This window comes from Cervus elaphus, chromosome 27 (assembly GCF_910594005.1).
Source record: "Cervus elaphus chromosome 27, mCerEla1.1, whole genome shotgun sequence".
Classification (NCBI taxonomy): Eukaryota; Metazoa; Chordata; class Mammalia; order Artiodactyla; family Cervidae; genus Cervus; species Cervus elaphus.
Window position 1 is genome coordinate 60,328,909 of NC_057841.1, and position 56,418 is coordinate 60,385,326.

At 48.1% G+C, this 56,418-nt stretch overlaps 1 protein-coding gene across 1 annotated transcript; it reads left to right on the forward strand.

Moving 5' to 3' along the window:
* The first annotated feature begins 23,974 nt into the window (after positions 1–23,974).
* Positions 23,975–36,752, forward strand: LOC122684775 (gastrin releasing peptide). Its single transcript, XM_043889100.1, has 3 exons — positions 23,975–24,250; positions 30,962–31,186; positions 36,550–36,752. Exons 1-3 carry the CDS (start codon positions 24,112–24,114, stop codon positions 36,585–36,587), a joined length of 402 nt encoding a protein of 133 aa, XP_043745035.1. The 5' UTR covers positions 23,975–24,111; the 3' UTR covers positions 36,588–36,752.
* Positions 36,753–56,418: the final 19,666 nt, after the last annotated feature.

Genomic DNA, 56,418 nt, shown 5'->3' on the forward strand with positions numbered 1-56,418 from the left:
CATACACACTGAGGAAACCAGATCTGAAAGAGACACGTGCACCCCAATGTTCATCGTGGCACTGTTTATAATAGCCAGGACATGGAAGCAACCTAGATGCCCATCAGCAGATGAATGGATAAGGAAGCTGTGGTTCATATACACCATGGAATATTACTCAGCCATTAAAAACAATTCATTTGAATCAGTTCTAATGAGATGGATGAAACTGGAGCCCATTACACAGAGTGAAGTAAGCCAGAAAGATAAAGACCAATACAGTATACTAACGCATATATATGGAATTTAGAAAGATGGTAACGATAACCCTATATGCAAAACAGAAAAAGAGACACAGATGTACAGAACAGAATTTTGGACTCTGTGGGAGAAGGTGAGGGTGGGATGTTTCGAGAGAACAGCATCGAAACATGTATATTATCTAGGGTGAAACAGATCACCAGCCCAGGCTGGATGCATGAGACAAGTGCTAGGGCCTGGTGCACTGGGAAGACCCAGAGGGATCGGGTGGAGAGGGAGGTGAGAGTGGGGATCCGGATGGGGAATACAAGTAAATCCATGGCTGATTCATGTCAATGTATGGCAAAAACCACTACAATATTGTAAAGTAATTAGCCTCCAACTAATAAAAATAAATGGAAAAAAAAAATGTAAGATTTTTAAAGGACAGCAGAGAAAACCGAAAGAACAGAGAAGAAATTCATAAACTCAGGAGAAAAATTAATAAAATAGAAAAAGAAACAGTAGAGAAGCTTTTTTAGAGATCTAAAGCAAATATTAAACAGATGAAGATTTCTTAAATCTGCCTGGCATATACATGAGGTATGTATCATTCTGTGATTTTCTATATGATTATGATATTTTCTATATGATATGATTTTCTATATGATTGAAAAAATAAATGAAAATACAGGGAATGAGGAGGTTGGAATTCACCTAGATCACAATGTGTCAAGGTTAGCGTCCTCCAAATGCCCAGTGGCAGAGTCTGATTTCGACCATCTTTAACCTGACTTGCCTGGGCTTTAGCTTTTCAGCAAAGACATCAAGGTTGCTATTCTTGCTACAGAGAAGGTGGCAGAAGAATTTCCTAAACAACTGCTCCAGAAGTAGAGCTGAGAAAGTTTATTTGCTGAAGACTTATGTACACTGGAGTAGCTGTCATAAGCTTCTACGGGATTGCCTTCACACATCTTATCTCTGTGCGTGAAAACATACATTAGGGAATTAAAGGAACATATGTTACAGATCACAGCATTCTGGAGTGGAAAGGGAACTCCAGTCCATTCTCTCTCCCACGTCAGGGAGCTCTTTTTTAACATCATGGAACAGTGCATTCTGTGGAACAACACGGAAATGGCTTACCTCCTATTGAACAGAAGTCCCTGGGACTCTCACCCACCGCTTCTAGTTTTGCAAGCAACACATCAAAAGTTTACTCACTTCCTCGTGACAGCCCTCCAAATGTTGGAAAACAACAGTCTGGTGCCTCTTCAGAATTCTCTCCTCTTCGTAACACGTCCCCAGTGCCTTCAGAAAGGGAAGCACGCAGCAATTCTTGAATATCTATTGCATATGCCAAGTGTTTTAGATAGAAGTCGTGATAATCTTCAAATTCCCTGTGATCCTTCTCATTGCAGACGGGGAAACTGAGGCTCAGGGGATTAAAGTAACTCAGACTGAAACCCTAAGATTAATAAATCAGTGAAGCTAGGCAAGTTTGCCTAAGCTCGTGGGATGCTTCTCCATGCTACCTGTGAGACGTGTGGTCCTCGGGGGACCCAGGAGGCCACTCTGCCTTCCACTCAAACACGCATCCTGGGACGTGCTACCGAGGACGTGATGTCATGACTTGTAATGACACGGCGTCATGACTTAGAGCCCTTTAGAATATTTTAGCGTATCTGTGCCTCTCAGCAACCCTTTGTATGTGCCAGAAAGGCATTCAAGCTCACGTACTGCAGATCAGGAACCTGAGGCTCAGTACTGTGGATGGCCCCCCAGAATCCAACCTTTAAGTGAAGGAATCGGGACGCCAACCTGGACCTTCGCACTCAGTATCAGTCTTTCCCATCGCACCAAGATGCCTGTCCACGACGCAGAATCTCTCCAGCATTAAGAGCTGATCCAGGGACTTCCCTGGTGGTCCGGGGGTTGAGAATCTGCCTGCCGGTGCGGAGGACACAGGTTCAGTCCCCGGTGAGAAGATTCCATGCGCTGCAGGGCAACCAAGCCCGGGTGCCACGACGCCTGAGCCTGCATGCCGAGAGCCCACGCTCTGCAACAGGAGAGGCTGTGCACCCCAACTAGAGAAAGCCCGAGTGTGGCAGCAAAGACCCAGCACAGTCAACATAAGTAAAATTAAGACGAAAAGAACTGATCCACCCAAGCTAACCTGGACTTCTCTGGTCATTGTCTTTAACAGCCACAAACACTATTGCTTTGTGTAGATTCTGTTAGGAAGTAGTCCCCCACACCCACCCCAATCTCTTGTGCTTCCCAGAAACTGCTGGGACATCACAGCTTCTCTGTTCAGTTGAGTTTAGGTTGATCCTTGGTGAACTCCTCTCTCCTCTGTGGCACTGGACTCCATCCCAAACTCCAGTCCAGGAGAGTACTGTGGAGTCTCACGGTGTCACCAAGGTGGCAGAGGCTGCGTGGTAGAACTGGGTGACAGACACCCGTGCCAAGCCTCTGTCTGCTCTCACGGTGGGTTTGCTGAGGACCCTGGGGAAAGCATGCCCCCGAGCACTGAGCCTGAGGGCGTGGGGCCCAAAGCTCGGGGTCCTGGGGACGCTCAATCGAAGAGGAGGAAATCACGGTGGGTCCCGATGCTGCCACTGCATGGTGACTGGGATAAAGTGCGTGTGTGCTGGGCGGGGGAAGGGGCGCCCCCGGAGATAGATGCTTTTTAGGGAGTGGGGGGAGGTCGATGGATTTGGGGGGAATGAGATACATGTGGAGACTTTCCCCCCACATCCTCACGATATAAAATCTTCCTCCTAATTTATTACAGACCGTGCCCAAGGTCACAGTGAAGGTTATTCAACTCTAGCGCTTTTCCCCACCGATGCCTCATTGGTAGAATTTAAGTTGCTCAGAAAAATCCCATCACAGCTGCCTGCCTTTGGAGCTTGTTTGGACTGAAGTAGACTCCTTTCCCCACCCCCACCCCCTACTCAGCTGGTCTTTCTCTAACTGCTTAGCATTCCCTCCTTTTCCCATCACCGCGCTCTCCCAGACAGATGGTGTTTATAGACAGGAGACGGATGGAAGTTCTCTGGCTGCAAAGCTGGAATTGACAACCGGAAACCGACCTTCTGAAGATGCCAACCAGAGGAGGGTTCTCATGGACGAGACCATCACAATAGCTCGGAGCAGGGACTTCCCTGGCGGTCCAGCAGCTAACACTCCATACTCCCAATGCAAGGGGCCTGGGTTCGACCCTTGGTCCCAGAACCAGATCCCACGTGCCACAACCAAGACCCAGGACAGTCAAAGAAATAAATAAATTTTTTTTTCATTTATTTTTATTAGTTGGAGGCTAATTACTTTACACTATTGCAGTGGGTTTTGTCATACATTGACATGAATCAGCCAAGGATTTACTTGTATTCCCCATCCGGATCCCCGCTCCCACCTCCCTCTCCACCCAATTCCTCTGGGTCTTCCCAGTGCACCAGGCCCTAGCACTTGTCTCATGCATCCAGCCTGGGCTGGTGATCTGTTTCACCCTAGATAATATACATGTTTCGATGCTGTTCTCTCGAAACATCCCACCCTCACCTTCTCCCACAGAGTCTAAAATTCTGTTCTGTACATCTGTGTCTCTTTTTCTGTTTTGCATATAGGGTTATCGTTACCATCTTTCTAAATTCCATATATATGCGTTAGTATACTGTATTGGTCTTTATCTTTCTGGCTTACTTCACTCTGTGTAATGGGCTCCAGTTTCATCCATCTCATTAGAACTGATTCAAATGAATTGTTTTTAATGGCTGAGTAATATTCCATGGTGTATATGAACCACAGCTTCCTTATCCATTCATCTGCTGATGGGCATCTAGGTTGCTTCCATGTCCTGGCTATTATAAACAGTGCTGTGATGAATATTGGGGTGCACGTGTCTCTTTCAGATCTGATTTCCTTGGTGTGTGTGCCCAGCAGTGGGATTGCTGGGTCATATGGCAGTTCTATTTCCAGTTTTTTAAGGAATCTCCACACTGTTCTCCATAGTGGCTGTACTAGTTTGTATTCCCACCAACAGTGTAAGAGGGTTCCCTTTTCTCCACACCCTCTCCAGCATTTATTGCTTATAGACTTTTGGATAGCAGCCATCCTGACTGGCGTGTAATGGTTCCATAAATAAATATTTTAAAAAAATATAATCACTCAGAGCAAAGACCTATGAGCCTAGCCTAGGCTGTGTCCCAGGGACAAGATGACAACCTCTTGTGCTTGTAAACCAGTTAAGTGGGATAAATATACATATTTCCTGCTGGCTTTTCCCTACTTCTCTTTGGACTTCAGGGCTGTGTGTGTTAAAGTGGCTTATTTTTTAAAAATAATTTTTCATGTATTTATTTCTGGCTGTGTTGGGTCTTTGCTGCTTTGCCCAAGCTTTCTCTAGTTGCGGCAAGCAGGGCCTACCTTCAAGGCGGTGCACAGGCTTCTCATTGCGGTGAGGTCTCTGCGGGCAGAGCCCAGACTCCGGGCTGCAGGGACTCTTGAACACAGGCTCAGTAGTGGTAGCGCAAGGGCCTAGTTGCTCAGAGGCATGTGGAATCCTCCCAGACCAGGGATCGAACCCACGACTCCTGCCTCCTCTGACGGGCGGATTCCCATCCGCTGAGCCGCCAGGGAAGTCCGTGTGACAGTTCTCTGTTCACGGAGCACGCCGCGGAGACCCGCCTCCTCTGAGCTGGTGCGCAGTCTCCCCGCTAGGAGGTGGTGTTGCGCTTCCGTCCTCGGCGGCTCACGTGGTGCTGCGGGGACCCAAGAAGTGTCCTCCACTCTTTTCAGTCCTGGAGGAGGCTGTGTGGCCAGGGCGGCCGGGCCTCTGAGAACTGTCCTGGGCAAAGGGAGATGTCAGATGGGAGGCACGCGGCGGGTGCAGGCATGCTCAGTCGTGTCCGATTCTGTGCGACCAGGTGGAGTGTAGCCCGCCAGGCTCCTCTGTCCTTGGGATACTGGAGTGGGTTGCCATTTCCTTCTCCAGGGGATCTTCCTGACCCAGGGATCAAACCTACATCTCTTGTGCCTCCTGCATTGGAGGCAGATTCTTTACTGCCGAGCCTTTAGGGGAGCTAGGGAGGGGGTGAAGCGGGCAGTATGTTGTTTTGGTATACCGGGAATGAGAGGAGGAATCATTACATGTAGAAATACACCCCCCCTCCCCCCGCCACGTTCGAGTATATTTGACGCCCAGGAATCTTGAAAGTAAAGTGAAAGTCGCTCAGTTGTGTCCGACTCTTTGTGACCCTGTGGACTATGCAGTCCGTGGAATTCTCCAGGCCAGAATACTGGAGTGGGTAGCCTTTCCCTTCTTCAGGGGATCTTCCCAACCCAGAGATCAAACCCAGGTCTCCCATATTGCAAGTGGATTCTTTACAAGCAGAGCCACAAGCAAAGCCCAAGAGTACCAAGGGGGTAGACTATCCCCTCTCCAGCGGATCTTCCTGACCCAGGAATCAAACTGGGGTCTCCTGCATTGCAGGCAGATTCTTTACCAACTGAGCTACCAGGGAAGCCTCAAAGAAAGCCAAGGAGGCCCAGGAATCTTGGGTGCAGATAAAAGGAAAGTTTGGGGTTAAGATGAGCGAGGGGCCTGATTCCCAAACCAGCTGCTAGGAGTGCTGGAACGGAGGGGCCGCGGTGGGAGGGAGTGTGGGGTGGCGTGGGGTCGCAGGGGCCGGGAGAGACGGTGGAAAAGGACACGGGTCCCCCTGTGACCCCAGGACGGGGAATGACTAGGGGTCTTCTAGTGGTTCGGGGGCCTGTGTGGAACATGGTATGGTTACACATGGGATCTTGAGGAAGCCACTAAACCTTAGCCAATCAAAATTTCAGGGACCTCTCTGTGTTCCCCACTCTCCTTCCCGCCCAAAAGATCATCTCTCTTTTAGTCAATGCCCAAAATGTCTGTAGCAGAAAAGTGCTTTTATACCACAATTTGAGATAAGGCTTAAAATGCAGCAGGGCCCACTAAAGGAGGCGGCCCCACGTGGAAGTTCAAGCGTAGGCTCTGGATTCCATGAGGCCTGGGATCCAGCCCAGCTCTGCCGTTTGCTTCCAAGGTGATTTCCATTACTCACTGAGCCTCGGCTTCTTAATCTTAAGTTGAGGACTACAATTTATACCATCCTTTCAGGGTCTTTGTAGGAATTAAAGCAGCCGATGCATTTTTTTGTGCAGTCACGTTTGTAAAGCATAACTTTGGAAGCAGCGTTATGAGTCCACCCATGCAAATGAGTGTAAAAGATTCATTCAACATGTAAGTGGCAGGGTTTTTATTTATGTAAGAAAACAATCAAAGAGAACTCAGAGGAAGCTGATGGGCTTAAAGGCAGAGAAGGAGCAAAGGTGTGGGGGGAGAAAGAAAAACAGCCAAGTCTGGGGGTCTTGCCGGTCCAGTGGTTAAGCCTTCACCTTTCAAAGTAGGGGGTGAGGGTTCGATCCCTGGTTGGGGAAGCTAAGATCTCTCATGCCTCTGGGCTAAAAAACGAAAACATAAAACAGAAGTAGTATTGTAACAAATTCAATAAAGACTAAAAAAAAAAAAACCAAAAACCCACAGCCAAGGTTGGCAAATGAACCCACAAGGGTGTATGGGCTCAGCTCCAGGATGATGACCGAGTTCAGTACAGCCTGATCCTGCGGCCAGTTACCGAGGCAGGTGACTGGGCTTCCAGCCATTTCCGTGGGCATTTGTCTTGGGTAAAGGAAGCTCATTTCCAGGCCAAATACTAATTAAATAGATTCCAGGTTGAGACTGGTCTCCGCCTCAAGAGACATACTGTCTGAACAGGGGATGGAGCACCAGTGAACAATGAGAGGACAGTGACAGGCTCAACTGGGAGGCACTGGGGGCCACCGTTGACTTGGCAGCAGGGGGCCCGGGGCCGGGGCAGGGAGGACGCCCCCCCGGGAGTGGCACTTAAAGGGCAAGGCCTGCACAACGAGGGCAAGTGGGGATGGCATTCCCGCCAGCAGGGCAGCAAGAGTAACACGGGACCCTGGACCACTCTGGGGAGACCTGTGCCTCGGGAGTGAAGCGCTCGGGTCTGGCGGGGGGACGAGCCAGTCCCAGCCAAGCCCACATCTCTAGAAGGCTGTTGTGGGGCCAAGTTCAGAGTCGGGCTCCCAGGAGCGGCGAGAGACCTGTTGATTTCCGGGGAACTGGGGAAGGAATCAAGGTCATGCGAGGGCAGGAAGGTCAAGGCAGTGTGTCTAGGAGGAGGCAGCCGCCTCGGAAAACACGGCGGGGCAGGACAAGCTCAGGGGGGTCTTGTCAGGTCAACGCTCGCACCTGAGTCAGGAAGGGTGAAGCTGGGGATGTGCCGGGGGGATAGGTGTTTTCCTGCTGGGTCATTCCTTACTTACAAAGCTGACAAACTCTACTACTAATAAAAATATAACTTAACCTAGCTCTCCATAAAGATTATAGACTTTTGAGAAATCAGATAATAAATCCACATATGGAAGAAAAGAAAAAAACAACTTTGAGCTGGTGTGCTGTCTGGCTCCAATTTGTAGCTATTTCCCTTCATTGCATTAAGCATGCATAGACAGTTCTGCCGTTTGGTGTTTGATCCCAGTGTGTTCAGATCTTATCAGCCCTCTTCTTTGGAAGTCACCGCAGCCACCGTATTGAGAGCTGAATGATGACAAATTCATGGCAGTTTCCGTTTTTTTGTTTTTTATACACATACTACTTTAATGGCATGGAGAAGGAAATGGCAACCCACTCCAGGATTCTTGTAGGGAGAAATCCATGGAGAGAGGAACCTGGTGGGTTGCAGTCCATGGCGTTGCAAAGAGTTGGACACAACTGAGTGATAAACACATACTTTAATGGCAAAGCAACTGGATTTAAAGCTATTAACATTTTCCTGTCCCCAAGCTCATTCTTGGATAATTTTGCTTGAGGTTGGAGGTGGCGGAGGGGGGGAGCCCAAATGGTAGAGCATCTTCAAATTAGGAAGATATTCCTTGGTATTCATAGTCTTAAAGTTTTAAAATTGGCTATCTAGCTTCTTTAGAATACGTAGGAAGGTTAAGAGGTCATAGACTTTGGCCTCCAATTAAAGAATGCTCTTGTGGCCAATTCTGCTGTTAATTCAACCTGCTTGCTTGGATATATAAGCCTCAGATAAAGAATAAACCTCAGCACCAAAGGAGATTTAGAGTCTGAGTTATGATGAGATTTACGCCTGTATTCAGAAATTATGGTAGATGATTGGGACCCTCTCTAGGCAGGCTGAAGCCAGGTTTATAAAGCATCCCCTCCTCCATTCAGAAGGATTAACAGTTAACTTTAACTCAAAATCAATATAGCACTCCAGAGAGTCTTCCCAGGCACAGTGGAGCTGGCACAACAATTAACTGAAAGCAACACAGTGTTTCACCTGCAAAGTCTGCGGTGAAAGGCCAAACATTTCAGGCAAAGGCAGAACAAGTGAGGCATCATCGGGTCTCAGTGAGCACTATTTTAAAGGTGTCCTCCGGGAAATTTGAAAATGACAACGTATTTAAACACAGCAATTCCATTCTTAGGACTAGACCTTAGAGATGCACACTCATACAAAGACCGTGCACAAGGATGGTTGACACAGCGTCATTTGCAATAATAAGAAGTGGGCAATGACTGAGCTAGCCAACGGGGACAGGGTAAATCAATGACAGTACCTTCACACAAAGGGACACTATTTCTTCAGAAGAAGGTAGATTTCTGTGTAGCTAAAGGAAAACTTTCCTGGTGTGTTTAGGGAATAAAGCAAGCTTCAGACTAGAAGGTGATTCCAATGGGAAAAAAAGAAAGAGAAAAGCATCAACACATGAGACTGTGGGGACTTCCCTGGCGGTCCAGTGGTTAAGAATTCACCTTGCAAAGCAGGGAACGTGGGTTCTATCCCTGGTCAGGGAATGAAATCCTGCGTGACTCGTGGTGTGACCGAAAACAAAAAAGCCACATGTTGTGGGTAAGAGCACACGCCCTGCAGGCAGACTGCCTGGGCTCTAACGCAGGCTCTGCTGCTCACCAGCTGGTCAGCGTGAGCACGTGGAGGAGGCCTTGGTTTCCTCATCTGTAAAACGGGAACAGTAAGAGTACCAGCCTCATAGATACATGATAGGCTTTCTGACAAAACGTCAGACAAGCTATTGATAACAATCTACACTGGGGATCTAGACTTGGGGGAGAGGGAAATTTTTTTTTTTTTTTTTTTTTTTTTACCTTGCATGCATGCTAAGTTGCTTCAGTCATATCTGACCCTTCACAACCCCATGAACCATACCCTGCCAGGCTCCTCCGTCCGTGGGATTCTCCAGGCAAGAATACTGCAGTGGGTTGCCTTGCCCGCCTCCAGGGGATCTTCCCCACCCAGGGATTGAACCCACCTCTCTTATGTCTCCTGCACTGGCAGGCGGGTTCTTTACCACCAGTGCCACCTGGGAAGCCCTATTCACTTCTAAACTATTTTATTTTTTTGCAAGAATGTTTAAATAGACTTAAAAAGTAATGTTCTCCCTGAACTAGAAACCATCTATCAACAGAAGAAGACTTTTGTCACACCCTTGATTGACTGAGGATTAGTGAAAGGTGAAGACATTTATCAGTTCAATCAGGATCCCGAGATACCTGGAGACTCTCCTCCTAGGAGAGAAAGGCTTTGGTTCACAAGACCCAAAAGGCCCCCAAGAACCACAAAAATCTCCCACAAATGACTGTTCAGCTCCCCAACTAAGTAACTTAACCAAACTCAAGCATAGGTAAAATGGAATCTGAGTTCTTCTTCGTGGAGCCAAAGAATGAACTCCACAAACGCACAAACACTCACAGTAGCAAGAGAATAGGATTTATTTTAGAGAAAAGTACAAAGCTCTCAGCACAGACACTGAGAGGGGGTAAACTGTCCTCCAAAAGGCAGGACTTACAGCAGTTTATATCCTTACCAGTATTGATCGGTGCATTTTGGTTGCCTCTTGTCTTTAAAATGTATCATTTCTAACCAATCAGTTTAAAGGTCACAACGTGGAACTTAACATCTTTATGGCTTCTCTTGGTCCTCAGATTAAGTCGTCACCCTTTTTCCATGGCCCCCTGGCCATTTTGCAATGGACCAGATGTATGGGCTAAAGATTAATGATCACCAGTTGTTTTCCCCTCAGGCATTTGGAACAGACGTTACTTACTGCCCTTTCCTGGATCTGAGTGCTGCTAACTGATCAGACCAAGGACACATTCCAGGAACTTGGGACAAAGGGTATAGTTTTAGGTTAATGGAGCAGAGATGTTTATGGAAAACAAGATTGAGGTCCCGGAATCTTACAGTGACTGCCTAGCAATTTCAACCACAATGAAAGATGCTGCATGCTGCAGCTAAGACTCAATGCAACCAAATAAATAAATAAATATATTAAAAAAGAAACCAGTTGTTCATTGCTAGACACCTTTGTTTCTCTTTGACATTACTGGAGAGGGAGAACTTCGTCTAAGGGAAAGTCATGACCACGGGCAAGGGAGACTTCCTATGGTGTTTACCCTTGTGGTATTTATCTCTACTTCTCAGTGAAGGGCAGAGGGAGAACTGGGTAGTGGGGTCCACTATGCAAAAGACAAATAAAATGTGAGTGAGGCTTTCGCCTCCACGTGAACATTATAATAAGCGCTTAACTGAGTGCTTTGCAAAGTACCGAGAAATGTGCTAAGTTCTCAATATACAGCATCTCAGTAAATCCTTACAGCAACTGTATGAAACAAGTGTCATTATTTCCTTAAAATCTAAGCCTCAGAAAGATTAAGAAGTTTGCTCAAGGTCACATAGCTCATCAGTAGCAAACCCAGGTGTTAAATCCCAATGTCTATCTCTATAAGATTTTGCATGACCTAGATAAAAAGCATGGTAGCTCTGCAGACAAAGTACAGCTTAGATTCATGTTTAGGCTGGACAGTTTCTTCTCCATGGCAGACAGTTAAGTCTTGGTGCATGTAATAAAAGGAAAGAGCCTTACTCAAACAATAGCAACAATACATATCTCCTTAGTAAAACACTTAGACCTTTTCCCTCAAAACTTGATAAAAAAAAGTATATTTGTATAAGTGAATCATTTCAATGTACAGCAGAAATTAACATAACATTGTAAATCAACTATGAAAGTGAAATGTCAAAGTGTCAGTCGCTCAGTCAAGTCCAACTCTTTGCGACCCCGTGGACTGTAGCCCTCCAGGCTCCTCTGTCCGTGGAATTCTCCAGGCAAGAATACTGGAGTGGAAAAAAAATATTGAAGTGGGTAGACATTTCCTTCTCCAGGGGATCTTCCTGACCCAGGGATTGAACCTGGGTCTCCTGCACTGCAGGCAGATTCTTTACCGTCTGAGCCACCAAGAGAACTGAGTTTCCAGCCACAGAAATCAGAGTGGTCACGGTACATATCTCAGAACTATGCCCTTTCTTCTTCATTTTCTTTCTTAATGGTCTTTGAAATGTTTTCTCTGAAGTATTTTCTCACTCACCAGCTAGAAAATCAGTTCCCATTGGGTAGGGATTTCATTTGTTCTGTTAACATCTGTCCTAGGAAAGTGCCTGGCCCATGGTTGGCACTCAATAAATACTTACTGAAGGAAGAAAGGAGAATGGAAAGAAGGGAGGGAGGGAGAGAACTGAAACAGGATTTAGAAATGTGCTTTCTCTAGGGACTTCCCTAGTGGTCCAGTGGCTAAGATCTTGTGGTCTTGATACAGGGGTTCCGGGTTTGATTCCTGGTTAGGGAACTAGGTCCCACATGCTGCAATTAAAGATCCAACACAGTCAAATAAGTAAATGTGAACTATCTCTAATTCAATCCCCACTCCCACCCAAAGTAATGCTGCCATCCAGAGAGCTAAGTGACCAGCCACAGGGGACAGGTGTTTTTACTCTTCAACTAGATTAACTCTTCCATCTTTTCTGAGTGGCGGCGATGAGGGAGGAGAAGGACAGTTTTGAGAACAGCTTTGATGTCATTAGATGTCTCACTCTCAGCACTGCTGGTGTTTCGGGCCAGAACCCCCATGTGTGGGAATGTCCAGAGCCTGGCAGAATGATCAGCCACCTTCCTGGCTTCTACCTCCTTGAAGTCAGTACCTCTGCCCCCATCTCTCACCTCTGAGTTGTGACAACTGAAAACATTTCTAGGCATTGCCAAGTATCCTGGGACAAGGGGTTTGGGGAGGGGGATTGGCGGCACACTGGCCAAGGTTGAGAACCACTGTGTTAAAAGATAATGCAGTTACAAGCTGCTAACTTGGCAAAAAGTAGGTAAGCTCCAGTGTTTAAACACGAGTGGGAGACATTCCAGGCTTTCAGGGGTCCTCAAAGTCATCACACCTGCTGTGGAGAGAACCAGGATCCTGGGATCTGGGAAGGCTCCAAACGCCGAGGAAGATTCATCAACATGACAACTCAGGAAATGAATATTCTCGGGGTCTGCCTTCCTTTCCAGGTAAGACTTTAAGAAATTTAATAAGAAAATTGATCTGTCCGCGCATGGTGGAAGAGAATCTAATGAGCAACGAGCCAGGCAGATTCAAAAGCCTCAAATTATTCTCCCTAATACCAGCAATGGCCATTTCTGAACACAATTATGGACTTGAAGCGCCACAGGGGAATTCAGCGGAAATCATTTCAACATTTATTTGATATGAAATCTCTGACCCAAGCAATTCATAGAGCAATTAAAGAAGTGGGGTCTGGGAGATTTGACGGTAACATAGTTTAGGGTTCTGTTGACAAATGGTCAGTACAAGTAACAATTAGTGGCATCTTAAATTAGGTCTGAATGTGAATAAGAATCAAGGATCCCATAGGGCTCAGTACAGGAAACCGTATTATCCAATAGACAGTGCTCATTAACAACCTGGAGGGGAAAGTAAATTCGACCTAGATTAAATTTATAGATAATACAAAATGAGTGACAAATGGCGAATGCAGAAGACAAATTAAAGTTAAAATTGCCAAAGACCGAGATGTTGGAGAATCTTGGTCAGAACTGGATAAGATGGAATTTAATGAGAAAAGGGAAGCTATTACACCGTCAGGTTTGATTACACTCGACGATCCACGTAATCAGGTAATACACACGAAGGAGGGGTGAGGATGGTGGCGGATAAACCAAAGGGAGACTTGGTATTCCTTCAACACACCTTCAAAGGTTGGCTCAATAACTTAGCATATTGCGTCTGAGGGAGATTTTGCAGAGGAGGCAGTGGGACATGGCAGGTAAGAACCTGCTGCCCCTGCAATCCTAGTTCAAGGGTATAGGGTTTAGCTACAGGGAAATGGGATTCTGGTGGCGTTCATACTCTAGTAGAGCCTGCAGGGTGATTCAGTGATTTACAAACTTTCATTCTATCAGCACCATCATCTCCATCACCTACTGCATTCCTACAGACAGTTATAAGGGCTTTATTTCATTTAAGACTGTATAACAAAGGTTGCTGAGCATTGCTCTGTCACTTAAACACATATATGTATATTGAACAGAAAACACCTAACAAAATATACAAGGGGAAGATAAAGATCAGTGTGATGGAAAAGGCTTCTTTCCCCTGATAAGAGTATAATATAAAATTTTAGAATACTTTTTGTTGGAGTAGAGTTGATTTACGTTGCCGTGTTCAGTAAAGTTCAGTAAAGTACAGTAAAGTGAATCGGCTACACACACATGTAACGGCTCTCGTTAAGATTCTTTCCCCACACAGACCATTAAGAAGTAGAGGTCCCTGTGCTGCAGGGACCTTATTTTGTCCATTTTTTATATAGTAGTGTGTAGGCGTCAATCCCAACCTCCCAGTTTATCCCTCCCCCCTCCCCTCACTCCCAGCAACCTGTAAGTTTGTTTTCTACTTGCTGTAGCTCTATTTCTGTTTTGTAGATAAGTTCATTTGTGGAATGAACTTTTTTTTTTAGATCCCACATATTAACTATACCATAGGATAGCTGTCCTTCTCTGACTTCACTCAGTATGACAATCTGTAGGTTCATCCTTGTTGCAGTAAATGGCATTATTTCATTTTTTTACGGCTGAGTAATATTCCATATATATATATATGTACCACATCTTCTTTATCCATTCCTCTGCTGAGGGACATTTAGATTGCTTCCATGTTTTGGCTATTGTAAATAGTGCTGCAGTGAACACCGAGGTGTATGTGTCTTCAAACTATGATTTTCTCTGGATATATGCCTAGGAGTATGCTTCAAGGATGTCCCCCTAGCTTAAAAAAAAATCCTTACAATTTCTATGTCTTATAAATGAGGCACAGAGAGGTGTTTTTTTTTTTTTTTTTTTTTTGCCCAAAACCAGGCAGAAAGTGGCAGAGAAAGGATTATCAACCCATATTCCTTAGGGAACAACCTTCAGCAGGGAGAGGCTGTGAGAAACCCTTGAAGACTCCTGGCAAATCTGAGAGAAGTGGTGAACGCTATTTGTAGACAAATTCTGTTTACTGGCTCTAGTTAGAGAAAATGAAACATGACATTTGCCTTCAATATGTTCCCATCTCTTTTTCCAGAACCTCCTATTTGGTTAGGGATTTATCTGGCTGTAAGAAAAACCTTATTCACAGCAGCTTAAAACAAATGTGGTTTAAACAGGAGTTGACTTGTCACATGTAACAAGACAGAGGCAGACACGAAGGATAATCTCCCATCTCAGCAACGCCACGGCTGACGTCTCTGTGCATTTCTTGCCTTTCTTTCATGGTTGCAAGATGGTGCCTGAGCTGGGTGGAGTGTGCGTTCAAGGCAGGAAGGAGGCAGGAGAGCAGCACCGTCCACATTTGCTCCTTTACGGTGACGGCAAAAGCTCTCTCAGAAGCCATCACAAGCTGAGTCTCACTAAGGTCCCTGGGTCAAAAGGGGTCACATGGGCATGCTGCCTGGGGAGAGACTGGGAAGATAAGAAACTGGATTGGAGCAGCCATTGGGTAAGCAACTATGTATCTACAATTGGGCCCGTTCATCTCAGATTGGGACTTGTATCCAGGTGCCAGGACTCAGACCTGGCAAAACCCATGGTCTTCCAGCTGAGATCACAGACCTGGTTTCAGGACCTACGGAAGCTCAGGTTCTTGATGTCTCATCGCAGAAAGAACTGCGTGATAGACTAAGTGATAGGTAAGAAGGGGATTTATCTAGAGAGAAACACTCTCCACAGACAGAGTCTGGACCATCTCAGAAAGCAAGAGTAGCCTTGGGAGAGTCGCACCCCTCAGACAGTGTGGGCTGTTGCAGAGGGCGAATGCAGCCTCAAAACGCAGTGTGGTTAGCTGTTAGGGGCTGGGTAATTTCATAGACTGATGAACAGGACTATTCCAGCTACTGTGGGAAAAGTTCCTAGTTTCTAGGGGCTGGGCCCCCAGCCTCTCTCTGATCTTTGGTGGTCAGCCTTGGAACTGTCATGGCGCCTCTGGGTGTGTCACTTAGCTTGCCAATGTCTTACAATGAATGTGTACTGAGGATGAGTGTGCACAGAGGATGAGTGTGCACAGAGGATGAGTGTGTACTGAGGATGAGTGTGCACAGAGGATGAGTGTGCACAGAGGATGAGTGTGTACTGAGGATCGAGGTCTAGTGACGTTGACTTGCCTGCCATCTTTGACCCCTTTGATTCTGATCGGTTTATGCGGCATCCTTGATCTGTGTCGTTCGTTCAGAGGCCGTGCCCTGCCCGCTTCCCCCCTGGTTCGCAATGTCTTCCTTCTCGCCTGTTTTCCCTTCACTCAGGCAGCCTGATTCCAGCAGCGCCTTGATCTGAGCAGATGACAACGTGTCTACACTTCTTTGAGCCTTAAGAGGATCAACACCAGTTTAAAGTTGACTCCAAATTCCAATTTTGGTAGAAACGATTATTTAATTTATAACATTAAAACTGCTTTGTGTGTTGACTGAAAATAGTTCACTCGAGTGTGTATCTGTTCCTTTGTCATCAAAAGAGCACTTTGCCTAACAGAAAGGACTGACAGTGTGCAAGATGTTTACAGTCCTTTGTGAAATTGCAGTTTATCACTGGTGTGTATCTGCCAGTTACTGTTACAAACATTACCTGTATTTTTTACTGTTAAATATTAGGTGCTGCGATAAGTGGTTTTAAGCAACTTCCAGACGGCTCATTTGAGCGGACATTGCCGTCATCACCATTGTCCGTGGGCACTCATGCCGGCAGGGGACTGCTCTCCCGTCAGGACCCAACCTCTCCCCTGTGTCCCCGGGGGGCTGTGCTGGGAGGCTCCGTGTGTGTTCTTGACCCACCAGAGCCCCTCGTCTCTGCGGTAATGTAATATGCCCGTCTGAATACCTGGGTGCCTTAGTGCTAGGCGCCATCCAAAGGAGTAAAAGAGAGATAGACAGATGTATGTTGATTTGATAACTCAAATCAGATTAAGCTAATGGAATTTCAGAGATTTTCCTGAATAATGTTTTCCTTATGAACTTGCTACTGAACTCGGTTGCAGCCCGGTCTGGCTAGAGTTGAGAGGCTCCGGCCCAGAGAAGTCGACTGGCGAGGGGGACGGTGACTGGGAGATAGCATGTGGCCCACGGGTGCAGTCAGCCCTTCACCTGGAGCCCGCAGAGTGGTTTCACGTTCATGGTCTCTCGTATGCTGTCCTTACAAATATCCCGAGGGAGAGGCAAGCCGAGGTGCGCAGCCTCTGAGGGTAGGTCCCTAGAAGGAAGAGCAGAGCTGCTCCAGCCCAGAACGGCCCCAGCCTCTGCACCATCACCGCCTGCACTGGGCCTCCCTCCTCCCTGCGGCTCAGCACTCTGCTCTCTGAAGGGTCGGGGCAGCGTCTGAAGCCTCCGAGCCTTCCAGGCACGTTTGACCTGCAGCTGGCAGCTGCTTGCACTGTAGCTTTCATTTCGCCAGAAGTGACATAGGCGTGTACCTGTGGAAATTTCTGGAAAATAGTGCCCCTTGCTCACCAGATCCTCTGGTCGGTGCTCAGCACCCCTCTCTCACTTTCCCAGGCTCAAAGGGAACACAGAGGATGCATGTGCCCTGTGTCCACAGAAGCACGGTTTATAGTGGAGAAAACACAGATGCAACCTCAGTGTCCACTGACGGATGCATAGAGAAAGATGTACTTTATGTGTGTGTGTATACAGTGGAATACCACTCAGCCATAAAAAGAGCTAAAATAACGCCATTTGTAGCAACCTGGATGGACCTAGAGATTATCATTCAAAGTGAAGTAAGGCGGACAGAGAGAGACAAATACATATGATATCACATATATCTACAAATGAAATCTATAAAAAAAAAGTGATACAAATGAACTTACTTACAAAACAGAAATAGACTCACAGACATAGAAAGCAAACTCACGTTTACCAAAGAGGAAAGGGGGGATGGGGAGAGAGATAAATTTGGAATTTGGGACTAACAGATACACACAACTATATATAAAATAGATAACAACAAAGACCTACTGTATAGCGCAGGGAGCTATATTCAGTATGTGTCTATCCATTCAATATCTGTCTGTATCTATATAAATATGTAACTGAATCACACTGCTGTACACCCAAAACACTGTAAATCAACTATGCTCCAACGAAAAGTGAAAAAACACAAATAAAAAAAAATAAAGGGGACCCTCGAGGACATTGAGATCAGTGAGGACGGGAGAGGAGGGGCAGCCCTTGCCTCTGAGGAGGTGCTGCAATACAGAGGACACCCAGTGAAGAGAAGGACGGGGCGGGCATTATGAGGTCTGCAAACACGAGGGAGAGTCAGGAGGACGGGGCAGAAGAAGCGGCCCACTCGGTCCAGGTGAGGTCAGGCTGGAGAGACGTGTGTGAACTCATGCCAGGGACGAGTTTCCCAACACCAGCCATCTCCAGAGATGATGAGGAGTGAGTTCTCCAGCACTAGAGATGTTCAGGTGCAAGGAGCACCAGGGGAGGCGGGAGCTAAGGATGAGACGCTGCGTTAGGGCAGACCCTCAGCGGGGCCAGATTCTCCAGGTGAGGCGGGAGCTAAGATGAGATGCTGGGTTAGGGCAGACCCTCAGCGGGACGTGATTCTCCCCGCCGCAGGGACATTGCAATGTCTGCGGGCCTTTTGGCTGTCACCCCGAGACACATTAGCAGCATCCAGTGAGTAGAGGCCAACTGCCCCGTAGGGCCCAGGACAGCTCCCCACAAAAAAGAATCATCTACCCCAAACCCGAACAGCACTGCGGTTGAGAAACCCTGGAGTAGGTAAGCTGGAAGGCTGGAGTCTCGGGTAATTGTCCCTGCAATCTGTCTAGAAGCTCAGAAGACCATGGAAGGAAATCAGTGAAATACCAAAAAGAACTGGAAGGAAGATTTCAAAGTCAGATGTTCAAGTAGACATCAGAAATATACTTGCAGTTTCAGACATCATGGGCTACATTTTTGGACTCTGGCCATCCCAGCTGTAGCTAAACTAGGAGCCTGTTATTCTCCAAAAAAGCAAGTATATGTCCCCACCACCTCTGCCTACTTCCACGTACAAGTTGGCAGGCTAGGTGCACAGATCTAGAGGTGGGGTGGGCAATAGCTGAAAGCAAGCAAACAGAGGTGGTTTCACCAAAGGCCTGTAAAAATGATCCCCGATATCACCTCTAAAAGTATTTTAATATACATTTATACCTCCTGGGTGATGAAATTTACTGACCCACAAAAAACTCCTATAGCTACAAGAAACCCATCTTTGCCAGATTTATCACACTCAGAGCTTGAAACTCAGACGGCTCTGACATTGACTCTTGACTTTGCCAGTTACCATCGGATCACTGGGCAAGTGTTTTGCTGGAAGATTTATTCCTTTTTTAAAAATTTTATTATTGGCTGTGCTGGGTCTTCATTACTGCAGGGCTTTGTTTCTCTACTTGTGATTAGCGGGGGGCTGCCTCCAGCTCTGGTGAGCGGGCCCCTCACCGGGGCAGCGTCCCCTGCCGTGGCGCACAGGCCTCAGGGAATGGGGGGCCCGGCAGTTACAGCACGTGGGTCACCAGCTGTGGCTCCTGGGCTCCAGAGCACCGGCTCAGCCGCCGTGGCGCACAGGTCCAGCCGTCCCACTGCATGTGAGATCCTCCCAGACCAGGGACCGAACCTGTGTCTCCTGCACTGGCAGATGGACGCCTCACCACTGAGCCACCAGGGAAGCCCCTACTTTCATTTTAGGTTTAAGGTCTTCATTAACAAAAGAAAGCATTCGTTACATACAAATAAGCAATTTCAACTTTTAACAGAAGATTATTTAAGTTAATTTCAATATACAGTCATTAGGAAAAAAAGAAATGGAAACAGTAAAGGGAAGTAACTGTATATATACATCACCAAACTGGGCCAACCTGCGTCCAGACTTGAACAGCACTGCGAAGTCCCTCCTTACCAGCAATCTGGGGTCCCAACCGGGAGAGGGTCCTGGGTGGTGCATCCACCCCATGGGTGAGACTTCAAATTGCCGTTTTGGGGGCTCCTGCTTAAGATCCCAGTCCTCAAACTGGTATCATCATCAGTTTGTGTGCAAAATTGCAGCTCTGGTTTTACTTTAACTTTTACAATTCTGTTTGTTTCACCCTGTTAGCCATAAGATGTCTTAGATCCTGGAGGGTGGGCCAGACCTCCAAGGGCTCAAGAATTCCAAGACGCACTCCCTTTCTTATCTAAAGTACCACCTGCCTTGCTGTCCTTGCAGGCAGGTACAGAATCCGGACGGTGTCCAGGCAGGTTGGAAGTGGGTCAGAGGTCTGCTCTCCTGCTTCTGAAGCCTGAATAAGATTTCCTCCATTTTAATTTCCCTAAGAGCAAGTTATTTAACCCTCCTGTGCCTCCTCGTCTATAATGTGTTAGTCGCTCTGTCGTGTCTGACTTTTTGCAACCCCATGGACTGTAAACCACCAGGCTCCTCCGTCCATGGGATTCTCCAGGCAAGATTACTGGAGTGGGTTGCCATTTCCTTCTCCAGAGGATCCTCCTGACCCAGGGATCGAACCCAGGTCTCCTGCATTGCAGGCAGACTCTTTACCGAGTGAGCCACCAAGGAAGCCATTCGTCTATAAAACAGGACAAGTAACATCCATGTCAGGGGACAGCTGTGAGGACCACACATGCACCCATGCACAATGCCTGGGACACGCTAGATGCTCAGTGAGGGCAGTCCTCCTTGGCGGATCAACATAGCACATGGCATTGGGTTAGGCAATGAGCGAGGAAATTACACCATCTCGACACTCACATCTAAGATAAAAATTAGCTTATCCTAATTAAAGTTCTCCATTATTATTAATTAAAACAGAGAAGCAGCTGCCCGTCAATAGAGACATGACCTCACTTGATCCTCCTAACACTCTAGGGAGGGAGATGTTGCCAAATCAATGGAGAAACCGGGATGCAGATGCTAAGTCACTGGCCTGGGTCACACTGTAGGTCCTCAGTGGCAGAGGCAGAACTGGAACACATGTGCGTACAGGACACCAGTGCCTCCCTGCCAGCCCCTCCACCAGCTGCTTTCGCAGGCTGCTTCCTCGGCTTTGGACTGGACCTGGGGCTCGAGGGGCATCTTACTGCAGCAAGACCTGCCCTCAAAGCCTTCCTAGACACCAAGGTATAAATGACCAGTGACAGCAAAACTAGCCCCTACACGTTGAACAGAGACACCCGCCCCCCGAACCTAGACTCTCCTTAGGACAAAGTTAGAGATGCATGAGCTATCTTCCGTAATTCAAAAGGCCATTCATTTAGCCCTGATGAAGCTGCAAAGATGAACTAAGAGGCGATGTTTCACTGATGTAAGCTAGAATGACATCGACTCTCTAAGGTAATACTGGTAACTTCAACCTGATTAGAAACTGTGATGGACAGACAGTCCCTATGTCTTTGATGAGTGAAAATGAGATTGAAGCAATACGGCTTGTTTCACAGCAAAAAAAAAAAAAAAAAAAAAAAATCAAAACCTAAACTTATGGAAGAGAATAATAATAATAAACGCCCTTAGTGAAGTCTGGGAGTCACTGAGCTAAAAAGAAACAGCAGAAGTCATGAGCTGTCAGGTATAAGCCTGTGTCTGAGCATCCGGGGAGGAGGGCCGTGGTGTGTGATGTTGGGGTGCCTGCCCCGCCCGCACCTTCTGTTTAGGGAACACTCTCCTGAGCAGAGCCCTGCCATGTCTGTCACCGCGTGTCCTGACCCCGATAAGAGCGCATCGGACATGGACCTGTGCTTAGTCAGTCATGTCTGACTCTGTGCGACCCCATGGACTATAGCCCACCAGACTCCTCCGTCCGTGGGGTTCTCCAGGCAAGAACACTGGAGGGGGTTGCCATGCCCTCCTCCAGGGACTGAGCTGACCTGGGGAATGACCTGCATCTCCCGTGTCTCCTAATTGCAGAGGGATTCTTTACCTGCTGAACCTCCGGACATTGTAGACTCCCTCATCTTTAAGCTGTTGGGTGATCTAGAATCCATGTAGTGTAGCTGGGTCAAAATAATGTGCTGGGCCCATCACGTTTCTCTCTTGGAAATCAAGAGTTGGGAAACAGAGATGGAGGCAGTTTCCAGTAGAGTTGGAAGACAGGAGGCCGGGAACCCAGCCCACCTACACACACATGCAAAGCAAATGCCACTGAAATATCATGGCTGTTGGATACATCAGTCTTTTGTGGAAGTAGCTAAAGGGTTGAGATCCATTTAGAAAGATTAGATGAAATGTTCCCAAATGGGGAATTCAATGAAGGAGTACCCTAATTTGTGCCATGGTGATAAGAGGGTGCAATGCCCCACTAAGCCAAAGCAAGTGATGTATCCAAGCTGGAACCTGGGTGCAGAAAGCCTGTAGACTAGGGGTTTAGAGCAAGAGCTGAAACGAATGGAGGAGCCCAGGTGCCTCTTGGCCTGTAAAAGACCTAAGAAAGAGTGGCCTGCCTGAATTAGCTCTTTCTGTAGAACCATTCCCACATTTTATTATATTTACAGTTGCTTTCCCTTGGTCTCAAAGTGGGAAAAACTTTATTAAAAGATTCTAAAATAATCTTGATTAAACTAAGGGGAAAGGATATTTTTCTATAGCTTAATCTGGAGAGAGAAAGGTTTAATGCCCCTCCGAAGGCACGGGGTTGCAGAAGGCATTTAGACGCGAGCATTTCTTAGGTTAGCTGTTCATTCATCACACAGTTGCTGGGCACCACTGTGTCCAGGCGCTTTGCAGGCCCGCGGGGGGACGAGACCACGTCCCTGTGTTCAGGCGAGCTCACCGCCAAGTGGGAGGCAGTGAACCTACAAATGGTCATCTGATGGTGGAACATTTGCTTCCTAATAAGCAGAGCCTGGGAGCCCAGCAGGATGGAGTCCAAACTGACGTGGGCTCCCCCCGCCTTAATTTTCACTTGGGGGCATCCCTCAGGATCCTTTTCTATTGCCTGGCTAATAATAGTGCTCTTGAAATTAGTGCTTGTTTTAACCTTCTAGCCAGACACATACATGGAAATATTCTTCCAAGCTCAAGAACACTCAGTCATGCGACATGCACATGTCATCATCTGAGACTGGCTCAGGTGCACTGGACCACCAGATAGAGAAGAATGTATGCTTTCAACTTTAATTGGTACCAACAGCCAGTATTGACACGGAACACCAGCAGGGACCCACCAGCCGGTGATTCACCAGCGCTTGGTGAGGAAGAGGCACCAGGAGCGCAGCAACACCCCCAGCTCTGGCAGCCGCATCGTGGGCAACAGCATCCTCCCCGCTTCCAGTCACTGCGGCCTGGCTACGGCGCCCACCTGCTTTGTATCCATGGCGCTGAGAATCTCTGGAGTTGAGCCGGCGGCCCTTCCTCATCTCCGAGAACAGGAGGCGCAGGGCAAAGACGCCCAGCTCTAGAGGAGTGTGTAAGCAGCAATGGAGGGACAGTTTGAGCCGTCTGGTAGGCGCAGCCCAGGGAAACCGGAATAAAAGCTTCATCCGCTACGCGGACGCTGATGAAGGGAACCAGGAGGGTAGTAAAACTGTTGTTCGTTCCCATCACATTACAAGTCTTTCCCGCTCCAGCTTCCATTGCACCTCACGGGCAGGGACAGAAAACCCAGGTGGGGTGAGGGTATTTGCTGGAGGTGGCGAGTTACGGGTGGGGTTAGGGGCGCTCTGCAGGAGGGAGGCAAAGGTCTGGAGGTTCGTGGGCTGGGACGCGAGGAGGGAGGTGGTCCCCAGAGCGGGAAAGGTTTGAGAATAAAAAGTGCTTTCCAAAAAAAAAAAAAAAGCCAAAAAAAATAATAATAATAAAGTGCTTTGCAATTCGGGCTCCAATCCCCTCCAGCAAAGCCCGGCCTGAAAATATCCATCCTCCGCGCTCACCCCTCTCTACGGCCCTCACTCTGCCGCGCCCCTCGCCCCCGGGGTCAGGCGGCCGCGTCCTTGCTCCCCCTTGCTGGATCCGAAGGCAGCTAGCCAGGAGGCGCCCTGGACGGGCTGGGAAAGGAGGGGTTCACTATATTGTGTTGGAGCGACCGCGTCGTGGGTGGAAAGGAGTCCAGTGTGGGGAGGCGGGCGGGTCTACGCGGGAAAGAGAGAGGTGCGCAGGATACATCCCGCCTTTTCACCCCTGGGCGGGAAGATGGGTGGTTTTCGGAGACCGCGGGCCCAGCGCCCTGGCTCTCGCCACAGGGAGACGTCAGAGCGCTCTGGGCCGCGGCGGAGGAGCCCCCCACCCCCCCGCCCTCCCGGGCTTGCATATAAAGCCCCGGCGCGGCGGCGGCCGGAGCAGAGGCGGGCGGCGGCGGCGGCGGCGCTCCTCCGAGCTACGGGTCTTCGGCTCGCCTCCGCGGGGAGAACGCGCTTTCCGTCAAGCCTCGCCTCGGCGCTCCGGACGCTTCCCGTAGGGACCATGCGCGGCCGCGAGGTCCCGCTCGTCCTGCTGGCGCTGGTCCTCTGCCTAGTGTCCCGGGGATCGGCCGCCCCGGTGACGGCTGGCCGAGCAACCGCGCTGGCCAAGATGTACACGCGCGGCAACCACTGGGCGGTCGGTGAGTGTCCCGCGCGCTCGAGTCCCTGCGGGGCCAGCCGGCCGCCGGCTCGCGTCTCCGCATCTCCCGCCGTTCCTGCGGCTCGGCCTTGGGGGGCTGGGTTTGCTCCGACCTTTCGACCCAAACGCCCACCCTGCCCTTCAGCATCCAGGGAGGCCGTCGGTCCTTCCCGCTGTCTTCCCTTCTCCCCAGGACACCCACCCAGCACCCAGCGCTTCCAAATCCCAGAGATAACTCTCCGCGGCATCTCCCTGCACCACCCTTTATCCACCTAATCACAACCCTGTCTGGCACGAACAATTTCAGGGATCTGGGTCCCCAGGGCGTCCCGGAGCCCTGGTCCAGCCCGGTGTCTGCGCCTTTGCGCTTCACAAAGCCACAGGTGTGGGCCCGGGGCGCGGCGCCCACCCCGCCTTTCAGATCCGTTCAGCGCTTGAATCCCACCTCGGTTTGGGGCCCGCCTGAATTTCCTCACTCTTTTTTTTTTTTTTTTTTTGCCTTGAAGCGATTTTCTTTTCTCTGCCCTTTTGCCTCTTTTCCCTCTTTCCATCCAGCAGGCTCTGCGCTCGGGGAATCACCCGGTCCCCACGCGGATCCCGTGTCTCTGTCCCCAGAGTCCTAATTTCCCCCGCCTCTCTCGCCCTCTAACCTCGCTCCTTCCCCCTGCCCCTCCGCCTGTAAGTCCGGCTCTCCCGGCTTGGAGATGTGCGGGTCCCGGCCTGGCACCGAGGCGGGTTGGGCGCCGGGCCGCGGAGCGCGCGCTCGCTGCCTTCCCGTGCCGCCCGGAGCGACCCCGCCGCTTCGACATCACGCCGGAGCCCTCTGCCGTGCGGAGCAGAGGCTTTGGCAAACAATGCAAAGCGTTCGGCTTCCTCGGACACCTCCCCTCTACACCACAGCCAGCTACAATAACCCAGCATTTCCCCGGAAGCCAGTCGATCCCTGGAGAGATGTCAGGCGGCGTGTTTCACGATTTCCTTAGTCATCTACTTAGGAGAGGTGGGAGGGTGTGTTGGAAAGATACCTGCTAATTCAACCCTTAGAGGCGTTACAGCATCTCTGTGTGAAGACTAGGGTGCGTTTATGGGGGCGGGGGGCGTGGAGTGTGAGGTTAGAACTTCAGATGCTCAGGTCCGGTGCCTTGTGTAGGGTTCCCGCAGAGAAATGGAGAGCTCTGGGTTGCAATAGCATAGTTTTCATGACTACTTAAGGAATCATTTGCCAAGTCCTCAACCCCAGACAGGAAGGTATTTGTCATCTGTGAGGGACAGCGAAGCCCAGGAGCCGGGTATAGAAAGGAAAGATGGGGATGAGTGAAAAGCCCTGCACACCCAGAGAGAAGGAGTCTTGGAAGGTATTAAGGAAGCCAAACCTAGAATTGATACTGAACCAGCTGGGTGTGTTTGGGGGCTTCTGAAGCCCTCTGGTTCCACAGGCCCTTTATGTCTTAGTGCAGAAAAGAATTCAGGGAGAGGCAAAGAGACAGATAATAAGTGATTTATTATAAAAGGCTGCTTGTGAGGTTGACAGGTTGGCCAGTGAGAAATGCTGCACCTTGAGACCTTACCGGACTACGGTTTCATGATCAAAGGAGAAACAGGGAGGGGGAGAAGAGCTTCTTTGCTTTGAGTAGAGGGTCATGCTTCCACCATCAGCTCCTCCTCCAGGTTGGGGAGGGGAGTTCTGTGGTCCCTATGTGGTCAAACTAGGTCTACAAACTGTTGTTTTTTGTGTGTCCCCAGAGCATGTCCTAAGGACCATTAACTTACCGAGCTCACTGGCAGGATGTGGGTCTCACGCCACCATTGTTTTATTGTTTAGGGACACGTCTCATACTTCTGTTGTGTGGTTTTGTTGTAAGCAAGCCTGCTTGGTTTTGTCATTAAGCAAACCTGCTCTCTTGAGTAATTGTGAACTTCCAGGAGTCTCCCATATTTTTCCTACTTACAATCCCCTAGTAGGGTTAACTATTTAATTACCTATTTTGTCCCTTTAATCTGTCCCTATCAATACTGAAAAAGGGCTCCTGGGAGTTTAGATCAAGTGGTCATTGCCTAGTCTGGCCAGCAGCCAATGGGCTGAGAAGGTGGAAACCTCCAGATTTCTAGCCTCTTTTTCCTCATACATGTTTTTGTACTAAAAAGGCTCATCGTTAGGTAACCCTTGAAGGCCAAAAGCAGGACAAGAGAGCTAGCAGGAAAGCTATAATTAAGTTGTTTCTTTTTAAAGGTTAATTTTGGGGACTTCCCTAGTGGTCCAGTGGTGACGACTCCATGCTCTCAACTTAGGAGTCCCGGGTCTGATCCCTGGTCAGGGAGCTAGATCCCATGTGTCGTAATTAAGGCCTGGTACAGCCAAATAAATACAAGTAAATAAATAAAAATAAAAATGCCCTTCTAATTTTTATTGGAGTATACTTGCTTTCCAAAGCCGCCTTAGTTTCTGCTGTGGACACAGTGAGTCAGCCGTGCGTATCCATTATCCGCTTCCTTTTGGAGCTCCTTCCTACTCAGGCCACCACGGTGCCTTAAGTGGAGTCCCCTGTGCTTCACGGCATGTTCTCATCGTTGTCTATTTTGTGCACAATATCAGCAGTGTTTCTGTGTCCATCCCAAGCTCTCAGTTCCTCCTGCCCTCTCTTTCCCTCTTGGTATCCGTTTATTTGTTCCCAGCTCCAAAGAGTACTGACCAGCGGCACCCCACATTGTCTTATTTTGTGTTTGCAAACACACTCATCTTCCTTTTTCAGAGTTGTGCAGAGTTGATGAAGGGAAAGAGGGAAGTGATGTAGAGAATCACATTTGAGTTGAAAGTGACTCAACTTTTCCTGCAGTGGCAAAGAAGTTTGCTTTGGGTGGATGTGCCCTCTATTGGCCTGCAAGCATTCACAAGCATGAATAACACGCTAGGTTTTAAACTGAGCTTTCTGCTCTAAGTAAATGCCTGTCCTCCTCAATCACTGAAGACATGCAGTTTGCTTTTAATTAAAGCAAACGAAAGCCACATACCGCTGACTGTGAAGAAGCTGTCAGCCCAAATTTGCAGGTTTGTTAAGTGATTTGCTTCTTCCAGCTGAGAGGAACGTGATGTGGCCGTGGAGAGGAAGTTAACAGACTAAAAACTTAACCAGTTCTTACCTGGCTTGATGTTCATGGAAATGTTTTCTGTGTGATGAAAATACAGGTCAGCACTAATACTGGGGCCTCTCCCCTCTGTGCCCTTGAAGTGTTTCTGGCCATGGTTCTGACTCTGATGTCGAGCGTGCCATGGAAGGTTCAACTCCAAACGCCAATGTCCCGCTGCAGAATGGTTTACATAATTGTGCTGCAGCGGTCACTGTGAAACACGGCTGAAGTATCACTCCCCCCCCCCAAAAAAAGAAAGAAAAACCAGCTCTTATACTCAACACTTTCTGTCTTAATAGATATTGTCTGAAGTTAGGATAATCTTCAAGTTTGCAGTTCAAGAAAATTCTTTTCTCTTGCAAAACTGCTATTTTAGTGATATTTTTAAGTGATAAAAAAGGATAAAACCCACCTCCCCACCCCCAGCGAGGGTTTATTTTTTTCTAGTGCCTGTCTTTTGTCTCTGCTGAGATCTCCATTAATGTGATATGGACACATAACAAATGATGATGGGAGAAGAGATGGAAGTGGGCATATCATCCATGTTGTCATGGAGACGATTATTTGGTTGACGGTAGCTAGCTAAGTAGTGCATTAGGACCCAGGGGATGTGTGCTTCCCTGGGATGTTATAGGTGATGCACTTTCCTTAGAAAGGTAAAAAAGTCTGTGGTCTGGGGAAGGGAGTCTGAACACCCAGCCACCAAAATGGCAAATACTGAAATTCAGTACAGGGTCCCAGTAGCTGTGTGTAGCTATGTGCTAGGCTCACCGTGTCCGACTCTTTGCGACCCCATGAACTGTAGCCTGCCAGGCTCCTCTGTCCAGGGGATTTCCCAGGCAAGAATATTGAAGTGGGTTGCCATTTCCTCCTCCCCCCCGCCCAGGGATCGAACCTGAATCTCCTGTGTGTCCTGCATCGGCAGGCGGATTGTTTACCACTGAGCCACCCAGGAAGCCCCCAAAGTCCCAAGAGTCTACGTTAAATCACCCAAAGAATGGAGGCCTGCTTTAGCCTTCCATTTTAGAAAAGTCACAAAATTATTCAAGCATGACAAAAACAAAGTCCTTCTTTGTAAAAACATCTCCATTGTCCCTCCGCTTCAGTGCCAATAATGCCTTTCTCATTTCCAGGATCCTAACTAGATGACAGGCAATGACCAAGAGCCACGAGGTCATTATTGGGAGCATCAGATTCTAACCCTGCTTTCCCATTATCATGATTCAATTTCCTCCATATTAATAAAGCCAAGTGACTTGCTACTTCCTGGGAAGTTGTGCAACATGATCGTTTAGATGGCTGAAGGCAAGGTTATTTAGTGCATGTCCGGACACCAAGGTCACCCAGCAGATAAGTGGGGAGCCAGCCTTTCAAGACTCCAATCCCTCACTTGGGACAGTGTCCTCAATCGAGTCTTAAAATTGTGTGAAGCGTCAGGCCCTAAGCGACTTGGCAAAGCTCACACTACAATGCAGGAAAACCTCATTTTTAGGCTTCCCAATGTGCACAGAATCAATTTTTCTGAGTTACATAATGAGTCATGACATAGTGATATATGATCACCATTCCTTTTGATGACATTAGAAAGCCTTTTGTAAACTTTATCCTTATTTCCAAGCCCCACAATGATTTCTAACTGCCTTCTATTCTTAGGAAGTTCAAAGACACTTGAAAAGCAGTATAATACCGTAGAGTCGGGACTGCAAGCTGATTTTAATCCCAGAATCTTTACTTGTACATGTGTGACCTTTGGCAAGCCTCATTTTCATCAAACTGATTGGGGTGTGGGTCAAATGAAATAGTCCAAATTTAAACATCCTGTGGACTGTAAGTCACACACACAAGCAATGAAGTCAAGGTCTGGGCTTCTCTCTTGGTAGACAGAGCTGTTAGGAAGGAGCCTCTTTCCATTTCAAGTGGTCTCGGGGTCTGTCAATACCTTTTTCATGGTCTTTGCCTTACATACTTCTAATGCCAGTCAACACTAAAGCCACAAAGAGCTCTTTCCTTGTGAACTTTAAATCAAATGCACCATAGTTTTATTAATGTGAGAAATTAAGTGTTCTGCAACCCAATTACACAGACTTCCCTGGTCACTCACTGGTAAAGAATCTACCTGCAATGCAGATTAGAGTTTGATCCCTGGGTCAGGAAGATCCCCTGGAGAAGGAAATGGCAACCCAGTATCCTTGCCTGGGAAATCCCATGGACAGAGGAGCCTGGGGGCTACAGTCCATGGGGTCGCAAAAGAGTTGGACACAGCTTAGCAATTAAACAACAACAAAATCCAATTACAGAGAAATGAGGAAAATCAACTGAAGAAAGTAAATAAGATACCGTGAGTATATTTAAGCCATGGGCTAAAGTGTTAGGAATGCAGTCGTTAAATTTTATACCCCTTCTGATCCTATGGCTAACCCCATTTGTGTACATGAATTTTTATGTTTTTAGTGGTTTGGCCTCTTGCATAGCAACTTTTATTTGTTTTTTGTGGCAAATGCTCATCTCTGGAGTGACTGATAGACTTTTGTGACCATTTTAACCTCCTAGAGAAAAATCCTGCATCTTGGTGGCTGAAATGCATTGGCCAGAACTTGTCTTCAACTTATTTTTCATTACAAACTGTAATTTCTAGGTGCAATTTTAGGTTCAGTCTCAGCTAAAATTCTAAGGAAGCTTAAATGAAAAATTCCTTTGGTACAGATAAGAGGAAAGCAACACCTTTTTAATCACACAAAGAAGAGCATGGAGACTTTTCTTTTCAGGAGAAATTCAAAATTGACTGGGGAAGATGTTCAAATGCCATCCTTTAGCTGGGAATAGAATTCTACACAGGCAGAACTGGTGATAGAATTTTAGATATGAAAAAAAAAAAGAATTTTAGATATGGAAGGTTCCTTTGATGTCATGTGACCCAACACATTCATTTATGGTTGATAAAATTGAAGGCTGGGGTGCTATATGCCTTGAGAGAGGTCACCAGGCTAGTGAGCAGAGGGACCAGACCCAGGGCTCCTGAGTTGCGGTTCTGAATTCTGTCCATTCATTAGGGATTTTGAGCTGGGAGCAAAATCTGTCAGTTGTTTACAAACTAACTCCTCCTCCTAATAAAGTGCAATTTATATTGCATTTAGGAGGAAGAAGCACAAACACAGTTGGTGCCTTTTTTAATTTCTCGTTCATTCATTCCCCTGGGTTAAATTAGTGGCATGCTGTTTTTGGTTTTGTTGGGGTTTTTTTTTTTTTTTTTGAACCAGAGTATATGCTTATTTTATTTTTTACGAATGTGTCATTGAACATCCTTTTTTAAAATTGGGGTATAAGTGACATCCAATGTTATGTAAGTTACACGTGTACGAGATAGTGACTCATAATTTTAAAGGTTAGACTCCATTTCCAGTTATTATAAAATACTGGCTCTGTATGGTTTCTGCTTTGCTCCTGCTGCTGCTAAGTTGCCTCAGTCGTGTCCGACTCTCTGTGATCCCATGGACTGTAGCCCCCCAGCCTCCTCTGTCCCTGGGATTCTCCAGGCAAGAACACTGGAGTGGGGTGCCATTTCCTTCTCCATTCTGCTTTTGAACAGGACACTTAATGGGAAAAAAAAGAGCAGATTCCCCACAACTTCAGGAGGAGGAGAGCCTGAAGGAACAGCTGAGGGAGTACGTCCAGTGGGAAGAAGCAACAAAGACCTTGCTAAGCCTCCTACAAGCAAAGGCGGCCCAAGGCCACCAGCCACCTCCACAGGAGCCCCTGAGCTTTCACCAGCCTGCCTGGGATTCAGAGGACGTCAGCAACTTCAAAGACGCAGGTTCGAGACTCAGGGGTACAGTGAACATACCGGGGAGGTGGAGGTCGGGAGAGGTGGGCTGGGACGGGAGTGGAAGGCGCGTGGGGAAGTTGGAAGGAGGGGAAGTCTTTGCGCGGGGAAGGACAAAGCTGCTCCTCACAGCGGCTCCTGCAGGCTGACGCTGTACACACTCAGAGGACGCGTGGCCGGTCCCCACGCTAGCTTTTCTTTTCGACGTCATCAATCATCTTTCCTCCTAACACATCGAACTCCTGTTTAGGAGTTTTGGTAGCAATTGTGCGTTGGTAGGGTTTTGTAATCTACCACATCCTTCCCCAATATTTTTATCATGAGGCCGTAGATTATTTGAGTTGATTCCTGTGGAACTCTAGATATGTTTATTCATGTGTATACATTTTAAAGATTCATTTACTTGGCTGCGCTGGGTCTGAGCTGCAGCACACAGGATCTTCGATCTTCATTGCAGATCTCTTTAGTTGCAGCATGTAGGATCTCTAGGTGCAGCATGTGAACTTTTAGCCTTGGCATGGGGGTCCTAGTTCCCTGACCAGGGATCAAACTCTCGTCCCATGCATTTGAAGGCGGATTCTTAACCCCTAGGCCACCAAGGAAGTCCCAAGATATGTTTACTTTTTGATGAACACTAGTGGAAGAGCCTTTTGCAAGAGAGCAGTCTTGTTTGCTACTTCGGATGCAAGCTCGTACCCCTTCATATTTGTTCCGAATTTACCTAGTTTGAGTCTCATCCGAATATTTTAAAACTTGGTGAAAATATCTCAGGTCAACTAACTCATTCTGTATGTGATTTTACAGAGGACAGAGGAAAAGATTTATACCAAATTGGCACTGTTAGGTACAAAGACAGTAAACAAGATGAAAGAGAAAGTAAAATTTATAGGAAGAAAGCAGGGCAACTGAAAATGAGATGTCTTGCTAACTTTTAAGAAGTTTCCATGAAATTTATGACAAAAGGCAAACGTAATCATTAAAATCCTAATAATAATAGCCAAACTAACACAACATTGTAAATAAACTATACTCCAATAAAAAATTAATTAAAAAGGATAATAACCACTAGTGTTAGTAAGTATTTTCCATAATCCAAGTACTGGGTAGAAGAGCTTACCTCTACCCATTTCCTCGAGTGGATGCTCACAGCAGTCTTAGGAGGAAGAGTCAGGAAGATTCTCTTCCTCTCTCCATTTTAAAGGTGAGGATACTTGGAGACCAGCCATGTAGCCTTTCACGGGAGAAGCCAGTGCGGTCCGCCTTGGACAGTCTGCCGCCATTCGAGGAGAGGCATGGTCCTGCTGATCCTAGAAATGAAGGGTTCGGGGGGCAGTGGCAGCCTTCCCTCTTGCTGCTTCCCCCGCAGACCTTGGGGAGCCCTCGTGGTGGTTGCCCCGACTGGAGGCCCCTCGGCAGAGGCTCCGGGCTGGCGCGGCCAGGCCTTGGCTGGTCTCACAGCCTTTCTGCATCAGTCTATTGTGGGTTCTCTGTTCTAAATGCAAACAAAAAAAAGGTTATTTGTTGCATGAAGCACCTGGAGAGGAAGTCTCTTCTAAAGCCTTTATTCAGAAAGAAAATCTGGATTACATCAACCGATACAGAAATAAGTACCAACTTTGTGCAGAGCCCCGAGGGCCTGAGTCCCTGGTCCACACCGGTGTTATATAAGCTCCCGTGTCTGCTAATGAATCACGTGGCTCTGGGGGTTTTGGGGATTTGTGATTGACTTCTTGGGCCCTGGCTGGCCTGGGGCTATTCTTGGTCAAGTGCTTTGCTTCCCGTGGGTGGATATCCAATAGCAGGGCCTTCTCCGTGGTCAGAAGACTAACCGTGATCACCACGGTAAAACCCTCTAAAATAGCAAACACTGAAATGGACTTACCCTCACAGAGCATTCATAGAATACCACCCCGGCTTCCCAGGGGTCTTAGTGGTAAAGAAGCCGCCTGCCAATGCAGGAGACCCGGGAGACTTGGCTTCGATCCCTGGGTTGGGAAGAGCCCCTGGAGAAGGAAATGGCAGCCCACTCCAGTATTCTTGCCTGGAGAATCCCATGGACAGAGGAGCCTGGCGGGCTATACAGTCCGTGGGGTCGCACAGAGCTGGCCACGACTGAGCACACGGGCAGACACACCACATCCTCCCTTATTAATCCACAGTGCTTCATTTTGACTCAAGCAACAACATCTGCTTGAGTTGCTTTATTCCCCCAAACCTAGCTCTGCATAACTCTGGAATGTTTGGAAAAGTGCAGCTCCTCCCTCAAGGATCAAAGTTTTTGGGCCATCTTCAGAAGGACATTCTGTAAACTTCAAAAGCAATTGCAAAAGAATAGCTCCAAAAAGGTCTTTGAGTGGCATTACTATACGATGGATTGGGTGGTCAGTTACAGAGAGTGACTGTTTTAAGGGGACAATATTTATCAATATGCAGTGTGAGCTGAAAAAGTCATCTTTTTCTAATCAGGCCCTGCTTTTCTATTACATCTCTTTATGCTTCGTTTCGTTCCTCTTTTTACAGTTTCAGAAAGCCCATCTCATTTAATTCCACCTCAGATTGAATAATTAGCTATTGCACACACTGGTCCCATTCTTTTGGATATATTTCCCAGCAGCATGAAAGACAAATTCAACAGTTAGTCTTTGCAGAGACCAAAACAGTTGATCACTTCTCTTGCTTTAGAAACTCCACCTCAATGAAAGTATGTTGATACAAAAATTGATAACATCCTACAATTATCTTACACAGAGGAAGTACCAAGAGAATCATTTTATTAGAAATCCTTATATCTCTCAGTGTTAGAAGAAGTTTAACAATTCAGCCAAGCATTATCAGAATTAACAGCAGGACTTTTCTTAAAATTAAAAACTATCCACATGCTCCCCTCTCCCATTTTAGGAATAAAGCATCAAGTCCTGTTGCCAAACCTCCCAGACCTGTAGTTGAAACTGAGCATCTTCCTATGTTTCATGACAAAGATATTTACTTGATTCAGGAAAAGATTTGTATAAAGGCGCACTGAACCTAGAATAGTATATCATGACCAACAGGATCCAGAACTTTATTAGAAATTATGGCCAGGAATTTTTCAAGGTTAAACCTGTATCTTTTAACTCTTCCCTTCTCACAAAAGTTAATGCAATTTTTACCCTATGGTTTCTATAACATGAAAGTGTTCAGCTCAGCCCCAGAATCTAATCCATAATCCTGGAGGTGGCTGTGGTTTGTCCTGAGTTTCAGTGAATGTTGAGGTTGGTCTTTGGGTTCCTTTTGTAATCTGGACCCAGTTCACTGGTTTTTTTTTTTTCCTCTTCTTCTTCTTTTTTCAGCCTAGCATTTTTTCTCTTATTTGGTTGACATGGGAGAAGGGACATGGAGAATGAATTGCAAGGAGTGTTTATGGAAAGAAAGTAAACGTACAAATTTGCCCTCACTTAAAAATTTTTTTTCTTTTTAAGTCAGTACTATTTTAATTTAGTTTGGCCTCACCACGAGGCATGCAGGATCTTAGTTCCTGGACCAGGGATGGAACTTGTACCCTCTGCGTTCCAAGTGCAGAGTCCTAACCACTGCGCCACCAGGGAAGTCCCTGCCCTCACCTTTAAGGGATTGCTCTGACTGTTCCATCAGATCAGCAAAGGGAATAACTTTATTTATTAATATGTGAAATGCTCTAAAGGTAGCCAAATATCATAAAAACAACATACAATTGAGAATAACTAAAAAGCTTCTGATTACCCTGACCATTTATATGAAGGAGCAGAGAGAAGCCGGCCCCCACCTCAAGTACAGTTCCTTCCTACCCCTAACCATGGACCCTTCTCCTGCCCTCGGTTACACAATTTGTCTTTTTATTGTCACTTTACTTCCATCCTCTTGAGCCAAACTCTCAGATTCAATATTCTGAGCCAACGCCGGGGACTTCCATGCGGCTTGACCTCGGCTGACCCCGTGTGTGTGTGTATGGCTGCATCTTCAGGCAGGCTGGTGACCCTGAATAGTGCAACCTGGCCTCCTGGAGGAAAGCAAAGCTAATTGGCCTGTGTGGGAATTGAACCCCAGGCCCTGGCTTCATTATCACCTGGTCAAAACAATCGAGCCCCTGAGCAGGTAATAACTGACCTGAGAATCTCAGTAATTCCTTTATTAGGAACAAATGGCTGGTCTGGATGCTGGGGAACCTGAATTGCCGGAGAATCTGGGAAGGTGTAATAAGCTCTCGTCTGGATGAAAAGTGTTTTCTCATCTCAGTGGGTAAAGGGTGCTGTATGGGAACAAAACAAGTGGTTTAAAATCAAAGCTACTCATCCTTTCTTCAGTCTTAGCTAATTTGAACAGAAGCCACAACAAGCCAGCCACAAGCAATGTAGAATTGGCAGAAACCCACATTAGCTCCTCTTCCCAAGTTGCCCACACGACTGCCATTTACAGTCGTGGGTTTATAATGTGTAATTGTGTAATTCATGAGCTAGCTTTGACTTGTGGAAGGAGGCTTTGCCAGAGAAGCAAAGTAGCAATTAAGATTCCACATTCTCTAGCAATTCCCCCATCCAGCTGCCACTTTAGTAGCAAATTCCTGGAAATAATACATTTACATTTCCAATGTTAGTCAAACTATACCTGTGTAAATGCACTTATCTGTGAAACAGAGACAGAGTGACAAAGAGATGGGACTTGTAGTTGCCAAGGGTGGGAGGGGGTGGGGGACGGATGAATTGGGCGTCTGGGATTCGCAGAGGCAGTAAATTGTTCCACACGGAGCAGATGAACACAGGTGTATGGCACAGGGAACTGTATTCGATATCCTGTGAGAAACTATAATGGAAGAGAACAGGAAAAAAGAATGCATATATATGTGTAACTGGATCACTTTGCTAGAGTGCAGAAATTAACGCATTATAAATCAATTACGTTTCAATAAGATACATTTTTAAGAAAAGTTTCCTTAAAACTTTGTGAATATGCAGAAAACTTTGTGAAAATATATATGTGACTACATCTGTGTAGTCACATCAGGGCATAAAGTAAGCTAATGTAACAAAAAGACCTGAAAATATAGTGGCTTCCCAAAAAGAGGAAGTTAATTTCCCTCTTGGGAGACAGCTGTGGTTCTAAGGATTAATGTGTTCAGAGTCACCTGGAGGTCTTGTGAGATCGCAGATCACTGGGTCCCATTGCCAGTATTTCCAGTTCAGTAGGTCTGGGGTAGACCCAGGAATCTGCCTTTCTACCAAGCTCCCAAGTGATGGTTTGTTGGGAATGGATTTACTTTCTAGCATTAGACTTCAGCATCACTAACTCCGTCTGCTTAACTCTTTCTAATATTTTTTAACTTGGTGGACTCTTCATTGCAGGTTCTCAGCATGAAGGAATGAACCCCCAGCTGAACTGACAATGACGATAGCCGCCTCCCTCAAAGAAGCAAAACAAAACCCTTAAGAAACTGCGTTCTATGGGCATCAGTTCTACTGGATCATCAACAAATTTCCTTTGTGCAAAATACTTAACTATTCTTGTACCTTTCAACTTTGACTAAAGTCATGATTTTCAAGCAGCATCTTCTGGTTTGAACTTGTTTGCTGTGAAAAATTGTCTGTAAAGAGTCTTCTAATTAATGTTCTTTACATCTAGGCTATTAGATTCCAGTCCCCAACCTGTTACCATTCACAATAAAAGCTTAAACACATTGTCCAAAGGGCAGGCAGTTCTCTTATTTCAGTTCCAGATAAGAGGCAGTGATTAGCACTGAGACTAACAAACAGCTTGGGACTTCCCAGTGGTTGACTCCACGCTCCCATGCAGGGAGCGTGGTTTCGATCCCTGGTTGGGGAACTAAGGCCCCATGTGCTGCAGGGCGCAAACACACACACAAACCCCAGAAAACAACAGCAAAAAGGAAACAAACAGCTTGATAATGAACTTTGGTGCTTATGGATGAAGGCGGGCTGAATTTTTAGCTTTCCCCCCTGAAAGCCACAGAATCCTTTATAGATGCCACTACTAGAAGCTCAGACTTGCTTTATTACCAGCAGATGGGCTAGGATGAACATAGAAGCTGGCCTTCTTTATCATGTAATAATTCCCATCTTCACAGTCCTTACCATGACCAGGTATTTTGTCGATGTTACTGATATTCTCCTCAAGAGTTTTGTAAGCTGAGATGACTCTTCTCACTTAACAGCCAAGGAAACAGAGAGTCAGGTCTGCTGACTTGCCCAAGGTCACACACTCAAGGGAACTGGGATTCAAACTTCTACAGTCATCAGATATTCTGTAGCATTTCAGTGTTTCTATTACCTCATTTTGAGACCCTCTGCCAGGATATTTAAGCCTAGCAAGCAGCGCCATTTCTTCAATATTCCACCACCAGTCTGGGAGAGGTAGTCCCCGCAGCCAGATTTAGTCAGCTCCACAGCAGAGGGAGAAGACAGGCTTCCAAGAGCCCCTTGATTCTCTGAGAACATGGCCTGGCAGTTCACGACGCTCCCCAGTTCCATTTTTATCATGGCATTCACACATTAACAGATTTTAAAGCTTCTTGCCATATGTTTAGATTTCTTTCATTTGGGGAAATCACATTTGAAACGGTGAGGAGATGTATCTTGCCTTTGCTTGATTATCAAAGAATCACACAAGTTGTGCTGTGTTGTGATTCTTTTAAAACTACATTGGCTCCCAGCTTATTCAGCGCCAGGGGAACCCTTCCTCTTCTTGGGATAGCCTAGGCCCCTTTTCTCAAGAACTCAGTCCTGGGCTGAGCCCACTAAAGCCTCAGGCAGCCGATGATAAGGGAAAGCGCCGTCACCAGCATTTACCCTCCAGGGGGCTTCCCTGGTGGTTCAGCTGGTAAAGAATCCGCCTGCAATGCAGGAGACCTGGGTTCAATCCCTGGTTGGGGAAGATCCCCTGGAGGCGGGCATGGCGACCCACTCCAGAATTCTTGCCTGGAGAATCCCATGCATAGAGGAGCCTGGCAGGCTACAGTCTGTAGGGCTGCAGAGTCAGACACGACTGAAGCGACTTAGCACGCACACACACAGGACACTCATAAAGATGGAAACAACCTTTCCAGACCCAGGGGACACTTCTCTAGGGGTGGCGTTTCAGGTCGGAAGAGGAAGGCAATACTTCTGGAATAACCCCATCTAGATGTCACTTGATTGGTTGTTTCATGAGAGCGGATGTGAGCCTTGTTTGGGTTGCAATTATGTTTTCCTCACCTGTCCTGACCTAGACACAGGAACTGCTCACTCAAAGGCCTTGACACTGGCAAGCTCCCCTGCGTCAAGCCTTGGTTCATCCGTCAGCGAATAGATAAAGACGACGTGGTGCATAAATACAGTGGAATATTACCTAACCTTAAAAAGAAAGAAATAATGCCACTTGCAGCAGCATGGATGGCCCTAGAGATGATCACATTAAGTGAAGTAAGTCAGAAAGAGAAAGACACATCTCGCTTATACGCGAAATCTTTAAAGATGATACAATGAACTTGTTTATAAAACAAGGTGGGGGAGTGATAAAATAAAAGTTCGGGATTAACATAGACACACTATTATATATAAAATAGATCATCAACAAGACCCATAGTACAGGGAAGTCTACTCAATACTCTGTGATAACCTACATGGAAAAAAGAATCTGAAAAATAACAGATAGACGTATATGTGTAACGGAATCACTTTGCCATACACCTGAAACCAAGCAACACTGTAAATCAACTATCGTCCAGCAAAAAATAAAAATTAAAAAAGAAAGCTCAGAATCCCTTTCGTGAAAAGATAATACATTTCTTGAACCCTTGTTTTGCAAGTGGAATCCTATCCCCTATCTGTGAGTGCCTGCTGAGTCGGGGATATTTCAGCTGCAGGGAACGGCATCCGCTTTGAGTTGCCTAAGGAGGAAAGGAAAGCTCTGTGAGCAGACAGTGAGCGGGGAAGCCCGGAGCTCAAGGCTGGACTTGCGCGTTCAGGGCTCAAAGCCACGTCTCCGACAGGTCGATGGGACAGTTGCCCCTGCAGCCTCCAACAGAACCACCGGAGTCAGTGCTGTCTGCCCCTCCCCGTGCCCACAGCACTGGGCACCCCCAACTCTCTTCTGCCCTCTGCTTGCTTCTGAATCCAGAGTTGTGATGTCTGTGTCTGACTGGCAGAACCTAGATCACATGTCTGAATCTGGCAGTGGGGGAAGCTGGGAAATGTAGTTACGAAGGTTCTGCTTTGGGAATATGGGACGAATGTTGTGAGACCTGAACATGGGTCCTTGCCATCTGCGTCTGCAGGGATGAGCTTCACCGGCCGCTGCAGTGGTTGGCTTCAACACACCCTGAAGGAGTGAAGGCGGATCAGGAGGGAGGCGCTCTGGGCTCTGGGAAGACGGGCAGGACAGGCCTTCAGGTAGTTACTGACAGATGTTTCCAGGACAGGGTTTTATGAGCTCGGTTTCTTGCTCATACCTGGAAAAGCACTAAAATCATCAACGGACGCATCTGCTCTTCGTGACCAGAGGCCACCTTCTTGTGACCAGCGGCCACCTTCTGCCAAAACCTATGCTTGACTGTCCTTAACTCCCTTCCCCAAAACCACACATCCTCCAGGCTTCCTCCTACCCCTTCGGAGCAGCTCCTGGAGATATCTGAGCACTGTCCTCAGCGCTAGAGTCCCCATTCTGCCCCCAAATAAAGCTTAACTCACAACTCTCACATTACACCTTTTTCCCCCCCAGTCCACAGACCCTATCAAAGAGAAGACAGTGTGTTCGAAAGTTGTGGTCAGGCTTCCCTGATGGTCCAGGGGTTAAGACTCTGCTCTTCCACTGCACGGGGCACGGACTCAATCCCTGCTTGCTAAGTTCCACGTGCCATGGGGTGCAGCCCAAGAGGGGAAAAAAAAAGGAAAATACATAAATAATAAGAAATAAAAGATGTGGTCAGCTCCAGGTTACAGATGTCCCCTGCCCCTTGCAGTTCTCAAAGAAGAGTTTCCTCTTTGATTTCTGCCCGTTCTTATTCTAAAGAACGATTCAGCCCCAGCCTGGGACTCTGGGGAAGGAACAGGCTTCTGACTACTCCCAGCACCACACAGGCTGGGTGTGTGTGTGCCCACAGCGAGGAGAGAGGGTGGCTTTTAAGAGGTGACAGTATGTAGGCCTCCTTGCAGCAAAGCAGGATAATTCAGAGGAAGAATCCAGAAGGGAAGAAAGCAATAACTGCCTTCAAATCTGTTCTTTTAAAAACCACAGTCTTTTTTTTCCTATGTGCCACAGGGCGGGTTGCTGTGGGTGATTCAGCAGTCTTTGCTTACGATCAGAGGCTCAGCCACTCACTAAGCAGACACTTCACGCCGCGCAGCACGATTTCTAGCCCCCCAACACCCACCTTTCCATTCCTCTTGGGGTGTTTGGTCACCACAGGCATTCTAACCTAGCTCGGATGCATAGGAGTGGTCTAAGCAAAAGATGGGGTTTACATAACTCATTTCCTCAACTACAGGCTGCCTCATCAGAGATTATGAGACAGCCCTTCAAGGGAGACCCACAATGAAAAACTATCGCTATTCCCAAAGCAGAAAGACCAGGTGCATAATGCTACAATGGATGTGAGAATAAAGGTATCTCTACGAGATGTGGATTTCATTTCCTCTGGGTTCCCACAAGTGGGATTGCTGGTAGTTCTAACCGTAGCCCTGCCTCTCTTTGCCCTGTGATCAGACTCATTAAACTAAGTAGTGAATAATGAATGAATGAGTCCACGTGACTCTAGATGGGAAAGAGACTATGTTGTAGACCTCCAGGAATGGCCACTGTGCCCATTAGGATACCTTTGGCTGTTAGTAAAAGAAAACCCTCAACTCAAATTGGCATAAAAGATCCGATTTATTATCTCATATACTAGAACACCAGAGGGAGGTAGGATTCAAGGTTGTTGCGTTCAGTTTAATTCAGTGACTCAACAATACCCTCAAGGAAAATTGTCTTCCTATCTTCCCACTCTGACACCAGGGTTCAGATTTATCCTTGAGCTGACGACTCCCATGGTCACTAGCTGGCTGCTGGAGTTCCAGCTGTCACATCCAGACAAGACAACATTTCAAAGAAGAGAGGCCATCTCTTTTTAGGCCTCACCTTATTAATAGTGAAAAGTCCTTTCCCAGAGGTCTCTAAATCTCTCGCACCTCAGTGACCAGCTGGGTCACATGCTTGCCCTAATCCTACCACTAATGAAGATGACCAGACCACTGCAGCTGACCTCGCCGATTAGGATTTACCCACGAGTCATGTGGAAGGAGGGGCAGGAACCTAAGCAAAGTCAAGACTCCCTCAGTGAGGACGTGGGAGGAATTTTCAACAGTGTTTGCAATGGGCATGAACCTCATTTCCTTTGACCGCACACAACCCTGGTTCCAGCCAGACAGCAAGTTCAAAAATTAGTCACTGCTGGGTGTTATTCTGTTCTCGGATGCTCACGGAAAGTCCTTCTGATGGTCTTAGGGCCACGAGTCCTTTAGGGCGACAGTCTGTTCCTCTTGTTGCAACACCGGGCTGTGATTGCAGTTGACAGGATGCCCCTCACTTCTGACCCAGCTTTTCTCATCCTTTCTCCTTCCTTGCTTTGCAAGATGAGTGCAATCAACATAACAGGTCCTCTGATACACAGAAATGGAAAGGACATCGAGAGCTTGAAATGGTACTCCCTGCGGCCTGGCAATTTTCCCAAGATGCCTCAGCTACAGATGGCCTCAAAGAAGAGGCTGGGGAGTGAACTTGATTTTGGAAAAAACAAAACCAAACAAATAAAAATGCGTAGACTTGAGAGAACATCCCCGCTTGCCCCCACCCCCCACTCCCACTTAACTCCTGGGGACGGATGGAGAAAAGAAACGTGAATAATGTGAAACACAATTTATTAATAACTTAGCAGTCATGAACTGGCGGCCTCCTGGTTTGGATGTTTGCCTGGGGAGTGTCTTAAAAATGAAAATTAGGGATTTCCCTGGTGTTCAGTGGCTAAGACTCCATGCCCCCAATGCAGGGAGCCCAGGTTCAATCCCTGGTCAGGGAACTAGATCCTACATCCCTAAACTGAAGATCCCACATGCCACAAGGAAGACTGAAGATCTCGATTGCCACAACCAGGACCCAGTGCAGCTAAATAAGTGAATAAAAGAAAATAAGACAAAATAATGACAATCGGTCACAGATATTTCAACATCAAGGGATTTCACCTACAAATCCAGATTGCAAGCCTTTGCAAAATCAGAGGATCTGCCACCGGGCCTGCTTTCCCAGAAGACAACCAGTGCTGCCGCGGCCGCACAGCAGGGAGGGGCCCACATTGTCCACTTTGCCACAGTCCCCACCGCGCCCTAGGGCCACCCAGCCCCTTCATTTGTTTACATCATCTGCCCGACCACCCATAGTGAGGGCCGAGAGGACATGCACCTGCCAGTCCATCATTCCTCTTCTGACACACGGCGTGCTATTCGGCATTTCAGGTCCCCGGTGAAAAAGCACCTCCTGCTGGCTCAGACGGTGAAGACTCTGCCTACAGCGCCAGAGACCCGGGTTCCTCTGGAGGAGGGAATGGCAACCCACCCCAGTATTCTAGCCTGGAGAATCCCAAGGACAGAGGAGCCTGCTGGGCTACAGTCCACGGGATCACAGCGGACAGGACTGAGCGAGTAACAACACTACACTACAGTGAAGAAGCAAGCGGCCTAGGGAAAGGGAACCACGTGTCCTCAATGTGTTATCCGCATAGCCCAGGCCAGGAAGCCCTGCCAAGGTCAGGGGGTCGCCGAGGGAAACAGGCTGTCTTTGCCGCCTTCTCCTGCCTGACCCTCTCCTTCTCGGATGAGACCCTTCCTTCTCATCCCCACTCAGCCCCGAGAGGAAGCCGTCCCGGGACGAGCCTTCGTCTGCCTCTCCACCCTCCGGACACACAGCTGACTGCGTAGGCCCTGCCCCTGGTCCTATCTCTGCCCCTCCCGGCACCAACTTTCCCGCATCACTTCCGCATCACTTCCAGTATCATCACTGGGGTCACTATGGCAACTTCTTCACCACTGGTGCCACTTCTTCACTTTCCCATGAACTGCTTCCCTCTGGCCTTCCCACACTTGGGGGGAGGTGACGTCTTTGACTTTTCCTCTCCCAGGGCGGGCAGATACCAATTTAGCATATATAGAGGCCAGACTTGGAGCAACTTGCCTGGCGTTCCAGTGGTTAAGACTCCATGCTTCCAATGCAAGGGGTGTGGGTTCGATCCCTGGTCTGAGAACTAAGATCCCATATGCCAAGCAGAATGGCCAGGAAAATAAATAAATAAGTAAGTCAAACTTGGAAGTTCTGAATAGGTTACAGATGATCTCACACCAATCACATGCAGACTAGTAACGTGTGGTGTATAATTCCCGGTCTCCTGTCCTACAGGTGGATTCTTTACCAACTGAGCTGCAAGCGAAGCCCAAGAGCTAGCTCAAGGGCACCTAGTTTGTAAATTGGAAAAAAAAAAAAACAAAACAGAATAAAACCCATCCTTTAAACTCTAAGGCAAGTTCTAGTTTTTATATCACATCTGCCTCCTGCAAATACTTCAGGGTCAAAATGCTAATTCCCCTCCTGGGACAGTTAACGTCTGTTTTCCTAGGAAGGAAGTGAATAAATGGAACAATTCTTAATCTGCTTTCTCTTCTCCGAACTTTAAGTATCATCAGCATCTCAGCCATTAGTGGGCGGCCGAAAAGGTCACTGAGCTTCAAAGTATCTCCTGACCAGATAGATGTCTTATACACCTAAACGCTACTGTTAATTCTTTGGGCTGGCCATTGTACCCCCAGAAATTGACTCTTAGAATGTAAATATTTCTAGGTGGGTGATATATTAAGATATTTAAGTCATAAATACCTTGGCATTAAATACCAGGTATTAGAAACTAACCTGAGAGGAAGTCCTATAGTATATAATGTCTAGTGGTAGCACTAAGCTTATTATCTATCTGTGTGATTTGAAAGGATACCAGAAAGAAGATCGCTTGTATCAATATTTTTTACTCCACAGGCATCTGAAGTTCTACCCTTAGTATAATTTTTTAATTAAATTTGAATTAAGAATTGCTCTACTTCAGTATTGACAGCAGTATTGTGCCACGATCATCCACCCTTCTAGGAGACTGAAACTTGATTATCTCAACCACTAAAAAGAGAGGAAATTATGTAACGTGATAGAGGTGCTAAATATCACTCATATCGCAATATGCTAATTGACACCTTGTACATCTTCAGCGTACTCAATGTCATATGTCAAACACATTCAATTAAAAGAATTTCCCTGCTTCAGGGCTCATTTCATTAAAACATCAAAGTATTTCCTCGTGAAAGTGATAAGAGGTTAAGGCATTCATGCTTTGAATAACTTGATTTAGAACTAATTTCCTTCCAGGCTAAATGATGGAGGAGCATGAGAAATTTGAAAGCAGAACCTCTCTCAGCTTTAATGACAGGAGGGTCCCCTGGCTTGGGCTGACCTGCGTGGGAGGGAGTCTGCGTGGAAAAGCAAGGGTTTTCCATCACAAGGAGAGTGTGAGGCCCACGGACTTGGGAGGACTCAGAACGGAAGACTGCTACTTGGCTGAGGAAATGCCCTTCTCATTGTAGACGGCTCTGAGAAGGGAGGGTTCTACTGGAAAACTGTTGGTGCCCAATTAGAAGGTATGCAGATGACACCACACTAACGGCAGATAATGAAGAGGAACTAAAAAGCCTCTTGATGAAGGTGAAAGAGTGAAAAAGCTCACCGAAAACTCAACATTCAAAAAACTAAGATCATAGCATCTGGTCCTACCACTTCATGGCAAATGCATGGGAGAAAAATGGAAATAGTGACAGACTTTATTTTTTTCGGCTCCAAAATTACTGCAGATGGTGACTGCAACCATGAAATTAACAGATTGCTCCTTGGAAGAAAAGCTATGATAAACCTAGACAGCATATTAAAAAGCAGAGATATCACTTTTCCAACAAAGGTCCGTCTAGTCAAGGCTATGGTTTTCCCAGTAGTCATGTATGGATGTGAGAGTTGGACTATAAGGAAAGCTGAGCACAGAATTGATGCTTTTGAACTGTGGTGTTGGAGAAGACTCTTGAGAGTCCCTTGGACTGCAAGGAGATCCAACCAGTCCATTCTAAAGGAGATCAGCCCTGAATATTCATTGGAAGGACTGATGCTGAAGTTGAAACTCCAATACTTTGGCCACCTGATGTGAAGAATTGACTCACTGGAAAATACCCTGATCCTGGGAAAGACTGAGGGAAGCAGGAGAAGGGGACGACAGAGGATGAGATGGTTGGATGGCATCACCGCCTCAGTGGACATGGGTTTGAGTGAACTCCAGGAGTTGGTGAAGGACAGGGAGGCCTGGCGGGCTGCAGTCCATGGGGTCGCAGAGTCAGAGGCGACTTGGCGGCCAATCAGAAGGTGAAGTTCTCAAGATGACCACCGGGTGTCGCCATCAGCCAAATTACGAAGCACTCTCTTCGCTGAGTCAGAATGTTGTAGCTGGGAGGATTTTCCAGTTCCTCTGGTATAATATTTTGAATTGTTTTGTTTCACTTCACTTCATTTCCTTTTAATTTAGTTTTTGTTTTTAGGCCATGGCTGTGAAAGCCCAGAATCTCAGTCACGAGGCCACCAGGGAACTCCTTGTTCTAATAACCCTTTTATTTCACAGCGGGGGACGCGTGGTTTCCTGTTCAAGCTGTCAAGGTCAGGTGTTGGAGCAGAGGGTCTCTAGTACCCAGGAAGTCCCTGCGGGAAGGAAACAGGTGGGTGTGAGACGCAGGTGGAGCCTTGACGGCAGAAAGAGAAGTCCAGGTTTGAAACTGCGAAACTACCGGGGTGAAACTACTTTGCCTGAAGCCGTATATCAAGTCTGTGGCTAAAAAAAAAAAAAAAAAAAAGGCGGTGGCTGAACTGGGGTTCCTGTGACCTCCTGAGAAGGAATCCAGTCATCTCTCTATGACGGTAATCTGAAAGAAAACTCCTCACCCCACGTGCAACAAAATACAGAAAAGACAGGAGGAGCTGCTGATAGAGTCTGCGGACAGTCTTGCCTGAGCAAGGTTTTGGGGCAAGGGTCAGGCAGTCCCATTTACTGCAGGCTTGTTTGCTCTGAAAAAGGGCCTGGAGTCGGCAGGGGGAAGGAGTGGGATTTCAGAAATACAACAGGACAGACTGACCCCGGGAAATAAGAGGACAACAGGCAGGGGAGACCGAGGAGAGAAGCCTTGAACTAGGGACAGAAGGCTGCGTGGAGAGAAGAGGCGATTGAGACAGAGGACAGTCGGTGAAAGAGCAGGACCGGGTCCACCCTGCAGCCTCCCTGGGCCCTGAGGTCGCGCTATCCTCACACCTGCCCCTCCCCAGCCTCACCTCCCTGACCTACCACTGCAGAAAATTTTTTCCCAGCCAGGCGTCACAGAGTGAATTTCAGCCATGGTTCTCTTTCCCACCGAGCTGGCATTTTAGGACGGCCGCTCCTTTTGAAGAAAAGGTGTGGTCCAGGGACTTCCTGAGACCATCCAGTGGTTAAGACTCTGCTTCCCCTGCAGGCGGCGTGTGCTCCAGCCCTGGTCGGGGAACTAGAATCCTACATGTGACGTGGTCTGGCCCCCTAAAAAGGTGTTGTCTGCTTTGAACAACAGCATAGAGGGGGGTCTGGGGAGAGCGAGAAGCTGGCAAGGTCAGTTGTCCAGAGCAGAGGGTCTCTACCACCCAGGAGTGAGACACGTGGGTGGAGCCTTGAAGGCAGAAGAAGTGGGTGGATGTATTGATCGCAGTGCTTAGGACAGTAGTAGCTCATTATCTGTTAGCTGAATTGCTACGTCTTACTGACTTTGAAGAGGCTCCTTGGCAAGGGAGCATCACCGCATTTAGGAAAATTCTTCCAGTGTGAGTACCTACCTGAAATGGATGGAAGCTGCAAGAGCCTGGTGGGAATACTTTTACCAAAAAAAAAAAAAGCTTTATTGAGATATAATTCACATACCATACAATTCACCCATTTAAAGTGCCCCATCCAATAGTTTTTAGTATGTTTAAAGACATATGCAATCATTCGTCACCACAGCTGAGTTTAGAACACTTTCATCACCTCAAGAAGAAACCCCATACCCTTAATCTCCCACCGCGTCCCCATTCCCCCTGCCTCCCAACACACAGCGACCATGATTCTGTTTTCTGTCTCTATAGATTTCCCTTTTCCGAATTTCATCTGAATATCCATCTACACGGTATGTGGGTCTTTGTGTCTGGCTTCTTTCACTTCACATAGCGTGTTCAAGGTCCTCCCACGTTGGAGTGTGTATCAGTACCTCATTCTTTTTATGGCTGAATAATACTTCATTTCACATATTAACATTTACCACATTGTGTATTAATTCATTTTTTGATGAGCATTTGGGTTGTCTCCACTTTTTAGCTGTTATGAAAAATGCATGTTATAAATATTCATGTGCAGGTTTCTGTGTGGATATGTTTTCCTTTGTCTTGGCCAGAATTGATGGTTCCTATGGCAACTTTGTGTTTAATCATTTGAAGAGCCAGATGGTTTTCCAAAGTGACTGCACCACTTTACATTCCACCAGCCATGTGTGTTGGGTTCTGGTTTCTCCACTTTGTCACCAACATTTCTTGCTGCTGACTTTCTGATTATAGTCATCCTAATGTCAGGGAAGTGGGATCTCATGGCTTTACTTTTCATTTCCCTGATGGCTCGTTACATGAAGTATTTTTTCTCTACTGTTTTTCTCCTCTCTACTGTATTCATTCCCATTCGAATCTTTCCTGTCTCCTCCTTTTTGCTCACTTCAGGTTTAGTTCGATCTTTTTTCCCGTGTGCCAGGATGGAAGGTTAGGTTCTTGATCTGCGATCTTCTTTTCTAATAGAGCCAGCACTGACAGCTGTAAAATTCCCCCTAGGCGCTGCTTCAGTTGGATCCCGTAAGCTGTGGTATGCTGCATCTTCATTTTCACTCATCTGAAAGCATTTTCTGTGGGGGAAGATATTCCGGGTAGAAGGAAGAACTTGGGTAAAGGCACAGAGGTAGGAAAGCGTGGGTCAAGTTTGGTGGACAGTTTGGCAAGAGCAGAGGGTGTGTGCAGAAGAGTCTGAGTGACGGAGGAAGGTAAGCTGAAGCTATCTTTAGTGAAGGACTAAAGCCTTCATCCAGAATAGACTTCAGAGCCTCAGTTGCCATTTCTAGGACTGTTGTGTTATTTCTTTCTTCCTAGATGTGGAGTGAGTGGCTTTCTGAAGGTGCAAAAAACAGCTGGGGAAAAGTTTAGAAGGAGGGACAGGCATGGGGTCAATACAAACAGAGAAATAGGGTCAGTGCAATCCTGCGCTGACCTCCCAGTCCTGGAAAAGTGACCGGTTGGGGTCCGGCCACCACCGCGATCTCTTCCCAGGCAGCAGGAAACGCTGATGGGGTTTCCCCATAGCTGCACCCCGTCCCCCCGCAGGAAGCAGAAATTGTATATCCTTGCTTCATCACTGGCTAAGTGTTAAGTTTTAAAAATAATAACCTTCTGGTTGCTCATCCTCTCCCTTTGGAAACTCTTTCTTCAGCTTCCATGTCACGACACTTGCCTGAGCTTCCTTCCCCCACTCCCTGCCTCCTCCAACACTGCCCACGAAGCCGGAGCCGCCAAGGCGCTGACGTCAGTCTCCTCTGCTCACGCCACAGTCCCCCTCTCTCTGCAATCTCATCTCAAGTCTGCCCAGGGCTTCGATTATCACCTGTACCCTGATCTTGAGCTCAAATAGCAGCCAGCTCTCTGCTCTAAGCTCCAAGCCAGTACCAGGAGTTGCCTACCCAGTCTCTCCGCGCCAACTCATTTGATCAAGACTAAGCTCACAGTCTCCTCATTCAACCTCAGACCCGGCCTCCTTGCTACCGGAAGAGGCGCTCACGCTGTCCTCCCTTCGTCACCGCAGTAGCCTTCTAACTGGTCTTCTAGAACTCTCTCTTGCCTCCTTCCCAGTTCTTCATACTGCAGACAGGATGATTTACTTGACATGACCTTGTCACCGCCTATAGCAGACATTAGTTACTTTTTGGCTGTCCAGAGCAGCTGAACACACTTCCTGTGTTGGAAAATTCCCTTCCTTATGAATCCTGGTTGGACACAGACCCTACCTCCTAAGACCGTTTTTACTCGTAGAGACTCTCACTTCTCTGGGTTGTCCTTTGGCCTCTGCCCGACCAGCCTTGTTCTGTGAGCCTCACACTGGCCCTGGTCCCTTCTCCTCTGCACACACCCTGCCCTCCCCTCCCCTCTTGCCTGGCTAACTTGTTTTCCCTTCAGAGCTCCGCCTGAGTGTCCCTTCTTCAGAGAAATCTTCTGTGACTTCGCGGGCTGGGGCAGATTCTTTGCTGTGAGCCCTACGGGATGGGGAGCTTTCTCTGGGAATCACGTATCTGTGTGCTAGTTACTGTGCATCAGTTTGGGTGCCCCCATCAGGTCAGGCACTGAATATGCAGGTAAATCAGACAGCTGCCCTTCAAGGACCCCACGGTCTTCCTGGGGGCCACGGGCATCACCACGGGATGAGTGCTGGCACAGTGCTCAAGACCCCACCGGCAAAGTGCCCTGGGGGGACAGCAACAAGGAGCCGACTGCTGCAGGCTCGCAGGCTGGCTGCCCGGAGGCAGCGGCACCTGAGCCTGGTCCTGAAGGGGTCTGGCAGGAAGGGGAGGGTGAGAAGCCCTTCCAGGCAGAAGGAATGCGCACACCCAAAGCCAGGAGGTGGAAAAGCACATGGCAGACCAATGAAATGCAGAGTGCACGGTGTCCCTTGAGCAGAGGATGAGGAGGGAAGGGGAGTGAGGAGAAGGACCTGCAAAGATGGGTTGGGTCAGACTCAGAAGCTCATCAGGTGCTCCCATGAGCCACAAGGAACTGTTTTAAGCACCTAATTCTGCCTACAGTGTGAAGGACAGATTGAAAGAATTGAGGGACAGGGAGACAATATGGAGGATGTATCTTTATCTTTATTATATTTGGACTGCAGGGAGATCCAACCAGTCCATCCTAAAGGAAATCAATCCTGAATATTCATTGGAAGGACTTATGGTGAAGCTGAAGCTCCAATACTTTGGCCACCTGATGCTAAGAGCCAACTCATTGAAAAAGACCCTGATGTTGGGGAAGACTGAAGGCAGGAGGAGAAGGGGACGACAGAGGATGAGGTGGTTGGATGGCATCACTGACTCAATGGACATGAGTTTGAGCAAGCTCCGGGAGATGGTGAAGGACAGGGAGGCCTGGCGTGCTGCAGTCCATGGGGTCTCGAAGAGTCAGGCACGACTGAGTGACTGAGCAATCTTTATAGCTCAGAATCTTTATAGCTCCAGAATTTAGCAAAAGGAGAACCTGATAAATATAATAAACAAGTCAATGAAGAAATAACCCAGTAAGTGTGATGGGTAGATGAATCAATGAGTAAATAATCATAAAATGGGACCATATGTGGTAAGTACCATGAGAAGCACTGCACGCCACGGGAGGCCATGCACCATGGTGAGAGTCGATAAAGCCCTGAGCTAGAGAACTTGCTGAGAGAGACAGGGCTAGGTGAATTTAGGAGACATTCTGAAGTAAAATCCACGGGGCTGAGTAGTTAACCACATACCAGCATTGAAGGAAAGGAATGGATGAATGAAGGGTAGATTTGGCTTCCCTTGTGGCTCAGCTGGTAAAGAATCTGCCTGCAATGTGGGAGACCGGGGTTCAATCCCTGGGTTGGGAAGATCCCCTGGAGAAGGGAAAGGCCGCCCACTCCAGTATTCTGGCCTGGAGAAGTCCAGGGACTGTATAGTCCTTGGGGTCACAAAGAGTTGGACACAACTAAGCAGCTTTCACTTTCACTAAAGTGGAGTGCCCAGGTGGCAGTCCAAAGCTGGCCTGATGTGCCAGCCTCAGGGAAGTATCACATACGGTCCCTTCCATCCTGTTATTCAACAGCCTCACCAAATGCCTTCATGACATGGTCCAAGATGGGGGCTCCAGCATCACGCCTGCCTTGTAGCCAGCAGACTGCAGGAAAGAGACAAGTGTAGGGCATGCTGGTGACTTTAAATATATATACATAATTTTTTGGCTGTGGTAGGCCTTTGTTATGGCGCACGGGCTTTCTCTAGCTGCAGTGAGCAGGGGGTACGCTCGAGTTGTGGTGGGCGGGCTTCTTTTGTGGGGGCCTCTGTTGTCGGGGAGGACGGGCTCCAGGCGTGCGGGCTCCCGTAGTTGCCACACGTGGGCTCAGCGGTCGTGGTGCCAGGGCTCAGTTGCTCCATGGCCGGTGGGAATCTTCCCAGACCAGGGGCTGAGCCAGGGTCCCCTGCATTGCAGAGCGGATTCTGAACCCCTGGACCACCAGGGAAGCCCTGCTGGTGACTTTTAAGAACTTACTTCCTAAAATTGTTTTCTCTTACATAACATTGGTCATTATTTAATCATAGCTAATTTAAGGGAGGGTTGGGTGATGCCTTTGTTCTGAGCAGCTAAAATTTGGAAGATGTATGGCTAAGAAATAAGATTTCATTTTATTTGAGAAATAAGATTTTAAAAAACTGGAAAATAGCTTGCCTCAAGGGGTCAAGAACAATTTCCATCATAGCCATTGGAGGACTATGAATGCAGAAAGAGAGGAGACTTCTAAGAAGGTTTTTAGAACGCTTCAGAGTAAGGGCAAATGTTTTATTTGGAACATATCTATTTTGGGGTGGCCTGTGGAACCTCAGGTGGAAAACCAGGAGGCATTGGAGAACGTGTGTACAGTTTCATTCTCATTTCCTCTACCTAAGCTATGCTCCTTGAGGATGGTGACTCTGGGTTATCCATCCTGACATGTCCACCATGCCTTGCAAGTTTCAGGAATGGACAAAGATGGCAGGAAAATTAAGATGGTGAAAAAGACTAACGGCTAATTTTTAAATGACAAATGGGAAAACTACAGAACCCAGCTACTGTAAGCCCTAGAAAGAGCTTTCTCAGGCCACTCTGAACAGGAAAGGTAGCCTGTACACACTTCATTCAGAACCTACTAACGTAAACACACGGACACACTCATACCATGGACAGAGCAGACGAGCGCTGCTTTTAAAACAGAACATTCCATTTCGGGAATCTATGGTGGGGTGATGAGGGATAAAGGGAGATTTAGGAGATCTAGCTTCACAAGGGGACCTGTCCAAGGTCACATGACTAGGCAATGTCACAGCCATGACTGGACCAGAGACCTCAGGACTTCCAGGCCGAGGGAAGATGTTGTACCTGCCCTTAAGAAGATGACCCACCAGGCTAAAGGAACCACATTCTAGAGATACACACAGTGGCTTGAAAACAAGCACGCCAAGGGGGAAGTCATGACAGGCTTTCCTTGTCAGATGTGAGCATTCCTGATGAGCAAAATAGTCCAAGAGAATCCCCCGCCAGACCCTTTAGTCTACATGGATGATTCTAGCATGAACTTCCAGGATGATTCACAGATACCAGCTGGCGCCATCTATGAACAAGTTTCAGGTGAACGGCGAAGGGACTCAGCCAGATATATGCACGAATCCATCGCAGTGTATACATGACCTTCCCAAAGCCCCCAACGAGTCCTTCCCCTGATGGTAACCATGGATTCGTTTTCTATATCTGGGAGTCACTTTCTGTATTGTGGGTAAGTCCATTTGTATCATTTCTTTTTAGATTCCACATATAAGGAATGTCATATGATACTTCTCCTTTAAAAAAAGAGATGGCCCTCCTATGGTAAGGGAACCCAGCCCTCGGTGAGTCTTCCAGGGCTGTGAGAGACTGGGGCCAAGGACCTGGATGATTTAATCCGGTTTTTACCAAGGGTGTTTACAGTGAGCAATTAAGGCACAGTTAAGGAATTAATCACTAATGAGTCATTAACTCTGCCCACTATTGTAGCATTAATGAGCTGAGACCAGATTATTAGAGCCCGTTCCCAATTAAGGGGACGATGCAGAGCAGAAAGCGCAGCACCGGCCTCTTGAACAGTCGGTGAGCCCGGCCTCCCCTTTCCAAGGCAGGTCAGGACGCAGGCTGAGCCCCCAGGGCTTGCGCTGGCTGGGCAGAGGAAAGGCCAGTTTTTCATTAATATTACCTTCCCCAAAAGTCTTTTTTTTTTTTTTTTTGATGGCCTCCTGGAGGCTTCAGTTCCACTAACGTAGTAAAGGTCTGTGGGCCGAAAGGAGCGCGTGGACCTGAGACAGAACCACGCGGGGCCAGGCTGGGGCTGGGGGCGTGAAACACTACAGCCCATGCTAAAGGGGTGCATCAGAGGCCCGAGATCCTGCAGTCCATCAGCTGTGTGAGGGACGCGGGAGGAGCCTGGGGGCGGCCCTTCATTCCCTAACTGGGGGTACACAGAGGGCTCTCTGCAAAACTTTCAAGTAACTGATAAACTGAGTGAAAAAGCTGGCATAAAGCTCAACATTCAGAAAGCTAAGATCATGGCATCCAGTCCCATCACTTCATGGGGAATAGATGGGGAAACAGTGGAAACAGTGTCAGACTTTACTTTTGGGAGCTCCAAAATCACTGCAGATGGTGACTGCAGCCATGAAATTAAAAGACGCTTGCTCCTTGGAAGAAAAGCTATGACCAACCTAGACAGCATATTAAAAAGCAGAGACATTGCTTTGCCGACAGAGGCCCGTCTAGTCAAAGCTATGGTTTTTCCAGTAGTCATGTATGGATGTGAGAATTGGACTATAAAGAAAGTTGAGCACTGAAGAATTGATGCTTTTGAACTGTGGTGTTGGAGAAGACTCTTGAGAGTCCCTTGGACTGCAAGGAGATCCAACCAGTCCATCCTAGAGGAAATCAGTCCTGAATATTCATTGGAAGAACTGATGTTGAAGCTGAAACTCCAATAGTTTGGCTACCTGATGTGGAGAGCTGACTCACTGGAAAAGACCCTGATGCTGGGAAAGATCGAAGGCAGGAGGAGAAGGGGACGATGGCACATGAGGTGGTTGGATGACATTACTGACTCAATGGACATAAGTCTGAGTAAACTCTGGGAGCTGGTGATGGACAGGGAGGCCTGGCATGCTGCAGTCCATGGGGTCGCAAAGAGTCGGATACGACTGAGTGACTGAACTGAAGTGATGAACTTGGCCGAGAGAACCAAGCATGAGGACTTCCCCGCACCCCCTCGTGGGGGCAGGGATCATCTCCCTTCGTGTAACATTTCCCATCTCCCCAGAAATTAGCTATACATTTAAAATAAGTGAATAAGGGCTTCCCTGCTGGCTCAGCTGGACAATGCAGGAGACCCCAGTTCCATCTCTGGGTTGGGAAGATCCCCTGGAGGAGGGGGTGGCAGCCCATTCCAGTATTCTTGCCTAGGAAACCCCACGGACAAAGTCTGAGCCTGGTGGGCTACAGTCCATGGGGTCGCAGAGAGTCGGACACGACTTAGCAACTGAGCTGGAGCAATCACATATAATGCGGCACTAGTTGGTAAAGAACCCGTCTACCCATGCAGGAGACTTAAGAGACCTGGGTTCAGTCCCTGGGTTGGGAAGATCCCCTGGAGAAGGGAATGGCTATCCACTCTAGTATTCCTGCCAGGAGAATCCCATGGACAGAGGATCCTGACGGGGTACAGTCCATGGGGTCGCAGAGAGTCGGACACGACTGAGCGACTGACACGTCACAATAAGTGGATACAGCGGGGCCGCCCCAGTCCAGGGGCTGACCTCTGGCCGAAGCCCGCCCCACCCCAAGGGCTCTCTCCTAGTCCTCCCACCCCGTTTCACCCTCCCCCTCCCCGCCCCCTCCCGGCAGCACGGAAGGGAGCTCGGGCCAGCGGGAGGCAGGACCGGGTTCCGAGAGCGGCAAGCCCACGGCGGAGGAACAGCTGGACCCACGGCGGAGGAACAGCTGGAACGGGCCTCGGGCCACAGCGCAGGCGGGGGCCGAGCGAGGAAGACCCCGCGCGGCTGCGGCCGTCTCTGGACGCCGGGGCTCCGGAGACTGGCGACCCGCACAGGCGGAGCCCTCGGTGCCCCGGCGCCCCCGAGGGAGAGAAAAGGCGCCACCAGCAGTCTGGAGCCACTCCGCCGGGGACAGAGGCGCCACGCTCACGGGCGGGAAGAGACGCCTCCAAAAGGGAGATAGGCGGAAACGGAAGTGTCCCCAGCGCGGCGGGCGTGGCTGACCGAGTCTGGGCCAGCCGGGCGGCCGGCTCGGCGCGGGCAGGGCTCTGGGCATCAGCCGCGGTCCTCGCGGAGCGGCCGCCGCTCCCCGGGCTGCGCCGGGCCCCGCCCTCCCTGCGGAGCCGTCCAATCCGAGGCGCCCTTCCCCGCCCCGCCCCCGCAGCCCGCCCAGTCAGAGGCGCCCTCCCCACCCCGCCCCCGGCAGCCCATCCAATCCGAGGCGCTCTTCCCCGCCCCGCCCCCGCGGCCCCACAGCCCGGCGCTGGGGGCTCATATCCCGGCTCCCGGGAGCCGAGGGCCGCGGTCCCGACTGTCCCACCCTCACTCCCCAGCCCGCTGCGGGTCAGACCCTCCTTCCTTCGAGGGAGTCCCCCAGGCCGCCCCCAGACTGCCTGGATCCGAGCTGGCCTGAACCAAGGCCTGCTTAGAGCCCACACTGCCTTTTCTCCCCGATCCCCGTGAAACCAGTGCCAACAGTTTCCTGTCCCCCGGCGGTGCACACACGGTAGCATCGTCTGGACCAATCCCGCAGCCTCATCGTGGAAGAGGCAAGGGCCACTTCCCAAGGGCTGCAGGTTTACTGGGGGCGGGGGGGGGGGAGGGGGGTTTCCCCAGAGTCCCAGAAAGGCGGGTGCCCGTCCTCCAAATCACAGCCAGGAGAGTCCAGTTTCGGAAGCTGGGGCCCTTCCTTGGCCGCCGCCTCCGCAAACTGCTTTCCATAGCTGTGAACTTGTGCGGCGGCCCCAGGTATTTCTGGATCGTCTGGGGTTTTAACGCTCTTTACCGCAAGCCATTCTCACGTCTAGCCTGAGTAAAGTACCCGCTGCCCGCCTCACCTGCACCCCTCCTCCGGGAGCTGGGAGCTTGACTCACTGCGGGCCCTGAGAGCCGCCCTGGTCGGCGGCCCGTAGGACTGCAGGGGGAGGGGCCTCGCCTCGCCCACATCTCCCCCAGGAAGCCCAGGAAGGCACTCACAGCTAGCAT

What these genes read in the sequence shown, in the direction of transcription:
- LOC122684775 (XM_043889100.1), top strand. Translation starts at nt 24,112, where the DNA reads ATGCGCGGCCGCGAGGTCCCGCTCGTCCTGCTGGCGCTGGTCCTCTGC. An exon ending in CGGCAACCACTGGGCGGTCG is followed by an intron (nt 24,251 to 30,961) that starts GTGAGTGTCCCG and finishes GCTTTTGAACAG; the next exon opens with GACACTTAATGGGAAAAAAA. An exon ending in CAGCAACTTCAAAGACGCAG is followed by an intron (nt 31,187 to 36,549) that starts GTTCGAGACTCA and finishes TCTTCATTGCAG; the next exon opens with GTTCTCAGCATGAAGGAATG.